General features: G+C 40.4%; 3 protein-coding genes across 10 annotated transcripts in view; 2 read left to right on the plus strand and 1 right to left on the minus strand.

Moving 5' to 3' along the window:
* The window catches only part of EML5 (EMAP like 5), a 181368-nt gene extending 170803 nt beyond the window's left edge, over window positions 1-10565 (plus strand). For both annotated transcript variants that reach the window (XM_049612358.1, XM_049612359.1), the window contains 9 exons: window positions 1-149; window positions 1569-1683; window positions 3432-3620; window positions 3799-3971; window positions 5044-5206; window positions 5630-5733; window positions 6230-6383; window positions 7341-7441; window positions 7667-10565. The exon at window positions 1-149 is cut by the window's left edge and continues 9 nt beyond it. In XM_049612358.1, coding sequence (XP_049468315.1) covers window positions 1-149; window positions 1569-1683; window positions 3432-3620; window positions 3799-3971; window positions 5044-5206; window positions 5630-5733; window positions 6230-6383; window positions 7341-7441; window positions 7667-7703 — 1185 coding nt within the window. In that variant the 3' untranslated portion in view covers window positions 7704-10565. The remainder of the gene's footprint in view (window positions 150-1568; window positions 1684-3431; window positions 3621-3798; window positions 3972-5043; window positions 5207-5629; window positions 5734-6229; window positions 6384-7340; window positions 7442-7666) is intronic.
* Window positions 10566-11479: 914 nt separating this feature from the next.
* On the minus strand, window positions 11480-58745 carry ZC3H14 (zinc finger CCCH-type containing 14). 5 transcript variants are annotated; one of them, XM_049612362.1, is made up of 17 exons: window positions 58587-58745; window positions 58068-58110; window positions 48986-49100; window positions 46901-46941; window positions 46073-46268; window positions 45284-45713; window positions 44433-44593; window positions 43964-44064; window positions 40673-40828; window positions 24241-24315; window positions 19504-19663; window positions 18504-18736; window positions 14900-15020; window positions 13596-13732; window positions 12874-12962; window positions 12008-12114; window positions 11480-11616 (listed from the first exon to the last, which is right to left on the minus strand). In XM_049612362.1, exons 1-17 carry the CDS (start codon window positions 58620-58622, stop codon window positions 11610-11612), a joined length of 2208 nt encoding a protein of 735 aa, XP_049468319.1. In that variant the 5' UTR covers window positions 58623-58745; the 3' UTR covers window positions 11480-11609. The 5 variants fall into 5 exon arrangements, with proteins under 5 accessions (XP_049468319.1, XP_049468318.1, XP_049468321.1 ...); XM_049612361.1 differs by having other exon boundaries at window positions 12874-12965; XM_049612364.1 differs by lacking the exons at window positions 18504-18736; window positions 19504-19663.
* A 7824-nt stretch (window positions 58746-66569) lies between these two features.
* The window catches only part of PTPN21 (protein tyrosine phosphatase non-receptor type 21), an 86904-nt gene continuing 81384 nt past the window's right edge, over window positions 66570-72089 (plus strand). For 2 of the 3 annotated variants that reach the window (XR_007453628.1, XM_049612366.1), the window contains exons 1-2: window positions 66570-66893; window positions 70742-71125. Coding sequence is in view for 2 of the 3 variants with exons in the window: in XM_049612366.1 (XP_049468323.1) it covers window positions 70946-71125 (180 nt within the window). In the remaining variant the exon portion in view is untranslated. Of the gene's footprint in view, window positions 66894-69794; window positions 70003-70741; window positions 71126-72089 lie in introns of those variants that run through there. The other variant, XM_049612367.1, reaches the window with a different exon arrangement.

Genomic DNA, 72089 nt, shown 5'->3' on the forward strand with positions numbered 1-72089 from the left:
ACGTTTACAGGTACCATCAGTGGAGATGTCTGTGTGTGGAAAGATCACATATTGTGTAGGACCGTGGCCAGAGCTCACAACGGGCCTGTGTTTGCCATGTTCACCACACTGCGAGACGGACTTATTGTGACCGGAGGCAAGGAAAGGCCGTGAGTCCTGTTCCCACAGCCTTACCACACGTTCATGCACTGGGGGCTGCCTGCAGTTTGCAGTGAATTATTCTAGTTATTTCTAGACTACACGGATCATCCTCTCTGACCTTCTTCCTCATGTGCTTTGCCTTTATTGCCTTTTATGTGCCTTCCTGTTGACTCTTAATTTCTTGTCTTAAGTCACTTCTGATTTATTTCACAGTGTAAAGACACCTTAACCCCAACAGTTGGGGCGATAGCTTATTTCTCTGAGGTATGGTTTAGGTGGTTATCGTGTAGGCAGAGAACTGATTTCCCTCATGTCTGTATGCCTGGATAAGTATTTGCTGGGGAAGAAGTGACCCATGGGAGAATCTTTGCCCTCAAACCCAGGATGTATCTTGACTGCCTGCTCTCTCCTTTTTGGCCCAAACAGACACTGAGGGGTAAGGTGCATACAGCTGGCGGCCTCAGAAAGGTGTGAGGACACTAGAAACAAACTGCCTTGTTTGCTTTTGCTTGAGGCAATCTCGTTACATAAAATACTTGTTACATAAAATTGTGTAAAACAGCCTTCAAAATTTAAGTCTAACGAAAGACGTTTTTCTGAGTGATTTGAAAACCTCCCAGAAGAAGCCAGATACTAATGGATTTTCTGCCAACATACTCCTATTCTTGTTAAAATGTAGTGTTTGCGGGGCCAGGAAGCACGCACATGTCCATCCAGGATGAGGGAACCCACCTAATCAAACACCAGTGCAGCGGCTTTTGTGTTTCACAAAAACGAACCCCGTATTGTGGTCCTGGGTGTGCTTTTCTCCTAAGACAAGCAATTCATCTAACAGAAAATAAAGGAATACATTTTTCAGTTCTCCCAAGAGAAAAACCATAAATGGGCTATGTTTTCTCTTTTCTGTCTTACCCTGACGCTGGTGTTTCCCACACGCCTTCTGTTCAGCACACCTCTGCCCATTAGTAGCCTGCTGGATGGTTTCAGTGGGTATTTTAACAATGATACGAAGGAAAGCGCACCCCTTTTGGCCATTAAAGATCTCTTCTATAGCTTAGCACCTCTAATCCTGTTATCTAGCCTTACGTTTCCATTGTCATTTTAACATTAAACATCATTCTGCACATTTCCTTAATCAAGAGGATACATTATATGGGGGCGGGGGCTGTGGAGAACTAAGGAAGATTACACTCATGTCAGAAAAATGAATTTTCATCAGGTAAAATTTGCTTCAACTGAATGGCTCAAATACAGTGTATCTTAAAGTTGCCACAGAAAGTTTAGAGACTACAAAAAGTGAATATCGGGCTCCCCCCCCCCCTTTTTTTTTTTTTTACTGTTCTGCTTGTATAATTTAGTATTTGTTTGTAATAAAAGTGATTTGTAATAGCTCATAAAAATGCTTATTTGGCTTGGGTTGCTCTTAGGTCAAGAGAAGGAGGAGCGGTCAAGCTGTGGGATCAGGAACTGAGGCGGTGCCGAGCCTTCAGGCTGGACACGGGACAAGCCACGGACTGTGTCCGCTCCGTGTGCAGGGGCAAAGTAAGATGTTCCGAGAGCCGTTCCGGTGCAGCCAAAAGTAGAGAACGGTTATTCTTGCAGTTCCCTCGCCCTCTGCAACTTGACGAGTGACACTTGCAGAGGAGTCTGCTTGCTGACTATGCTCTGCCTTTTCCCGGCTGCCCCCGCAGCCCCCGCAGCCCCGCGGGCGGGCGGCGCCCGTGTGCTGTCTGCCTCCGGGCCACGCTTAAGATGAGAAGCTACTCCCCGGTCTCAACACAGTATTTAAACCTCCATGTTTTCTTGAATCTACTAATTCAACCGTGGTGGGCAGCAGTGAAACTTCTTGCCAGTTGAATCAATTTTGATTAGAGCAAAATTTTGTTAAATTTTATTTTTAAATGTATATTTCTTTTTTTAATTAAAACATTTTTTTCATGTTTATTTTTGAGTGGGAGAGAGACAGAGCACGAGCATGGGAGAGGCAGAGAGGGAGACAGAATCCGAAGCAGGCTCCAGGCCTTGAGCTGTCAGCACAGAGCCCAGCGTGGGGCCCGAACCCATGAACTGTGAGATCATGACCCGAGCCGAAGTCTGATACTTAACCGACTGAGCCACCTAGGTGCCCCAATGCTCATTATTTTTGAGAGAGAGAGAGAGAGAGAGAGAGAGAGGCAAGCATGGGGAGGGCAGAGAGAGAGGGAGACAGAGGATCCAAAGTGGGCTCCACACTGACAGCACAGAGTCCGAGGTGAAGCTTGAACTCATGAAATATATCATGACCTGAGCCAAAGGCAGACACTCAACTGAGCCCCCCAGGCACCTTAATTTTGTAAGTACTCAACCCCCCCCCCCAAGCATGGGGCTCAAACTCAAAACCCCCAACATCAAGAGTCGTATGCTCTACCCAGCCACCCTTTTAAAAAACATTCATTCCTATAAAAAATTTGGACCATGCATGCACTGGCAATAAGTGTATTTATAAATTATATACATGTATTATCTTCAGTCCATGTATTAATTAGGCTTTTATTTATACTTCTTTTTTGTTTTTTGAAGTTTAGTTTGGAGAGCGAGTGAGACATGAACAGGGGAGGGGCAGAGAGAGAGGGAGACACAGAATTGAAGCAGGCTCCAGTTGTCAGCAGAGAGCCTGACACGGGTCTCAGACTCACGAGCAAGGAGATCATGACCTGAGTCGAAGTCAGACGCTCAACTGACCGAGCCACCCAGACACTGCTATTTATACTTTCTAACTAAAATGTAATACTTTCGGGGCGCCTGGGTGGTTCAATCGGTTGAGCGTCCGACTTCAGCTCAGGTCACGATCTCGCGGTCCGTGAGTTCGAGCCCCGCGTCGGGCTCTGGGCTGATGGCTCAGAGCCTGGAGCCTGCTTCCGATTCTGTGTCTCCCTCTCTCTCTGCCCCTCCCCTGCTCATGCTCTGTCTCTGTCTCAAAAATAAGTAAAACGTTTAAAAAAAAATTAAAAAAAAAAATAAAATGTAATACTTTCTTCCTGTATCTCAGCGCACTTGCACCTCTTTGGAGATCATCAGATTAAAATATAGTCAAAGTCAGGGCTCTGTCTTAGAGAATAGTTCTATTCTTTGGCAGACTCGGGGCTCTTGCAGATGTGCCTCTAGTCAAAGAAAAACCTCATGAGCTAATGATGGGCTTGCTACTATGTTAGTTCAAAGCAAAAAGTTCTCTGAAAGGTCAGTAGGGTCCTTAAGTTATTAAAAGACATTGCTGTAATTACGATAAATATATCAATCCCCTTGTGTTTCAGGGCAAGATCCTAGTTGGGACAAGGAGTGCGGAGATCATCGAAGTTGGAGAGAAAAATGCAGCCTGCAATATTTTAGTTAATGGTCATGTGGATGGGCCCATATGGGGACTAGTGACACATCCCTCCAGGGATTTTTTCCTTTCTGCCGCAGAAGATGGGACAGTGAGACTCTGGGATATTGCTGATAAAGTAGGTACAAACAGTTTTTGGCTTTTTTTCTTTTAAGTTACAATTTCTAAGGAGAGTGTAAGTCCCAAATTGCTAGCACTATTTGAGAAGAACTATTTGAGAATTATGTTGAAAAGGAACTGGTTTACTTTGTAAGTACTTAATGTAGTTTTCTGTGGCTCTTTTGGTTCTTATGCAGAAGATGTTAAACAAAGTGAACTTGGGACATGCTGCTCGGACGGTGTGTTATAGCCCTGAAGGGGACATGGTGGCTATCGGAATGAAAAATGGAGAATTTATTATTTTACTGGTGAGCTCCCTAAAAATATGGGGAAAGAAGAGAGATAGACGATGTTCAATCCATGATATCAGGTTAGTCAACAAATGGAATAGAATTTCTAGTATATGTATTCTTAAATGACCCGGGTTGCATTTGAAAACAGGTCCTCATTAGTGCCTATAGCATTTTATCACATCATCACTTGTACGCTGAAATATGGCTTTTGTGTACTTACTTCTTGCCGAATTATTAATCTAGTGGCATCAACCACGGTGCCTTATAAGAGCATGTACTCAGGGAACGCTTGACGATGAAGCGTCACACTGGACAGGTCCAGCAAGTTCATCCTGCCAAGAATGATCTTCTGCTGCACCGAAGAGAGCCATCTGTCCTGTAGACGTCAGCCCGGAAACTAAAGCTGCAACCCCAACTCTCAACTGCATATATAGTCACTCGTTTAATTAACACCCATCAAACATCTATGCCCCAGAATCTGAATTAATTAAACTTTAAACTTTTCTTGAACCTTTATATTCCAGTGCTTAAGCTTATCTGGACAGTGGCTACTATTTGCCAAGTGCCAATCCATCAAGATGGATTCCTGAATCTGCTTGCACCCTTCACCGAAAAACCCTTTTACAAATGAAACCATCCTCAGGACTTCAGTATATAAACTTCTTGTAGGTCCCCCATTCCCCTCAAGAACCTGCGTTGTCCCAGATCACTTCCCATGATCACTAGGCATATACTCGTGTCTTCAAGTAACTTCTTCCAAGCTTCAAATAGTGTCCCTTCACCAGATAACCTGAGGGGACTTAAGCAGGTCTGTGTCCTTTGCTGTTAAGATACCATGATTCCAGATGAAAGAAACCTATCTTGGTGAATTTGGGGAACTATGTAACTTAGGAGTTATGTAATTGTTAGTGGCTTTTTCAAAACCTACACTTTTGAGGGAATTGGCACTTGAAATAACATGTAAATTCTGTTCCATGTAACACAAATAGAATCTCCATACACACAATCAGTTGTGTCCACCAGGTAAATCTGCTTGAGGCCAGATCACACACATACTTGTTTTTGAGGTAGAATGGAAGTTACTGGTCTTAAATATTTATGATTTCATGTGTGCTGATGTATCTTTCACATATTTTATTACACCTCCAGATTTAGTCCGGATTCCCGGTTTCTGGCAGTGGGTTCTAGTGAGAACTCGGTGGATTTTTATGACCTAACATTGGGCCCCACCCTTAGCAGAATCAGTTACTGCAGAGACATTCCCAGCTTTGTCATTCAAATGGACTTCTCTGCAGATAGCAGATATCTCCAGGTACAGTACCTGTGTCCTACATCCAGTTCACAGTAGCTGTTTTTACATTGTTAAGTGGATGCATTTAAAACTCCTGAGTTTCAGAGGGGCACCTGGCTGGCTCAGTCAGCAGAGCATGGGATTCTTGATCTCAGGGCCGTGAATTCGAGCCCCACGTTGGGCGAGAGCTTCCTGAAAAAAACTCCCGAGTTCCAGAGCTTCTGAACTCTTGCCTTTGTTTACTCTTCACTGTTTCTGCATTCTTTAATATCCTGTTCTTCTCAGATCTTTTCTCCGTCTTCTTCTGACAGATTTTTGTAGTCATCTTTAATGTTCTTAATGTTAGAAATGTAAATGAAATAGCACGCTTTGCTAGTATACTCTAGCCTTCTGATGTGTCTCTCGTATTAATGGAATTCTTGTCCCATTTTAATACGCTGAAAGGTCTCCACTGGTTGCTATAAACGACATGTCTATGAAGTGCCTTCAGGAAAACCTGTTCTGGATCAGGCCACCATGGACAGAATTACTTGGGCCACATGGACTAGGTAAACTGGAAAATCCTGCTTCTGAACAGTTAGAGCCATTCCACTAGGAAACAGTGCTCAAGTTCTAAGTTTGTTACTGTTTCCTGAGTTCTTCCTAAGAGAAGAATGATATGCTCATGCTGGGACTCCTTGTGACTGGACATATTCTCGTGCTTTATCAAGGTTAAAAGCCTTTGAAGATACCCTGATATTTTCCTTAACATACTAGGTTTAGTACCCAGCAATAAAAACACATACCGGGTACTGTTAAGCAATCCTATCATTTCTCTACCTAAACGAATGCAATCTTGTGGCGGTTAGAAATGAAATCCTACAAATTTGCTGTGTAACAGATAACCATGAGTATCCATCTTTTTAATCCATCAAATTCCTGTAGCATAAGCATCTTTATTAATTTTAAAGAACATAATTAAGTAGAAATTAATTACCAAAAACCTTTTTCAGTGTAGTACATCTGTGTTTGCTATCGTACATTTTCTTTATTCCTTCCCTCTAGTATTCTAGGAGATGAAGTTCTGGGAATCTGGTCCAGACATGCTGAGAAAGCCAATGTCAACTGTGCCTGCGTATCTCATTCAGGAATCAGCCTTGTAACAGGAGATGACTTTGGGATGGTTAAGTTATTTGACTTCCCATGTCCTGAAAAATTTGTAAGTTTGTGTTTGGTTTCTTTTTGGATGTAGTTTTCTAGTTTAGACATCTGATCATTAGTACTTCTTCCATAATTTAATAGCTTAAACATGTTAGTCTCCTGGTTTAGAAACACTTAATTTTCGTCCCTAAGATTTTTTTCAAAACAAAAAATAAAAGCTTTTAGAAATTATCTCCCCGTGCCCCCTAAGTAACACCATCTTTGCAAACTATCCTAATAGAGCTGTGATTATTAGACTTTTATTAAACCTTTAATCGATTTCCAAGTTTCAAATTCTCTTCCTCAAAGGAAAATTTTCAGAGTGCCTGGAGACATCTGACTGCTCAAAACGCCTGGTCTGGGGGCGCCTGGGTGGCGCAGTCGGTTAAGCGTCCGACTTCAGCCAGGTCACGATCTCGCGGTCTGAGTTCGAGCCCCGCGTCGGGCTCTGGGCTGATGGCTCAGAGCCTGGAGCCTGTTTCCGATTCTGTGTCTCCCTCTCTCTCTGCCCCTGCCCCGTTCATGCTCTGTCTCTCTCTGTCCCAAAAATAAAAATAAAATAAAATAAAAAAAACAAAAAAAAAAAACAAAAACGCCTGGTCTGTTAAGGTGCAGATCCAGTACTATGAAAAAACAATGTTTATTTATTTTGAGAAAGTACTCCAGCAGGGGAGGGGCAGAGAGAGAGAGGGAGAGATTGAGAACCCCAAGCAGGCTCCACACTGTCAGGACAGAGCCCGATAGGGTGCTCAGTCTCATGAACTGTGAGATCATGGCCTGAGTCGTAATCACGAGCTGGACGCTTAACTGACTGAGCCACCCAGGTGCTTGTAAAAAAGCATCTAATAACGCTGCGTGTGGTCTGAAGTGCCTACTCTCTCCGCAGCCCCTGTGATGGAGACGGGGTTCCGGACAGGAACCTTTGATTTTCACGTGCCTCACACATCCTAAGCTTTCTTTTTCGTTGTTTTTTCAGGCAAAGCACAAAAGGTTCTTGGGTCATTCACCTCACGTGACCAATATTCGATTTACCAGTGGTGATCGGCATGTCGTTAGCGCAGGAGGTGATGACTGCAGGTTGGTAACTTTCCTAGCCAGAGAAGAACGGACTATCTTTAGTTTTATGAAGAGATCTAATATCACTATATAACTAACTGGGTAGCTGGTTCTGTGGAGTCACGTACTATGAAAATACAAAATAAAATGAATTAATGAGAATTTTTATCCATGTCATGATTTGAAAGCTCATTAAAAAACAAAATCTAGAAATATAATGAACTCACTGCATTTTTTTTATTGCAGTTTATTTGTCTGGAAATGTGTACATATGCCTCACTAAAAGATACGGATGCTGAGAAGACTGTATAAACAGCCTTGAGAGACCAGAATTACAGACGAGGGAAAAAAAAAAAAAGGCAAACAGAACCAAACCCTGCATGGGCAAGTGGTGCTAACTTAGGATTGTAACAGGGATAAATGCCCAGAGTCGTCGAAGTAGAAGACAGATAAGTTCAAGATACTTCCTGTATGCACTGGGAGAACTGTCCATAATCCACACACTGCCAGACGGTTGCATTTCAAGGAAGGATGGAAAAAACACTTGGTGAAAGCCAGCCCCGTTTGGGGGGAGGGTGCAGACTTGGCAGACCTGCTGGGGAGGTTGACAGGACCTCGCTTCTCAAAAAACAACAACAAAGCAAGACCTTAAAAACCCAACTTGCGTAGTTTTCATCTTTTTAAGTAAACAGTTTTTCTTCTTTAGAATTTCTAGTTTATTTTTAAGGTTCATTATTTAATGACTTATTTTTTTCCTCGTGTTTACATAAGGAAAGAAAACACACCATCACCCTAAAGGATCACAGCTTTTAAAAGGTGAACAATTATTTTCCCTAAGGAAACACACACAAGCTTTACCGGAGAAGATAATGCTACTTAAGCATCAATAAACCTCTTTTTATAAAGGACACTTTTCTCCTGACAGTTTTAAATTCAGGAACAAATCCAAAGTTAGTAGTATAGGAGCACTCCATTTTCATGGTTGAGCTGTCGATCCTTTAATGTTCACAAGTCCTCTCTCTAGCTGAAAAACTAGAACATGATTATAGCTTCATCAATGAGAAAGTAGTATGCTGAACAGTCCTTTCCAGTGGTGTACGGGTTAAAGGTTTAGAGAGCAGTAGTAGTTAACCGGGACAGCATACTGAATATTTAAAGATGTAGTCTAGTAGAAACACCTGTTTCACATGTACACTGAAATGTTCAAGGTCACATTTACAAAGTTAAACAATTTAGTAGCTCTTGGAAGTTTTTATAGCTTTTGTTTCTATTTAAAAAATTTACTAATTAGCTGTATGCCACCCCATAGGCTGACTTCCAGAAGGAATGAATACAGGTCCACCTGTAACACTTGTCTATTAAAATTCCTTTTTGGTGGATTAGGGCTGAACTCTTAGATCTTTATCCCTATTCACTTCAATGCTGCCAAAGATCAGTACTTGCCGTTCAGGAATTTGCTGTTTAGCCTGTCTGTAGTTTCCTGAAGATTGGAGATTATGTAGATTGCTATTTAAAAATATATTTTTCTAAGTGTGAAAAAGTTTAAAATGCTCTACTGGTCCTATGAATTTTTATTTTAATGTGTTAATTATCTTTGTAGCGTAATAGACCCCTTCAGGTTCTGGAAATCTGTTTGGCCTGAGCTCGATTTTGTATGCCCAACACCTTGGAAATACTAAAAACAGAAATAGCTGAATCACATCACAGAAAGCCTAACCGGTGATTGAACATGGTCAGTTTTAAAGCTCTGAATTGTAGCTGTTGTCTGAAGGACTGATTAAGGCATGATTAAGCTCGAAACATAAGCTCATAGTCACATCAATGGATTCTCCTAAATTGAGCCAAATTTTAGAATATGCTAATATTAAATTTCTATCCATGTATATTATAAAGGGGCATTCAATAAATTAATTTCCCTGAACCACCCTCTCCCTTCCCGTTTTTGAGCTGTTGCACTTTCAAATTTTCCTTCTGAGCCAGGTTTGCTAGCTTTTGGCTAAAGAGAAATCCCATTTCACGGTACAGGTAGAAACTCTAGTAATAACCATAACAAAGTATAAAGCATAGAGCACAAAAATGCTTCCACTGCGTTTTTGTTCCAGCGGCCAGCCTTAATCCCTGCTGTCAGCTTCAGGACTCAAACTGTGGATTTTAAGTAGTTACCCCACAACCACCTTGTTTGTACCAGCCATCAGCTAAGGGAAGGTGAGTAACCGTGGTAGGTTATGAAGATTCTGCCCTGTGTTGTTTTTTTAACCCAGAGATTTACTTTTATGTGCAGTATTTGACTAAGCTCCTGAATTTGTAACTTGAGAGTCCTGGCACGTTTGGTCCTGTTTCTGTGTATAAACGCACGCCAAAGCACACCGTGCACGCTCGTGCCACTCGCTGCGCACCACCGGCCACAGGTGTTCCTTTCCTTCTGGTGGTTCTTTTTCATGGTGGTTCACGTTAGACCAAGTTATCCAACAGACGTAGAGTCAACCTCAGCTTGCCCGTAAACCAGAGCAGCTGAAGGTAACAAACTCTTAAATGTGTTCCCAGGCAGTGTTTATTAAATGGCAAAAAACAAAACAAAAAAAAAACCTGCTTTTAGCACGTCACTGACTTGTGAGATGGTTGAACCAAATCACTTAGGCTGTTTTCCCGTTTATGTTCTTTGTAGTGAAATTAGGAAAATGCAACTATATGCCATTTATAAATGAGGTTACTAAAAGTCTTTTAAGTTGTATTTCTAGAAATTTAATTTCTTCTGCAAAGACATAAAGCTCAATCTTAAGTAGCACTGGAATGAACAAATGCCTTAAATTCAGAGGAGTCAACTTTTTAGACTGAAGCAGAATGGTCATTTCACCCCAGCCTAACTACGTGAGGGCTCGGTCTTTCCCTACCAATCAGCACAGCGAAGTGCAACTTACAAATGGTTTAATAATTGGTTCTTTCTTCTACCCGTGGAAAAGCAATGGCCTCAAAACAGACTGCTGGTTTCATGCTCTTAAACATGGACTTTTGACACATGCTGTTTTATTATCCCTTGGGTATATAACTAATGAACTTTTAGTTTAATTTGGTCCTGAGAATGTTTGGGTCTTTATCTCTTTTGCATTAGTTCACTCTGTTCCAACCAACTTTTAGCTTTTTTTTTTTTTAAAAAAACTGCTGTACATCAAGTCTTTAAAATCAGTGATCCGTTATTTAATTCTAAAGCATCTGACACTTCTTGCCTTAACTATTTTAAAAACCACACACAGAAAACTGGGTGTTGATTCAATAGTCCAAAAGTTTAGTCCTACTTTGCAGTTTACCCATCTGATTTCTGTAATTAGTCATTGAAAATATACTATTTAAATCTAATTTTTACATTAAAAAAATTTTCTGTGGATTTCTGAAAATGTTATTTTTCAGAATGTGAAAATACATGTATAATCTTGTGAGTTTAAAGTCTGTTTTCTGATACCTTCTGTATATAGAACTGTAAAAAAAAATTTGTATAATTTTGTGATAAAATGCATTCCCAAAATATTTATTTAAAAAGTGTATGTTAACAGTAAAGCATTTGAAGGAACTGTTCCTGTTGTTTTGCACTTGCCATCGCAGCTGGCTTTCCTGGACACTGGTAAGGGACCGGCTATTTGGGAACCACTCACCAAAGCATCACTCAACCCCAAAGGCGTGTACTACCATGCTTTTCAAACTAAATTCGCTTGAAATTAAAAAGCAGGATTGAATGACTTTTTTCAGCTGCCTCCACACTTCTGGCCACGCCTGTTTTCACAGTGGATAACCCTTGGGAAAAGTGAGTGCAATCCAACTTTAGAGTTAGAATGCTCCTCTTACTAAACATGTATCAACATCATAGCCCCGGAATGGATTATCAGCACTGACAATATCACCACACTGTAAATGCTGAGACTGAAATTGCAGTGTACAAACAAGCCTCAAATGTTTTAATGGAATTTAGCTTTTCCTTTAAACTGTCTTTTCACAGTCAAAACAAAAAACACCCAATGTTAAAACCACTTAATAAACTTACAAACTAGAAAAATCAGACACTTCAGATAGGCAATAAACTTCATATTATGAAAGCAATATATATTCCAAGTTTCAAAGGTTTGACAAGTTCTGCAGAGTATCTTTCATCAGTAGATGGAAACTTTCAAACTCCACAATCTTCTCCCAAGTAGCACTGTCATTCACTGAATAAACAAAAAATTTTTAATTAATGCCTTACATCCATATATACATATACACACACACACCTAGTTATTAAGATGATTTTTCACACAATGAACATCTGTTCGACAGATTTACAACATAAGTACCAGATTTTTTTTACAAAAAATTCAATTGTATAAGGTAATGACGTAAATTCACAGGCCACACTAAAACTTTGTGAAATAATGCTAACAAAACGGATGTTAGATTTGTAAGCAGTATATATTCAGAAGGCAGATCTCAGCTGGAGATTACCTAGGTGAATAAGCAACCGCTGGTAAAACAATTTCCAAAGGACCCTGTGTAATGAAACAGCAGAGAAAAAAATCAAAGTGATCATTTCTCCCAAGTCTGTAGATTTCTAATCCTTACCTGGTTTGAGGTCGAATCCATTTCAAGGCATGTCGTGGCGGTACAGTGATGGTGGGATGATAAAATGTGCAGTCAGGTCTGGTACACTGAGTGTTAAATCTGCAGTGCTAAATACAGACAACGGAGTTTCAACATTTTTTTAAAAAGGCAATTTGAGAGAGACATATAGTCTAGTAATATTTTAATGCGGAAACCTTGAAAAATGAACCTCCCTCCCCCAAGACACAAAATCCTAGTCAAAGAATAACAGTAAGTTATCCGGCAAAGGATAAAAACTTCTCATCACCCTGCACATCTGACCCAACATCCCTTACAGTATCCATCCTTCACTGGACACCCTCATTTATGCCCAAATGCAGTTGGGGGAAGTAAAGGTCTTTCATAATGGCCTTCAGGGCCCAATTTCAGAGAGATCATTTCACCCTGAGCAACTAAACAGGTGGAGATACATCGATCTTTAGCACACAGAGTGAAAACCCTCAGGACAAATTTGGATGGTATTAAGTGGCACCACGAATTTCATCATTGCAGTTTCTGACACGAGGTGGGAGAAAAACACACATACAGAAAAACCTACCCATAGGCTTAGGGGCAGAGAAGAATGGAAACTAAGCAACGGGGAGCTTCACTCTGAGAGCTCACAATACTGACATTAGTTTCAGACCACTTGTCCTAAGGAGCCAAACAGTGGCTCACCCGACAGCCGAGAAAGAATTTAAATCATGACCTTAACAAAAATGAGGATCGCAGGGAGTGTGGGTGGGGGGACCATGGATACCCAAGACATTCAATTTGCTAGTGATCTTGCAGGTCTCAGAATTAAGAGTTAATCACTGAATCATTTTTGGGAAAATGAAAATTCTTACTTTTGGATGATAGAAGGGACATTCCATTTTCTTACAAGCAGGGAAATAACGGCACAGCTGACTACTAGAAGGTGGTGCTGGTGTTGTAACTGCTGACAAAGATAAGAACAAAGACTGATCAAATTTGGCAAAATAATCTGTCATGCAGTTTACTGATGTTTTTATGGCAACCGTTACAAAATTAAAATGAGGTGGGGCTGGGGCGCCTGGGTGGCTCAGTGGGTTAAGCGTCCGACTTCGGCTCGGATCATGACCTCACCGTTCCTGAGTTTGAGCCCTGTGTCGGGCTCTGGGCTGACAGCTCAGAGCCTGCAGCCTGCTTCGGATTCTGTGTCTCATTCTCTCTCTGCCCCTCTCCCACTTGCGCTCTGTCTCTCAAAAATAAATGTAAAAAAAAAAAAAAATTTGAGGTGGGGCTCAGATGGTTTAGCGTCATCCAACTCTTGACTTGAGCTCAGATCATGATCTCATGGTTCATGGGATCAAGCCCCCTGGCAGGATCTACACTGACAGCAGAGCCTGCTTGGGATTCTCTCTCTCCCTCTTTCTCAAAAGTGATTTATATATTCATTAGAGAAAATACTTCAGAATGCTACTGGACAGACACACTTGCTCTTTAAAGACCGGTTAGGTGATTCTGGCACGATAATTCCTAAAAATAAACTCATATAAAATCACAAATGTCATCTTCCACCTAAATGTAGGTGCACAGGGTCACATACCTGGTTTTAGAGGCAGTACTGGAATTCTTCTACTCATATGAGTGAAGGGACAATCTGGTTTAGTACATTTTGCATCATATTTACAATTTGGATGAACAAACAAACACTTCTCAGCAAATTTACAATTGGGGAAGGCTCTATAAAACAAAAACAGTCACAATTACTTTTCTCAACGCATGATCAATTTTTTTGTAGACGAGGCTCCTCATACCCCATCACTACTTGTTTTGAGAAACACAGAATAGAAAAAAAGGGAAACTCAATTTTTTGAGGTAAACTCTACACCCAACATGCGGCTTGAACTCACAACCCCGAGATCAACAGTCACACTGCTCTTCCAACTGAGCCTGCCAGGCTCCCTGGGAAACTCAACTTTTAAGTGAGCGCAGATTTCAAAACAGAACATAGAAGTTTATCCGAAAGCCGAGGGTAATAACAGATTTTCGACTCCAGCAAGCCACCACCATGAAAGACAAAACAGTTTCTTATGGTAAGAATTCACACCACGTACTCTGTAAGATCCAGGTCTACAATCTTTTATGAAATAAACTCAATGTACTGGGCACAATGTATGTGCAAGGCATTGCTACACAAAACAGACTCCTTCTCTGGTCTCCCTCTGTGGACATCCGTATCCTTCTCACATCAAAATTTCCTTAAAGAAGTTAAAACACGGAGGAGCGTCTGGGTGGCTCAGTCAGTTGAGCAACCAATGCTTGATTTCGGTGCAGGTCATGATCCCAGGGTTGTGGGATTGAGCCCTGTGTTGGGCTCGGTGAGAAATGTGGAGCCTGCTTAGGATTCTCTTTCTTCCTCTGCCCCTCTCCCCCACTTGCAGTGTCTCTCTAAAATAAATTAAAATTAAAGTTAAAAAAAAATTACATGGAGAGATTCCACCTCTAGGACCAAAAAAAAATTTTTTTGTTTTAATCTAAAAGCCACCTCTCAAAGCTCATGACACTGAACCAGCCAACTTCTAAGGAAAAATTATACCCAAGTCCAAAATGTTTTATCATTGCCTGTGACTATTTTTTTGTCCAATGTCTTAATAGCTGTGTATGTACACAGTGAGTACAAACCAGGGCACTTACATACCTATCTCTTTAACGTGCAGAAGACTTCTCCCCCATCTCTCTACTCTGCCAAACACACACACACGTATGCTATTCTGGGAGGGCAATGGTTAAGTGTTACTGCAGTTAGTTACAAAGGTCAAACTTGCCCACAGGAAAGAAAAAAACCAGAACAAGCTCTAAGATCTAGAATTAACCCTGAAAATCAGCCATCAGCTTGCTGCTACTCACTTGCAAGGTGAAACAGGATGATGGTAAGCACACTCATCCCCATTTTTACAGGCAGGCCAGTACTTGCAACGCTCCAGAAGTTTTTCTGGTTTCTGGGCCACACTCAGTTCACTCATCTCAGCTAGAACAGGGAAAAGAAAAGTATCTCATTAATTATGATCAATTCAGTACACAGCACCTTTAGTACATTTCCCTCAAAACCCAGGCTCAAACTCTTACATTCCTCTAGGTGCAGAGTCAGAAAAGAAACGAGTCCGATAATCTGGTTAACACAGATGACAGCCTGCTATACAAGGTCACCGGGAAGTAGGCTGAAGTTCTCACCACGAAAAGCAAAATACTCAGGGGTGCTAAGTACCCCCAAACCCCAATTCCCAGTATTATTTCAGAGCCAAATTAAATGGGAGAGAGAGGGAAGAACGTCAAGTAGGGAGCCAATCAAATGAAAGGAAAACTGGAAACACAAAGTGACAGAGAATGTGAACAAATTCTCACATTCAGACAAGACCAGGTGTAGTTCAAACACGGAAATCTTCCCACTCACCGAGGTATATACGCAGTTAGTTCTAAGTCCAGTTAATAAGAAACTCACCATCAACGTGAGAAAAAGTTTTTGGCCTAAAATGGGTCACAAATGCCATTGCCCACGGGGGCCCCGCAGACCACTGACAGTGAGCCTGGCCGGGTGTGAGATGCACGGTGGCAGAAAGCCTTGGTGTGAAGGAAACAAAGGTGGGGAAGAGCAGCCTGGAGAGCAAGTGCCTGCGCCATCGACAGGGCTCCCTGCCATCCCTTGCGGGGTGATGTCCAATGACCATGTCAATCACTAGGGTGTGGGAAAGTGAGCCCCGTGTTGCCAGATTATCTCCTGATTCAGAAAACCAAAAACCTTTTTATGTGACATAAGTTTTAAACGCTGGCAACTAATGCACATTTAAAACACAGAATAGCCAAATAAAATTATACCTAAAGGCTGTAATAACCTGCCAACTCCCAGCCCAACACACCCTAGCTTTAAAAAAAAAAAAAAAAGCCTCAAGGCCTCATGGATGGATGTTACATGTTATGGTTCACATTCTCATTTATGAAAGCAAATACCACTTCAACCACATTGCTCTAGTCCTCTTGCCCGAGGTCAGACAGTTCAAATCTGGCTCTGTAACTTAGCTGAGCCAGACACTTGCGGCAAGTCTTACCTAGTTCCTCAACTTCAGTTCCCTCATTTATGCAAAAAGAATATGATGTCATCCTTAGAGTTTTAGATTGAATGAAACAAAAATGCCAAACAGGCAACCAGTCAAACCCGAACAGCGCAGCAGCTAGTATCCTGAGAATTTAATGACCCAGTGACCCAATCTCAGTCTTCATTATAGGAGAACAAGGCACACAAAACCAGTCCTGGAGCCCAGAGAAGGACCGTCAAAGAGCTACTGTAAAACTATGCCTAATATATAGTTTCCCACGCTACTTTAGAAGTGGTAAAAGCCACCAGTATATAAAGGTATCCTTAGTCTGGGGGCGCCTGGGTGGCTCAGTTGGCAGAGTGTCGGACATGGGCTCAGGTCATGACCTCACGGTTTGTGAGTTCGAGGCCCACAACGGGTTTGCTGTTGTCAGCGCAGAGACTGCTTCAGATCTTCAGTTCCCCCCTCTTTCTGTCCCTCCCCCATTCATAATCTCAAAAATAAAGAAAACATTAAAAACAAGAAAGGTATCCTTAGTCTCAAAATCTCGTATGGCTGGAAAGAGCAGTTTTCTCCAATTTCAAGTGTTTCTAGCCTCCTGCCTGCAGAGAATGCATCTTACCCTCCTCCTGAAAAAACAGACTTTACACTATGGTATATACGTGAGAACCCAGGCCAAATGAAGTCAATTTGGCCCAGGTCAATTGAAGAATACCCAAGAGCAGAGTGGCTGGAAAATGCAGTAGATACTCATGGGCTGTATTAAAGAAGTTAAATACTTTACAAGGAAACATGATCTAATGGAAACATTAAGTCACATATACAGAGGTCACGACTCTGGTTTTCCCCAACACTTACTTCATGATCCGTTAAAACTTTTCCTGTTTAGGATTAGGCAAATTCACTTTTTATTGCAAGCCATAAAATCTGTGCTGCCATTTAATGGCTAGGGGCAGAGGGGGACTGCGGTTGACAGCATCCTTGAAACACTGGACAAAAGCCAGCAAAAGAAATCACAAAAGTTTCAAACTCCCTGCTTAGAGTGGGGAGACCAAGAAAGACCAGAGCCTCTCTGCGAGGCCTCACTTCAGTTCTAACTACTACAAAGATTCATCCTTGAGCAGCAGTGAAACAGTGAGTCCCAGATCAAAGCAGCGGTAAAGGAGGCTCACCGCTCATCACAGCTGTCTCTCCATAATGGCCATGGCACTTGTGAAACCTAGGCAAGAAGTTTGACTAACATGTTATTCAGAGCGTCACTGCTATGACACATACATCAGTAAAGCCTCATGTGGACATCTACATCTAAACAAAATTAGACCCTAACGTACGTAAGCTACCAATTTTTCTCTCATTTTTAGACAAAATACACAAGATCAAAAAATGTGTACTGCGGGACTACGGTAGTTCTTAACCACCTTGGTACCATTAAAAATTTTTTCTGTCTTTTGATAGGGTCAGACTTTCAACTCCCTCCACTGATCAAAGCCATGACATTACATTATTGACTCGGCAGAAAAAGCATTCTCTTCAACAGTAGTTACGTCCTCCCTCACTCATCATCTCCCCCTAAAGGCTATTATATTTTTATCGACTGAAAAAGAGATTTAATCCATCTTCATGTCTCTGCCAAGAAAAGGATTAACTTGGAAGAATATCAAAACCCATTACTGTTTTTACTTTGATGCTATTCATTTTACGTTTCAGTAATTGTCTCCCCTACCAATGAAGGTGTTTCTACAAATTTCAGAAGACAGGAGGAACACGACTACCATTCTCTGTCACCAATGACAGCGTTCGGCAGTGCATGCACTCGCCACTGGATCCAGCGAGAGAAGAACAGTGAGTGATAGAGGTTCATCTGCCTGAAAGCGTACTGTTACCAGCACTGTTCATTTCACTTCTAAATACTATGCTTTGATATTAACTTAAACATAAGGTTTTTGCTAAACCTCCAGGAAGTATCTTGACAGAGTAGGTGAGAAACTCCTTTCAAGGGAATTTCATTGAGGTAAAAAATAGCATCAACATCCTAATTCATTTTTCTGTCAAGTTAACTACAGGAGAGACTATTGCTGTTACAAAGGGAAAGTAACAGGTACAGTTTCTACAGGGAAAAAAAAGCGCACCGGGTAGAAAGAGGGATGGTTCACCCTTTCGCGAGCACAGCTGAGAGAGACTTTGCCTCTCACGGCCAAGCTCCACTGTGGCCCTGGTGTAATAGCCCACTACCAGACACACACACAGGACAGTCTCAAATTGAACTAGTATTTTGTCTGAGAAAAGAGACTAGGCCACTACTGGGTTACAAATAAAAGCAAGGCCTCCAACCAATATGCATTCAAGGTAGAGAGACAAGTCCCAGATTTCCTTCACAATGCCAGCACCCTGGAAAGGGAAAATCTGAGCTCTCAACACACCATTTGCAAAGCTACCATTTGGGTCATCAAGCTGCCTGCTCATCAACTGCAACTGCTGTGGGTGGAGGAGACCTCTGAGTCCCTTGCTCGCGGCTGCAGTTTGGTTTACAGGTTTCATTCCTTCAAAGCACATGTCCTCCTCTTGATCTGACATGTATCCTGGGGGGCTGGGGACACCATCCAGCGTCACTATAAACTTGGGACTTGCAGGTTTATCTGGTTGTACAAGATCTCTGCCAGACAGATAGAAAATACCAGAGAATTAGGGAAACAAACACAAAACGCTGAGCCTCCTACAGTGCTCTTCAGCAGAACTATCGCTCCCTTACTTGTTGGTTTCTTCAGTTAAAAACGAAACAAAAACAAAAACAAACAAAAAACAAAAACGACTTGGCAGGACTTCCAGGTACAGCCCTGATGAATTCCGCTAACACACAATGGCTACGGCCAATCGCGGCGGCATCATCCAGGCTGCACTAAGGACAATCTCCCCTCCGCCCTAAACATCGTCCTTTTGATCTTCATAAGGTCTCATGGAAATAAGCTGAAAAATCAGCATCTGTGTTCAGAACACAATGGCCAGCAGTTCTGTATTCACGCTATAATTACTATCTGTAGGTTTGTTCCTTTATCGAACAGTCCATTTTCTAAGGGAAGCATCATCCCAACCCGATCTGCTAACTTTCTGTGCAAAGATTTCCTGGTTTTGATCACCTGGCTTTTAAATTTCATTTCCTGGATGTGCATAAAGAAAAGAATCTTATTTACGGGGCTAAATCGTCGACTGACTTATCTGCAAGTTAATGGGCTTCTGAACAAGAAAGATGAACCGGAATCCCTGAAAACTGTATTTGGGTTACCATGCCCGGCCTAACTTCTGACTCAACGAAAGCACTCTACACTGGGGGCTAGGATGGGGAGAAGGGAGCTGGAAACTAATGGTCAATCTGCACTATCTAATCAACACAAAAAAGCTACACAAGAAAAAGAAACCATCTACCGTGTCTGCATAAGGTGTCCTGAAAGTACCCGAAGGGTATCTGCAGTCTTCATCCCCGACTCCTGGTTTGGTGCCACTACTATTTCCTCAGACAGCTTTGGCTTCTTCAGAATAAATGATCTTGTGTCTGCATGGACCATGGATTCCATGTCATAGTAATCTGAGCCAAAAAAATTGGCCATAAATGTTTACTTTTGAATATACCTTGCATTCCCAACATCACACAAGTGAGAAGAATGTCAATCTTTTATATATTTGTAATTATTTTCAAAGGAAAATCACAACGGTTCTACCCCAGAATAGTGCTGCAATTCTGTGCCAAACATTTCTTTAAGGAAGTATTCCTCTCCTCATAACAGCACATTACCTGGGGCTTTGAATGAATACATCCTGCCTACAGGACAGAAAGGTTCTTATACGAGGCATCTAATGGGATATGAATATAAACTTACTCTACGCACAATATTTTCTAAAAATACATAGAAGAATCCTCATGTTCCCTAGAATTATGACACAAAGACTGCTTAAAAGTCTAGAATCTGTTTTGTTCATTTTGCATAGTACCACTTACAGAGAACACATCCTGATGAAAAGAATTCACCTGGCATAATTTCTGCCTGGTTGTACAGAGAAGACTATATTGAAAAGGAATTTTAAGATGAAGGGGCACTTAAAAAAAAAATACAGCACAGAAAACACTGACCGTCAATGCTAATAACCACAGTGCACATCATCTACAATATGCTTATTAAGCCTGACTACTTTATAAAATATGCTACAAGCACAGAGATGGCTGATCTATCAATATGCCATCAAGTGACGAAAGTTAATGAGCTGCACTTAAGGTTAACAGGCAAATAACAGAGAACAAAATCCACACCATTCAACTAAACACTGTGCTAAGTACACAAAGAAGAAAAGATAGAAAAACAGATGTACATAAAATTTCAGAATAGCATATCCTAAAAGGTGATCCAAAAGGAGTGGGAATAAAGCGTTGGGAGAATACAACCAACCTATTCCAGCTGGGGAATCAAGACAAAACCTACAGATGACGGACATTTGAAGCAGATAATAAAGGAACGAGAGGGAATAACCCGGGGGGAGAGACTTGGACAATAAACAGAACATGTCTGGCAGAGGAAACCATATGAAAAAAGGCAGAGGCTTTCATAAGACACAAGGAATCTAAGACCCGCTGAGAAATGTGGTGTGGCTGGAAGGGGTGTGTGTGCCAGGCTGAGCGGCAGGGAAGGCAGAGGCCTGAAGGATCTTGTATGTGTCAATGAGTTTGGATTCTGATCTAGAAGTCATAAAGAATCACGAGAGGTTTCTAGGTAGGGAAGTGACATGATCAAACTAGTTTTCAGAAAAACAGGTAGTACTAAGAATGGACTGGAGTCCTAGATCTCAGCTACCAGGCTGTTGCGCCCAGAAGATATGGTGAGGCTCTGAATGAATGAAAAGATTCTCACCCTTTGTCCTATTTGAACCCATAAAAGAGAGGAGACCCTTTCCACACCATCAGCACCGGCCCCTCACAGAAGCTGCACCTGCAACTCCCATGCTGGGAACCAAGCAGAGCCGTCCTCCCTGCAAGGGTGGTGGAGGGTGGAGAGATGCAGATTGGAGGTGAGTGAAGGAGAAACCGGACCCAAGAGAACAAGGACGAGACAAAGAGCATACTGAAAGGGGAGCGAAGATAAATGTCAATTTTAGATTTATTTAGTTTGAAGTCTTTGTGGGGCTCTCAATTTCGAAGTTGAAATAAGAGGAGAGAGAAGAGAAACAGCATCCAAACTAAAGGTGAACTAAGCGTTTCATTAACAAAGTGTCACAGTCAGTGCCGCCATCCCCACTCCACCCTCACAGGGAGTGGAAGGAGCGGATTTCCCTCCCTCCCATGTCACGGAGACCAGCATGCCCTCTGCTGCTCTTCAATGGCGCGAGAGGTGCCCAGCTGGCAAAGGCAGAGTCCAGAACTCAGTCCGAGGCTGCCGCCTGCTTCTCACCACCCTGCGCTTGGCAAAGTAGCTCTAACAGTTTGCATCTTGGAAGAAGAGAGAAGAGATGAAGATAATGCTCAGGGCAGGACACAGGAAAAAGTTAACATTTTAAGGGGCGGGACAGGAGGAGAGGAGATGAGAACGGAGAATGAAATGGAATCAGTAGAACAGAGATGGTGAAGTCCTGGAAGCCAAATGATCAAAGACCAAAGGAAATATTGGAGATGACATGTCACGTATGACAGGGTTTAGAAAAGTGGGCACTGAAAACTGAGCTTTCCGTCCTACAAGCGTCACCAACCTCCTCTGCAAGGTTAACATTACCACCTGGGTCAAGCAGACAGACACAAGTTAGGGACATCTTCTGTGAAGACCACAGGCTGAACCCATGCATTTTGTTTCCTCCTAAAATCCCAATGAAATGTCAATAAAGGGTTAGATTATTAAAACATAAAGTCGCAAAGAAAATAACTATAAAAGGAGAGACAACCACATTTTGCAAGTCAAAAGCTAAGACCTGCAAAAGCTGAGTCTTAAGCCAGTAATGAGACATTCCAATGTGGATCCCAAGATTCTCCAAAGGCTGAGAAGCCGGTAGCACAGGGACTCTGGGAAGGGGTGGGGAGAAAGACAAGGCAAATACAGGTATGTTTAAGTGTCTATTTCAGAAGCAGTTATTTCTTCCTAAACTATAAGTCTGTTTTGTCATTTCTGACCCTTACCACGCCTGTTGCCCTAAACTGAAGTTTTCTGGACTCACTGGAGACGTGCTTTCTCATTGGCCAGTACTGGAGAGGCCTATAAATGAAGCATCGTGGTCTTCGACAGAATGGTGCTACAACAACAACTAAATGTATAGTACTGAAATTTTAAAAAGCAGTTAGATTTCTTGATAACCTTTGACTATTTTCTCCCTTGGAGACAGGCAGAACTTAAGACTCTTGGAAAGGCCAAACCAGAGGGTCTCTAGACCAAGAGATGCCGGCCATGTTGAAAGAAACACCATTCTGAAAACAGGGAGGAGGTGTGAGCAAACATTACATAGTAATTAACGTTGAGGTACCTCCCCCAGCCTCTTTTCCTCACTTCGCTTCCAGAACACTGGCACTCAATCCACTATTCTGAAAGATCTTTCTGTGGAGAAGCTCACCAGTCTAAGAGGAAAGGCCTAAAGACAGTGACATCAGGGCATCCCAAACTAAAGAGACAAAACAAACGAGTCTCTACTGCAGGATCTATATTCAAATGTGAAGTCACAAGCCCTCCACCCCAACTAATGAACCCAGAATGCCTATCAGCTTTTTGAGTGTCCCACTCATAAATATAAGACAACCAAGGATCCCCAGACATCTGTGGAAAACCTGTCACGAAAGACAGCAGTCAAAACAAACAACCTGGAGAAAATAAGACCAAGAAGGGAGGGGAGAAAATACCCAAAATTATCTTTAATATCCCCAGAGAAATAAAAGAAACTGTTGCATACATGAAACAAAGTCAGTATATGAAAAATAAATAAGAGGAATATGCAGAAACAAGAGGGCTCCCAGAAATAAAAACCACGACAGGAGATAAGCAAAGGCTATATAGTCCTTGTAGGACTAGATGCTTCAAACTGTATGTGCACCATGGAGAAAAGGAAAAATTAAAGAAAACAAAAAGAATGCGGAAATGTCAGTGAAGTGGATACAACACACACACAGAGCTTAGCTGCCAAATATTTTGAAAGAAAATACCCTTATGTGGAAAACAGGATGGAATGTTGAGAGATGACAGCAACATCAAGGATGGGGAGTATTTAAACACTTTCACAGGCAAAAAGGAGAAGCCAGGAGAGGGGCACGATTAAGATTATAGGAGTATGGGGACACTAGTGTTCATCGACTGGGTAGGATCTAGCATCTGGGTGGAAGGGGACCCTGAAAGAAGACAAGTTCTTCTTGCTGAGACAGAGGTAGGTGGGGTAAGGAAATATACCTACTGACTGTGGAAGCCTGAGCAAGGGGGAAGAAGCAAGAGCCACAGGGAGGGGTCAAGGCACCACCAGAGCTTCCAACAACGGGCAGGTTTGGGGAAATAAAAGGAAGCAGGAGAAAAGAAGGTTTCTGAATTTAAGACTGCAGGTGACCAATGGCCCCTCTGTTACTCAGTGGACATTTACTAGGGTCTGCACATGCATCTGGCGGGGCGGGCACTAAGAACATAGACAAGTAAGGCACTCGTCCCTGTCCTAAAGCAGACCGTGGCATGTGTGTCTGTGTGTGGGGGGTGGAGGAGACAGGCAAACAATGAAGTTACAGTGGCTCTAAGAACAACAAATTCCAAGTGTGGCCCTGGTGAGCAATTCTAAAGTGAAGTGGAAGTGAGGATAAGGCAGAACAGGCTAAGGAACATAAAAGCAGCTCAAGACAATGGCAAAGCAGGGCAGAAAGGAAAGAAGGTTAGGGATTCAAACTGTCCCTGGAGCAGGAAGTGAATGCCAGCAGATTCCAGGGACTCAGGTGAAATGACATCAAAGCAAGAAAGATTCTGAATGAGACGAAACATACGAACACCATATAACATGAAGAAAATGCAGATCTTGTCTCCTGGCCCTAAAATATTTTCACAGATCTAAATACAGCATCTTAGGGCAGGATCTAAGATATACAGAATACATTAAATGAGGTGTAAGAAATGGAAATAGCAACTGAAAAATGCTAGATTACAGTGAAAATTTAAGATGATTACCAACCTTGACTGATCTGCAGAGTTTCTGCCATTACTGGGTCGATTTGTAGTCGGGATAACAACTGCCTCTGTGGAGCTCCTAGGATACAAATTTTCAAACTTTACTAAGTTTTAAAAACAAACAATACATGTATATTTCCAGAAATGAAGCCTAAAATAATCTTAACTAGGTTCTTAAAGTCTTAAAAAAAAAAAAAAAAAAAAACTTATAGCTTCAACATTACAATTTAATAGTATTTATAGACCAAATTCCTTGTTGTTCTTTTGTCTGGAAGCCAGTTTTTTCTTGGACCGGAGGTAAAGCCTCAGAATAAAGGTAAAAGGCTAGAAAAGCCAGGAGGTGGTACTGTGTAGACCCACAGCTTGAGCCATAGTTGACAGGCGACAGCCAACTGCAAGATCAAAATAAGAAACATCTCCCTCCATCACCTGGGCTCTCACCATTACAACCCACTCCCCCACCCCTGGAACTGCAAACCAAAACACAGCACAGTTATCTGATCGTTTCCAAAAGACAAACTATAAGCATGGACTGAGATGAAGAGAACAATGAGCAAGTATGATGTTCAGAGGTCTGGAGCCCAGATCCTACAGCAGCATGCATCTCCTGTGAGAAAACATACTTAGCTGGAGTATTATTTCGTAAATGGGTTCATAATCTCTTCACAGTTACACTTCAAAGATAGGATGGAAAGAAGTCACACTTCTCCAAACCACCCCCCGCCACCACAGTGCTTAAGAGGTTATCAGGCGCACACCTGATCTAAAACCAAAGTGTATCGACGCATTAACATAATTATTCACCATGAGCAAGTGGCATTTATTCCAGGAATGCAACGATGGTTCAATGTCCACAATCAATCAACATGCCACACCACAGTAACAAAACAAAGATTAAGAATTTTAGGATTATCTCAAGACGTGCAGAAATAGCATATGACAAAATCTGACATCCATTTATGATAAAAACTCAACCAGGGGCACGTGGCTGGCTCAGTCTGTTGAGCGTCTGACTCTTGATTTGGGGTTGTGGGATCTAGCCCCACGTTGTACTCCACACTGAGCATGAAGCCTGTTTAAAATTCTCTCTCTCCCCTCTGCCCCTCTCCCTGGTTTGTGTGCGCTCTAAAATAAAAAAATAAAATAAACAAACCTTCTCAGCCAAACGGATATAGAGGGTTCCTCAACATAATAAAGGACAAACTCACAGCTAATATCCTAAAGTGAAAAGCTACAAGCTTTTCCTGAGATGAGGAATAAGCAAGGATGTTCACTCCTGCCACCTCTATTTAACATAGTACAGGAAGTCCTAGCCATAGCCATGAGACAAAAAAAAAAAAAAAAAAAAAAAAAAAAAAGGAAAAAAAGGCACCCACACTGGGAAGGAACAGATGATTAATATACAAAACACTAAAGACTCAACCAAAAAACTATTAGAATAAGTGAATTCTGTAAAGTTGCAAGATATAAAATATACAGAAATCTGTTTCTATTCACTAGTAACAAAGTAGCAGAATGAGAAATTAAGAAAACAATCCCACTTACAACTGCACCAAAAAGAATAAAATATTGAGGAATAAATTTAACCAAGGAGGTAAAAAACCTATATTCAGAAAACTGTCGGAAGAAAAGAAAATGAAGATGATACAAATAAATGGAAAGATACAACATGCTCATGGATTGGAAGAAGTTAACAGTGCTAAAATGTGCAAAGTACCCCATTAATCTATGATAAAAAAAAGGCAAGAATCTACAGCAGGAAAAAAGAGTCTCTTCAATAAATGGTATTTAGAAAATGGGCAACTACATGAGAATAAAAGGAACTGGACCACTTTCTTCCAGTAATGCAAAAATAAATTTGAAATAAACTAAACATCTAAATATAAGACCTGAAATCATTAAAAAAAAGGGGGGGGGGCAGTAAAATCTTAGGTATCACTCTCAGCAGTATTTCTTTGGATCTGTCTCCTTAGGCAAGGGCAACAAAAGGAAAACAACTGGGACTCCATCAAACTAAAAAGCTTCTGCATAGTAACAAAAAGGCAGGGCACCTGGGTGGCTCAGTCCATTAAGGGTCCCAACTCTTGATTTCAACTCAGGTCATGATCTCATGGTTCGTGGGTTCAAGCCCTGCATTGGACTCCACATCAGTGTGGAGGCTGCTTGGGATTCTCTTTCTCTGCCCTTCCCCTGTTTGCTTGAGTGCATTCTCCCTTGCTCTCAAAATAAACTTAAAAAAAATAAATAAAACAATGCTTCTTACTGAATGGAGATATTTGCAAATGACCTATTAAGGAATTAATATCCAAAATATATAAAGAATTCATAAAACACCAAAAAAACCCAATCTGATTTTTTAAAACAAGGGCAGAGGAGGGGTTGCCTGGGTGGCTCAGTCAGTTAAGTGTCCCACTCTTGATCTCAGCTCAGGTCATCATCTCATGGTTCATGAGACTGAGCATGGTATGGCTCCACGCTATAAGTGTGCAGCCTGCTTGGGATTCTCTCTTCCACTCTCGTGCACGCCTTGCACTCTCTCAAAATAAATACATGATTAAAAAAAAAAAAAAACACTCAAATCTTTAAGAAAAAAAAGTGAGCACAGGAGCTGAAGCAGATATTTTTTAAAGAAGACATAGAGATAGCCAACAAATGGAAGATGTTCCAACATCTAAACCAAAATGAGATACCACCTCACACCTGTCAGAATGACTAGTATCCACAAGGCAAGAAATAACAAGTCTTGGCAAGGATGTAGAGAAAAGGGAATGTCCACATACTGCTGGTGGGAATGGAAGTTGGTGCAGCCACTGTAAAAAACAGTAATTAAAAATTAAAATTAAAACTACAAATACCAACGGTACCCAGGTGGCTCAGTTGGTTAAACATCCAACTCTTGATCTAAGCTCAGGTCATGATCTCACAGTTCACGAGACTGAGCCCCACATAGGGCTCTACACTGACAGCAGGGAGTCTGCTTGGGATTCTCAGTCTCCCTCTCTCTGCCCCTCCCCTGCACACAAATGCTCTCTCTCAAAATAAATCCATAAAGTTAAAAAAAAAAATTTCTTAAATATAGAAATACATATGGTACACTAGATACCATAGGATCCAGTTAATTCCACTTCTGGGTATCTGCCCCAAGAAAATGAAAACACTAATTTGCAAAAATATATGCACCCTTATGTTTACTGCATTACTTACAAGAACCAAAATATGCAAGCAATCTCAGTATCCACAGATAATGATGTGATACACACACACACACACACACACTCAGGAACATTACTCCACCATAAAAAAGAATGGTATCTTGCCATTTGCAACAGATGGACGGTACTAAGTAAAGTAAGAGAAAAACAAGTACCATATGATTTCCACTTATATGTAGAATCTAAAAAACAGTATTAATGAACACAAGACAGAAACAGACTCACAGATACAGAGAACTAGTGGTTGCAGTAGGGGAAGAACAAATAGGTAAAGAGGATTAAGAGGTTCAAACTTCCAGTTACAGTCAGAGATGGTACTACAAATCATGGTGACAATTTCATAATGTATGTAAATGTCAAATCACTATGCACACCTGAAACTAATACTGCACTGTCAACTACACTTCACTTAAACTTAAAAATCAAAAAACTAAAACAAAAGTGGTATCGTACAGTGTAGAAAGGGATGTGATTGACAGAGTTCCAAATACTAAAATAAAGTAAGATGACTGTTACTACTTTTTAGTGTATGTATTACTAGTAGTTTCATAAGGACAAACTTTGCTCACTCAGTACATGTACATAAGTTGGCAACTGCCTGCCAACTACCATGTTTCACTAAAAGGAGTTTTTCATTTTAAAAACTATACTCCATTCAAAATTCTATCAGCTATTTTCTTTTAAAATAGAAGTTAACATAATACTCTTTAGTGGTATGCCAAAAAGAATTCCTTCCAAAATTATCATAGCAAAAACACAGCAAATCCTGGTAAGCTGACCTCAAATACAGATGTCATTTGGTCAAGTTGTACTCTGTAGGACAGCTTGGGAAACTGATAAATATTAGGGTTATAGGAAGCTCTTCCAATTCTAATATTACTACAGGTCCCTTTAACACAATGAACAATGAAAGAATTACACGTTTTAAGAGAATTTCACAAGACAGATACATGAAAGAGGACTATTCTCTCACTGAAGTTCTGTTTTTCTATGTTCATCTCTCTTCAAAACATTTTACAGAGATCCACTAAAGAGAATACTGGTAACGTCCAGGCTTCTAAATTAATCATACAGACTCCAACTTTGCTGTTTAAAGGTCCGTGAAGTTTTGTGACTTGCTGCCTCTATATATAGACAACTAGTGAGTTGTCTCAAAGGTTATATCACATACTAAAAATTTACCTTTTTCAATGTTTCTAAGGAAACCAATTATTTTTACATCAGTAGTCCTTGACTGTGATTCAAAATCTACTTCCTCTTGAAGATCTTCAAACTGTTTATTGCATTCAGATGTTGATGTTGAACATTCATTCATTTTAACCTCCAAAGATGAGATTTTTGCTTCATTCTGTGACACTCTAACATTTAAATCAGAAAGATTTGCTTCCACTGTCAAAACTGCTGCTTTCATTCCTTTAATTTCATGGATATCAGTTGATATTTTCCTTAAAAGATGGGAAATATTGTCTAGCTCATTCAGTGAACAAGAGGAACTTGTTACAGAACCTAAGTCAATTGGCCCAGGTGAGAAGAAAATCGGTAAAGATGGTGATGGAAACCTTGAAGACATTTTCATAAAATTCTCTCTCCCTCTTAATATTTGGCAATTTTTCCTTCACAGCCCATTATATTGTTTCATCAAAAATAAAAAGTGATTAAGGCTGTTATTAAAAAGTATTAAGAGTGAATAACATCTTAAAACCTACAACTAAAAAGATAGGATTGTACATTTCTGGAGTCAGAACTCAAAAGTAAACTTGAAAATGCTAAACAAACCAGACCAATGTTCTCTTTGCTACAACTAAGAAGCCTTAATTAATATGAAGCCACGTATATCTTGTAAGCCCTATTTAAAGCTCCTCTCCAAACAATAAACCCTATTATTGCCTACAAAATAATTCTGGCTTCTGATTGGCTGAAAGCAGACATGTGACACACAAAGAATTTTCTATTATTTACCTCATCTGACAAGGAGCACTGAAGATCTGAAGTCAAAATTATAATATTAAGTACTTTATACCTGGATATGACGTGAATTTAACATATTTCTGTCCCTTTATTAACTATAATTTTCAGGATTGAAATTATTTTTAAGTTGTTTTATTTAGTATCTTGAGTTTCATTTACCCTTGAAAATAGTACAGCAGAGTTTTTAGCATATCCTTTATAGGGAGAGGGTTGGTAGGGTATTAGACCCACAATCACAGACCTCTTAAAATATATATGGTAATACTGCAATTCAGCTGCATGAATATGGTATGGTAGGAATTTATAGATAAGAGAAATGAAGACTTGGCCTTGGTTTGATGATAGACTATTATTAGATGAGTGACTCTTCTCCCACTGTGTGGGTTATCTTTTAATTTTGATAGTATCCTTTGAAACACCAAGGTTTTTAATTTAGATTAAGTCCGATTTATCAATTTTTTTCTTTGGTTGCTTGTGTTTTGAGTGTCACATCTGAGAAACGACTGCCTAATCCAAGCTCATTTAGATTTACATGTACTTTTTTCCTAAAAGTTTTATGATTCTAGCTCTTACATGTAGGTCTTGGATCCATTTTTTAGTTAATTTACATAAGGTAAGGGTCCAACTTCATTCTTTGCCTGTGGATATCCAGTTGTCCAGCACCATTTGTTGAAATGAGTGTATTTATTCCCCACTGAACTCTGTTGACATTCTTGTTGAAAATCAACTTACCAGAAATGTACCAGTTTATTTCCAGACTCTCAATTTGATTCTACTAATTTGTATGTATATCCTTAGGCTAGTGCTAGTCAATTGCTCTGTCATAGGTTCTGCAACTGGAAAATATAAGTCCTCCAACTTTATTTTTTAGTAGTTTTGGCTATTCTAGGTCCTTTTGGTTTCCATATGAATTTTAGGACCAGTTGCCAATTTCTTCAAAAAAGCCATTTATGTTAAAATTCCTATTTTAACATAAATGGAGTTGAATTCATATATCAATTTGGGGGAGGATCACCATCTTAACGATATTAAAATCTTCTAATTCAAGAACATGAAACGTCTTTCTGTGGCTTTAGTTTTCATTTTTACTTTGGTTACTAGCCAAGCAACAAGTTGTACAGAGATGCAAGATGGTGGACATGGCTCCCCATAGCCTCTACAAAAGAATTCTTATGATGAGTTGTAACATTTGGTTTCCCAGTTAAAGAGATGGTGCTCACAATAACTGAAAAAGGAAAAAGTACTGAAATTTATAAAAGAATCTTTATTCATTAATCAACTGTATCTGTAAATTTAATCTAATTCCTTAAAATCTTTAGGTAGAAAGTAATTTTCACAATTTACAATGCTTTGGACTCATACAGAATTAAGAGCCCTAGCTGACAGGTCTCTGTAGTGTAAACAAACATTAGGAAAAACAGCACATCCTAAGCCAAACGCTAAGAAAACCAGTTGGCTCACTAGAGGGCAGCAAATTTCACTTCAAAGAGAGAAACAGGAAAGGGCTCTAACAGAGGAGTAACATAATGTCTAAAAAGAGCTCATTTGAGGCTTCCTATTATCAACTATTGTTCCCGGCCCAACTTTAGAATGCAAAGTAAGAAAAGATCCTTCCACAGATTCCAATGTAAATATCTACCAGCAGAGGGCATGTACATATTCTAAGGAAAGTGGAGTACAGAAAGGTTAAGGTCACGGAGTAAGCAGCAGCATCTGGATTCACACCTAAGCAGTCTGACTCCCTCAGTCCATACTCCTAATCACCATGTCATTATACTTTTCTCCAGGCATACAAAGTAGAACAAAACATGTCACTGATAAACTCATGTGATGTGTTTTATATGTACATATATGGTGTGCATAATACATGTAATTCTATTTTCACAGAAAAGACATACATGTACATACATACGAAAAAAATGCCAAGACGACTACAAACTGTTTTACGTGCAGTGCTTACCTCTGAGGAAGGCAACGGCAGAACTAAGGGGAGAATTTCTTTCTGTCTGAATATAAACACTCCTCTCTTTGCTAAGACTCCTTCAAAATGCTTTTAGTCCAACATGATACACTGGGCATATGCATTCATAGCCTCTCCTTCTGGAGTCCATAAAAATGAAGTAAAGAACTTAAGAAGGACAAAATCCTAACATACAACAGTGGCCTCCAAACTGAGTTTCTAAGATTACCCACTGAGGTAGAGGGAGAAATAACCAGAAATTTTACTGCATTAGAAATACTTATATCCCTATCCTCCTTAGGGTCCTATTTTAACATGTTCTAACATACTTACCAATCAATAACAGTGGGGATAGATGTAAATGAAATACTTACAGAATGTACACAGTAAAAAATGATTTCAGTACACAAAAAATTTATATAATCACAAATTATATCACACATTTAAAGACATGGGTTAGGAAGGGGATCACAGCAGATGCGATTTCAACAACCTCTGGAAAACAATATACATGGACAAATACCGTCTGTGAGGCAGAGCAGAAAAGCCAGAAACCCTGGGAAAGCTGTGAGATAACACGTTCATTAAGACACAAGGATTTACTGAGCTCCTACTGTCTGGTACCATTCTGGGCACTCAATCACAGCAATGAACAACACACACACACACACACACACACACACACACACACACACACAAATCCCTGGTCAGAGAACTTACATTCTGGTGGGGAGGGGAAGAAGATGAACCTCAAAAAACCCAAAATGTATGTTAAAGTATAACATGTTTTATGTTGATAACCTGAGCCTGGATAAAAAATATCTGAACTATGAAAACATGAAATGCCTTTTAGATAAGAAGTACTATGGGGAAAAATAAAGCTTTAGAAAAAGTGGGTTACAGAGTGGGGGGCTAGAGAGCACTTCACAGAGATGACTTCTGAGTTATATGGACATAAGGAAAAAAATATGCCAGGGTAAAAGGTGAAAGCATCTCAGACATGCTGTTCTTTGAGTGCTCTGGAAGAGGAACACACCAAGTATATCTGGTGGATAGCAAAGAAAAGCGGCGGGAGGGAGAAGGTGGTAGGTGACAACATCAGGAAGGAATCTTACTTTTATACGTGGGTGTGTAATGGGGAGCCACCAGAAGGTTCTGAGAAGGGGAGAAGCATGATCTCAATGACAGTTTAAAAGAAACACTTGCTACTGTGTGCAATAGACTGTAGGAGGCCGAGTTTGAAAGCAGACAGACCAGTAAGGACACTATTCTGATAATCAAGGCAAGTCACAGATGATGGCTTAACCTAGGATGGCAGAGGCAGAACTGATAAGGAATAGGTAAATTTAAATATACTCTGGAGGTAGACGTGGACAGGATTTGGTAAAGGTGGAAGGAAGAAGGAACATAAAAGGGAAGAGGAAAAGGAGAGAGAGAGGAAAGGAATGGTTCTAAGCTTGAAACAAAGAACAGCATTAGGTTTCTGGCTTGAGCAACTAGAAGAGTGGTGCTGCCATTAACTAGAATGAGGAAGACTGCAGGAAACAGTAATTAGGTTTCAGATAAGCTTAAAATAATTTGCAGTATATCCAAGAAGAAATGTAGAATAAGCAGTTGCACAGGAATTAGGAATTCAGATGCAAAGTCTTAGCTGGAGATATAAATTTGGGAGTGGATAACGTTGAGATATTTAACTTGGATGACATGTAACAAAAGAGCATCCAACTGTGAGAAGTGAGGAACAAAGAAGACTACAAAGGACGTGAAACAGAAAACAAGGTTTACGAATGATACAGCCTCAGACATTTTTTAAAAAATTAAATGTTTTGGGGTGCCTAGCTGGCTGAGGAGAGTATGAGACTCTTGATCTTAGGATCAGGAGTCTAAGCCTCAAGTTGGGCATGGAGTCTACTTATAAAAAAAAAAATTAAATGTTTTAAAAAGGAATTCAACAAATTATCTGGGGAGAATCTAGACAGCTAGCAGGAGTGTAAGCACTTCCAAGGAAACGCCTCTACAATTTCAAGGCCAATTGCAGCTCCTTGTAAAACACTTTTCTTTCTTTCTTCCTTTTTTTTTTTTGGAGAGAGAGAGAGATAGAGGGAACACGTGTGCTGAGGGGCAAGAAGCAGGGGGTGGAGAGAGAGAGAATGAATCTCAAGCAGGTTCCACTCAGCACGGAGCCCGACGCAGGGCTTGATCCCATGATCCTGGGTCAGGGTCATGACCTGAGCTGAAATCAAAAGTCAGACACTCAACAGACCGAGCCACCTAGACACCCCACTGTTTGCTTTATTTAAACAAAACCCACAGCAAAGCTTTAGCCCACACAATTCTAGGTAAGCCTCTTTACTGCCTTTTCTTAAACTAGGAACTGTGTGTCTGCAGACATTTTTAAAAAGAGCCTACACATAAAAGAGAAAAAAACAAAACAAAAATGGACTCTGAAGGAAACCATCAATTAGGGCACAAAATATAATTAAAAAAAAAATCCTCTAATTATGTTCTTCAGATAAATTTGAAGTAACACTGAATCCACAAAACAAGATACATAAATGGAACAAAGAGCTTATAGAAATTTTAAAATATGTTTGCCTTAAAAAAAAAACAAAAACGGAGGAAGGTAATAAAGTCAATAAAACATCCCAAAGTAGCATAAGATCAAGTAAAAAATGAGGAGAGAAAAGAGAAAAATCAAAGCAGGAAGTTTATCATCCAACTAGTAACAGAATTCCCAAAAGAGAACAATGAAAAAAGAACATGTTTTTAAAGAAATAATTTATAGAGAATTCCCCAGACTAAAAGCATGGATTTTCAAATTAAAAAGGTACAAAAGGTACCCAATCCAAAAGTGACTGACTAGCACCTATGTTTATCACAGCAAATTTCAGACCTCAAGAACACAAAGAAAATCCTAAAACTTCCCAGAGAAATGAATCCAAGGTATTCTATAATGGAGTAAGAATCACATGAGCAACCAACTCCTCAGCATAAACATGAGAAGCCTCAAGATAATGAAGCCATGCCTTCAAAGTTGTGAGGAAAATTCAATTTGGAATTCTGTACCTATCCAAAGTATCAGCTAAGTACAAGGATATCTTTAAGAGTTCTAAGTACTCAGAAAAATTTACCTCTCATTCTTTTTAAGTTTCTTCATGATGTGGTGACAAAATGGAAGAATATACAGAGAAGACAATGAGATCCAGAAAATGCAGGGAAAACTCAGGGGAGGAGTTAAGTCCTGGAATGACAGCCTTGAAGCAAACCTAGTAAGCAACCAGTCAAATAAGCAAAAGAGGACAGAAGCTCTAAGATGAAGGTCCCTAAGAAAAGGGGAACCCAAAGACTTAACAGCATAAAATGACAGATGTTTTGGCCATAATAAAGGTAGGCAATATAATAAGGGGGGGGGGGGGGAAGGGGGGAAAAACCTAAAAAAAAAAAAAAATTGTCCAAGAGTGGAAAAAAAAAAAAAAAGACTCTAGGGAACCCCTAGCAAAGAGCTGTAGACAAAAAGTAAATCTGGTCGTCTATGAAGTAATATTCATATAGTCTCAATAATGTAAATATGCTGCTTATTGGTTCTCCACTTTTAGTCAATTTACAAAGAGTAGTCGTCTTAACTAGGAAAATACAACAAAATGTGTATCTGATCATCCTTAGCAATATAAAAGTACAGATGGCAGAGCTTAGAAGGTGTGGTGAGAAAAGATGTAGTTTAAAAAAGATATAGTTTAAAAAGGCACATAAATATCCTTATCTTTTGGGAGTCAAAATATACTGAAATACAGTAATCTCACAAAAAATAAATATTTAGATGTATTACTTAAAATAATAAAAGTAGCCAATAAATGAAGCAAAAGACAGCGATTTTACCGTATGGGCCTAAAAAGCAGGGAACAGTGTTAGATCCTGATATACTGTAGCAAAGAACTAAAAGATACCACCTACAAGTTAGTGAATTAAGAAACAGTGGTTATAAAACATATTACAGACATGAAAAAAATTAAAGACATAAACATAAGCTTTTAAAAGCGGTAGCCCTCTGGGGTGCCTGGGTGGCTCAGTCGGTTAGGCATGTGACTCCTGATTTCCACTCAGGTCATGATGTCACAGTTCATGGATTTGAGTGCTGCATCAGGCTCTGCACTGACAGTGTGGAGCATGCTTGGGACCCTCTCTCTTCCTCACTCTTTGCCCCTCCTCCACTCACGCACACACTCTTTCTCTCTCAAAAATAAATAAACTTAAAAAAAAAAAAAAAAAGTGGTAGCCCTCTGGGAAGAACCAGTGTGGAGAAGAACAAAGCCAAGAATGTTGCTTTTTATGTTAAATTTTTCAATGCTAGTTGATTAATTTCTCATCTATCAGCAAGCATTACAAAGATTTGTTTTTCCAAATTTTCTATGGTGAATGTATATTTCATAGCATAAAATATTTTATTTAAATGTTTTTTATACAACACATACAAAATAGGGAAATAAAGGAAATCCATGCCTAGACACATCGTAGTGAAACTGCAGAACATCAAAGACAAAGAAGATCTTGAAAGCAGCCAGAGAAAGGACAGATCACCTACAAAGGAACGACAGACAATTAGAATGACACAGGTCCACTCAACAATAATGGAAGCCAGAAAACAATGGAATAATATATACAAGATGTTGAGAACAAATAACTGTTGTTACCCTAGATTTGGGTATCCAGCAAAATTACTGCACAACAAGGGGAAAAAAAAACAGATAAACATTCTTGGCAAATTTAGACAAACAGACCAATTCTTAAAGAAACTTCCAAAGAATACACTTCAAAAATACTTGGAACATATTAGAAGAGGATGACCCCCACATAACATTCAAGATTTCAGAACAAAAAATGATAAACATGTAGGTCAAGTCTGAACAAACAATGCCTGGGTAAAATAGTGATAATGGTGCCCAACTTACACATTTTAAAAAAGACCAAAACAAAACAATGGAAACATTACGTAAGTAAAGACTGAAGCATTAAGTATTCTAAAGTCCATTTACTTTGGAAATGGGGTCAGAACATTAACTTTTGAAATATGCGATTAAATTTGCATGGTAAAATTCCAGTGCAAACCACTAAATGAACAGAAATGGAGTGCTCTCATTTAAGCTAGTTAAAAAAAAAAAAAAAAGCAGAGCTGGAGCAATCAACAATAGTAACTAATGAATCTTTAAGGCAAAAGAGAAAAAAATGAAAGGCCACTATGAATCAAAAAAGATGACAGAAACCAGTCCAACTACATATTAGAAATCTAAGAAATGTGAATGGTTTAAACTTTCCAGTAACAGGCAAACTCAGACTGGGTTAAAAAACAACAATCTAGCTTTATAATATTTAAGATATATATTTGCCTAAAACTTTAAAAGAGAAGACTGAAAACAAAATCAGGGAAAACAAATGCTGATAGAAGTATAGGAAAATTAAGATAAATATATCAATCCTAGTGGGCAATCTCAAGACTTTCTATCAATGACTGATAAATCAAGCAAACCAAAAACTCAGTAAGATCAAGATTTGAACAATGTAACCATAGAGCTTTATCTACTAAATGCAAAATTCTCAATCCAACAATTATAGTCCACACTCTTCCAAAATGCACACGGAAGACGTATAAAATTGATGCCTTCAGTCTTAACAATTTTCAAAAAATATGTATGACACAGATCACAGTGACACAATGCAATTAAGTCAAGGGTACATATAAAAAATAAAAGACAAAAACAAATCCTCCATATACTATAAATCAAAAACATTTCCATATAACTCATAGGTCAAAGATGAAGATCATAATACTAAGATGGATAATGAAAACATTATAAATTTGTGAATATGCAACAAAAGTGACACTCAAGAGAAATTTACACCTTAAATTTTTACATCTGAAAGACAAGCTAGAATAATTAAAAATATAGATGGATATATATTAAAAGAGTAGAAACCAATGAAATAGAAAATCAAGACATCAAAGGAGAATCAATAAAGCCAGAATTATTGTTTTTAAGTCTTTGAGCAAATTAACAAAATAAACTTCTGGTGACAGACTAATCCAAGACAAAAAGAGAAATAGCACGAATATTGTGAGGTGGTAGGCTAGTAAAAATAGAGGCCAGAGAGATGAAAGAACACTATCAACAACTCATGCCAATACATGTGTGCATATTTAGATTTAAAAAAAACATGTCAGAAAGCTGTAAAACAGTGAGTAAGCACAGTAATTAATGGCTGTTTGCAGAATGTCACTTTTGTGATTGTGAATAAATTCAGTAAGAGCAACGGTAATCTTAAGCAGATGTGTTTGATACCTTTTAAAATTTTTAACCTTTTACTTTAAAACAAAACAACGATACAGAAAACAACACAACACAAACAGTAGTTTAAGGAATTTTAGAAGGCAAAACACCCTTACAACCACCATCCGGTCAAGAAAATAGAACTATGCCAGCTACCCCAGAAACCTTTCCATGTGCTCCATCCCAATCAGCCCTCTCCAAAAGTAACCATTTATGCCATTTATACTAATACCTAAATTTTCTTTGTGGCTTTATCACACAAGTGTGCATCTCTAGATGCTACAGCTTAACCTTGCCCCTCGTTATTTTGTCTTTTAGGTCTTTTAATCTAGAATTCTCAGGCTGTTTGACCTATATGGTGTCCCAGAGGCTGCTCTTTGCCTGTTGCACACTCATGATGTAACAACCAACATATTCCTCTGGCCTCTGTACCTCTGCAAGTTGACTGCTGGATCAAATCCTCTGGCAAGACTAAGGTAGTTTTATTCTTTCATCTGGAGGCATGAAATGGCTTTCACTTTTTTCGTAGACATTAATCACCAGTGCCTACATTCATTAATCTACTGAGTTGGGGGAAAAAAAACCCCACAAACTATAATTGTATCATTCTGTTTTTTTTTACTTACTAGCTGAAGTGATCTTTAAAAATGCTTTCCTAGCAGTGTGTGGTTGGTTCAGTCAATAGAACATGTGACTCTTGATCTCAGGGTCATGAGTTCAAGCTCCACATTGAGCACAGAGTTTACTATAAAAAAAAAATGCTCTTCCCATCTACTATGTAAAGAATTGCAGGGGCGCCTGGGTGGCGCAGTCGGTTAAGCGTCCGACTTCAGCCAGGTCACGATCTCGCGGTCCGTGAGTTCGAGCCCCGCGTCAGGCTCTGGGCTGATGGCTCGGAGCCTGGAGCCTGTTTCCGATTCTGTGTCTCCCTCTCTCTCTGCCCCTCCCCCGTTCATGCTCTGTCTCTCTCTGTCCCAAAAATAAATAAAAAACGTTGAAAAAAAAATTAAAAAAAAAAAAAAAAAAGAATTGCAAACATTTTCTATTTTAGGTTGGGGGAGCTTTATGGTCTCCTGCAACTATTCAACTCTGTGGATGTACTACAAAAGCAGCCAATACATACATGAATGGGCATGGCTTGGTTCCAATAAAACTTTACATACAAAAACAGATGCTAACTCCTATACTATTCAGTTACCCAGGGCTACCACTCTTTAAAGACAACATAAATGCTCAATTATGTATCCAGTTTTCAAGACAATGGATTAGCGTCTATTATCGTCCAGAAGCTAATTAAGGATTTACTTCAAAACATATGAAATCATGGATTTAAAACTGTTTGATGTGCTTTGATAACTGCAATGCTTACCCTTACTGAAGATCAAGTGTCAGTTTCAGTTGCTCTTCACAAATTGGCCCACTTACACTTTCCAGTTAGTACCTACTGGCTGTTTTGGAATTTTTCTGTTCTCAGGTCCATCGTTTACTGGAACTGCAAATAATGCCGACATGGCAAACTGCACAATCCAAAGATTTTTTTTTAATGTTTATTTTTGAAAGAGAGAGACAGAGCAGGAGCAGGAGAGGAGCAGAGAAAGACACACAGAATTCAAAGCAGGCTCCAGGCTCTGAGCTGTCAGCAGAGCCCGACACGGTGCTCGAATTCATGAACCGTGAGATCATGACCTGAGCCGAAGTTGGATGCTCAACCGACTGAGCCACCCAGGCGCCCCACAAGAGTTTGTTTTTGTTTTTGTTTTTTTTAAGAGAGAATGAAGAAACAAACATAAGATGAAATCACTAAAGCTTCATGAAATGTTTGAACCTAGAACAATTTCAAGAACACAGTTAAGGAAAAATGAAAAAAACATATGCCAACATTAGAAAGGTGTAAGTCAGAAATAATGTGATGAGCATTCAGTTTGGGTGGGTTGTTAAATTCAGATCTCAGTAGAAGAGGAAAAGGAAACTAGAACCTTTCCTGATAGGAAAAGAAGGAAAAAAGGTTGGAAAGCAGTGGAGAATGACTGGACAGGCCTAGAGCCCAGATATTGAAGCTGTGTAAACGCCAAGTTGATGGCGTCAATCCTGGACAATGCAGGAGATGGAAACATTAGAATACTCTCAGAAAGGAGTCACATGATGTCATATTGTATATTTTTATAATAGAGATTTTTTTATTTTTTTAATTTATTTTTATTTATTTTGAGAGAAAGAAAGCACACGATGTGCGCACATACAAGTAGGGGAGGGACAGAGAAAGAGAGATAGAGAATGAATATCCCAAGCAGGCTCCACATTCAGCACAGAGCTTGATGTGGGACTCTAGCTCACAACCCTGAGATCATGACCTGAGCTAAAATCAACAGCTGGACCCCCAAGTGACTGAGCCATGCAGGCACCCCCAGAGGCACACTTTAAACAGGAAAGTGTTTGTACTTGAGATTGGGGTGGTGGGATTGAGAGAAAGGAAGCAGAAAGGTCAGCTCAAGGCTAACCATAGTATGCCAGCCACAAGAGGATAATAAATTAGGGCCACTGGGACAATAGGGCAGATCTGGCAGGTAAGAGACAGAATGCTAAGAAAGAGGAAATTTAAAGATTTCAGGTTTAAGAGAACAGGGGTAGGATTAACAAAAAGAAAAAAAGAGAAAATGTAGGCATCTATGTATCTCTAAATACAAGTTTTCTTAAAACCAGCAAAACACTGGTAATTATTAAGGTGAGGTAACTGGATTCATGGGAATTCACTGCACTATTCTTTCCACTTTTAATAACATTAAAAATTTCATAATAAAAAGACTCTTAAAATTCTGAAAAGTATAGGTACAGACTTTTCTCATGGTCCCTTCTCATTCTATTTTTGGGCCTAATGAGCACTTTTGTCATAGAACATTTCATAAATATTGAGTGGCAAATATTTAATGTCTCATAAAAAAAGTATAATAAAGGATGACGTATCATTTAAATTATTACCTTGGCTTTTTTCTATATTATCTCCTTTTGTTTCCTCTTCTTTAATGGGAGGACTTATCCTGGGGGTCCTGCTTTGCCCCTGGACCATTTCTGCCAGCAATTCTTCTTGAGAAGTTCGAGTTCTGGGAGCAACTGGAAGTGTCTGTTTCTGTGAGACTTTTATACAAAAAGGAAAAAAGATGAGAAATGCAGATGCAGTAATACATCAAAACCGAACAGTGAACATGTCCTATTAAATATAAATGCTTCCTCGGGTTTAGGACATATGAAAAGTTTGAAACCGTTCAGATACCAGCTTTTTTCTTACAATATTCCAGAGAGACCAATAACGGATCTCATCTCTACATTTTAAACCATGTGCCATAAATACACTGCCACGCAAACGTATACATTTTTAACCAAAAGTAGTTTATAGTTTTTTTAATATTTATTTTTGAGAGAGAGAGAGAGAGAGAGAGAGAGAGAGAGAAACAGAGTGTGAGCAGGTGAGGGGCAGAGAGGGAGATGCAATTCAAAGCAGGCTCCAGGCTCTCAGCTGTCAGCACAGAGCCCAAAGCAGGACTCAAACTCACAAACTGTGAGATCATGACCTGAGCCAAAGTTGTGGACGTTTAACCGACTGAGCCACCCAGGCACCCCCTAACCAAACACAGTTTAGATTCTGCTTCATGATCACATAACAATTTCAAATTGTAACCTACATAACAGAGGCCAAGAACAAACTCCAATGCTATTTCTCAAAAAACTAGGGAAATCTCTCATCGTTATAAAAACAGGAAATTTCACAATGGAGTACTATGTGGCAATGAGAATGAATGAAATATGGCCCTTTGTAGCAACATGGATGGAACTGGAGTGTGATGCTGAGTGAAATAAGCCATACAGAGAAAGACAGATACCATGTGGTTTCACTCTTATGTGGATCCTGAGAAACTTAACAGAAACCCATGGGGGAGGGGAAGGGGAAAAAAAAAAAAAAGAGGTTAGAGTGGGAGAGAGCCAAAGCATAAGAGACTCTTAAAAACTGAGAACTGAGGGTTGATGGGGGGTGGGAGGGAGGGTAGGGTGGGTATTGAGGAGGGCACCTTTTGGGATGAGCACTGGGTGTTCTATGGAAATGAATTTGACAATAAATTTCATATATTGAAAAAGAAAAAAAATAAAATAAAGAAAAAAAAATTGCCACAAGTTAAAAAGAAAAACCTTAATGTAAAAATAAATACATAAAAAATTAAATAAAAAATAAAAACAGGAAATTTCAAAGTCACAAAGAGTAAAATTCTCTACAATTCTCAACACTCAATAGTGTGCACAGGCAAAAAGAAAGAATGTAAATAGATTAGGTCTAGTGTTGGCCTTTGCGCAATAACCCAGATCTGATATGGCAAAACCCATTTTATGTTCAAGGTTAAAGTAGAAGATGAGAAGCAGGGGCGCCTGGGTAGCTCAGTCAGTTAAGCGTCCGACTTCAGCTCAGATCATGATCTCTTGGTTCATGGGTTCAAGCCCCGTGCTGGGCTCTGTGCTGACAGCTCAGAGTCTGGAGCCTGCTTCAGATTCTGTCTCCCCCTCTCTCTAAAATAAATAAACATTTAAAAATTTTTAAAAAGAAAATAAGAGGACAGATGCCTATGAGGTTTAAAAGTTGCTAACTTACAATTTACTTCACTTTAGGAAGAGGTCACAAAAAGATGCAAAGGAGAATGAAAAACCAGAAAAATGCTACAAGAATAGTCACCAAATCCATAGCAAAAGTAAAATTTTTTAGAGGCACCTGAGTGACTCAGTCGGTTAAGCATCTGACTCTTGATTTCAGCTCAGGTCATGATCTCACAGCTCATGAGTTGGGGTCCTTTGTCTGGGGCTCTGTGCCTTCAGTGCAGAGCTTGCTTGAGATTCTCTCCCTCTCTCTCCCTCCCCACCTCTGTGTGTGTTCGTTCACTCAAGAAATAATCTTAAAAAAATTTTTTTTAGAGTGGGTAATCACAGACAATGCAGAGCCTGCTTGGGATTCTCTCTCCCTCTCCTTGTCCCTTCCCAACTCTCTCTCAAAAAAAAACATTAAAAAAAGAAAACACTTTACACAATGGCTATAGCACATGGGGCAAAGTACAGAATTTAATGCTAATATGGCACCTATCACTTGGTTTGCATTTCAGAATAAGCTTTCTATAAGGTCAGATTACAGAGCTGACTCATCTCATTTTAAAAGCCTGCAAAACCTTTACCTCCTCTCATAAAATAATTTAGAATTTCTACTAGGACTGAGGCAGGAACATCACAAATGAATCAATTCTCTGCTTTATATTCCATTAATGGGTTCTACTGAAAGGAAAGAGACCAATATGCTCATACACCAACCATGTCTTTCTAACTCTGGCCTCTTACTACCCAATTGTGCTCCCTTTTATACATCATAAATTCCGATCAAATGCTGACTCCAATGCCAAGAATATTGCAGTCCCATCTTTACCAAAACTCCCTTTAAAAATTCTGTATTTCATACACACTAGAAAGAGGAAGGAAAAGGCATTATACATGGCTCTAAGAACTAAATTCCACCAATAGCTGCAAGTTCCTCAGACTGGTCAAATCTTTTTACAACCATTATTCCCTGAACCTCCTCTTGGTCTTGACATCTGGCAAGTATCTTTTTTTTTAAATTTACATCCAAATTAGTTAGCATATAGTGCAACAATGATTTCAGTAGATTCCTTAGTACCACTTACGCATTTAGCCCATCCCCCCTCCCACAACCCTTCCAGTAACCCTCAGCCTGTTCTCCACATTTATGAGTCTCTTATGTTTTGTCCCCCTCCCTGTTTTGATATTATTTTTGTTTCCCTTCCCTTATGTTCATATGTTTTGTCTCTTAAAGTCCTCATATGAGTGAAGTCATATATTGGTCTTTCTCTAACTTCACTTAGCATAATACCCTCCGATTCCATCCACATAGCTGCAGATGGCAAGATTTCATTCTTTTTGATTACCACATATATATATATATACATATACGTGTATATATATATATGTGTATATATATATATATATATATGTATACATATACATACACACACACACACACACACCACATCTTCTTTAACCATTCATCCATCAATGGGCATTTGGGCTCTTTCCATACTTTGGCTATTGTTGATAATGCTGCTATAAACATGGGGGTGGCATGTGGCAAGTGTCTTTATTATACCACAACTTGGGGAGCAATCAATTCTAGCTTCCTCAAGAGGTACAGAAAACTAACTTAATGTAAATGTAATACACTTAAATTACCTGTAGAATAGTTAGTTGTTTTTGTTACAGATTCTTGAGCTTCAGATATAGCCTTCAAAATTAGATTCTTGTTAGCTTGTTTAGAAGGTGGAAGTGAAGGTCTAAAAAAGTTAAAGGTATTTTGATTAATTTTTAGATTTCAGCTCTTCGCATGCTAGCCATCCATTAGGCCTTTACTATAGCCTTTTCTTAGGTTTGAAACAGACTAGCAATAGTTCTTAGGAAATGCCAACTAGATGGGAAAGTTTTAACTTTTTAAATAATGAATCTGGATCACCCCTCCTCCCCACTATATTAGTTTTTAGTATTCTCTGTAATCTTCTCCAATTTTAAGCAATTTCTCTTTGATTAATGTTTCTCAAAAACCAATGGAAAAATCTTACGTTATTAAATTTTTATTTTCATGATCTCTAACAAACCCAGGAGCTCCATCAGCCAACTAAAGATTTACAGACAATGTTCAGGGTACCTCCTTTCAGGCTTTGCTGGCACTGACACACTGCTGGAGATGCTTCCTGTACGAGACCCACAATCATCATCTTCCTCCTCCTCTTCTCCATCATGATTGAATTTTTTTACTTTAACAACTGAACTTACCACAGGCAACTTTCTCTTCCGAAAGTTTTCTTCCTGCAATCAGATAAATTTACGCTTACCTAGTCTCAGAAAATAACAAAGATCTACCACAGTATTTCTTCCTTTTCAAGAAAAAGCCAATCATATTTAGAATTCACGGGCTATTTCCTGGTTTCTTATAAAAATATAAATATCCCTAGTAGCCAATCTTCAGCTAAACAAAAACTAGTGCTTTACAATCACTTATAAACAGCAGCATGTAACACTATTGAAGAAACTAATAAAATGAAATTACTTGTTTACTAGTAATTGCTGTGGAAAATCTAATAAAATTGACCTAAAATTCTACCAAAACTATAAGGTAAGGTTAAAGGTATCTCCAATTGGGGGGGAAGAAAGGTTATCTCAAATGCTGGCATCCCAGAAAAATAAACAAGATGTAAAATATCTGTAGAAGCCAGTTGTGAAGAGGAAAATCTGGTGTAGTATGTTCAGTAGCAGATGTATCAGTTTAAAGTAAACTTGCAATACGTGTGTAGCTATTCCACACATATTTAGTATTAAGAACTGCTAATTTTCAGCCTAACAAGCCAGAATTTAGAAGTATATACAGGGATGCCTGGCTGACTCAGTTGGTAGAACATGTGATTCGATCTCAGGGTCACTGAGTTCAAGCCCCATGTTAGGTGTGTGGCCTACTAAAAAAATAATAATAAAATAAAATAAAATAAAATATATACAAACCTCAATACTCATTTTTTCTGAGTTGTTTCTGAAGAAGGGACTATAAGTCTCTTCTAAGCTGTTAAGCACTTCCTGTTCACACAAACGTCCTGTTTCATATACCCGGCTGTTCTGTAAATCAGGTTGCTTGGCAGCATGAATATTGTTTTGTTGCTGCTGAAATTGCAACCTGTTTAAATGAGCACCACTATCTGCATTTCGACTTGCAGGTGGTCGATAAATTTCAATAGAAGGGCGAGAAGAACCATACGTAAGTGTCACTGTCGGTTTTTTCTGAGATAAGGGATTCTCCTGCACAAAATTGAGGTCTTCATCAATGAGATCATCTGGTTCTGGCTTAATATCAATCACATCTTCAGAGGGTGCTGGCTCCCTCAGAGGCTTCACAGTTGACATTAATCGGGTTGCAGCTCCATCATCATAAGTCTGTCTATTTTTTTAAGAAACACACAAAGAATTATATCCAATTTAGAGCAGTATCTTTAAATCTTCAAAGAATATTTAAATTTTAATGAAACAATGTAGATACTCCCTTTACAAATTCCATTAAAAACTACTCTAAAATTGCATTCTATTTTAAAACTCTGATTTAAAACTCTGATTCAAAACTCGTTTGAGGTAAAAGATAATCATACTTTGGATTTTATTATTTTATTCAAAAAAATTGCTCATGACCACCTCCGTATTTCCAAAACTTTCTGAAAACAGAAATTTAAAGATACAAAAACCAATGTAAATGTCACATACACACACCTACCTACCCACAGCAGGTCTACAGAGGATTCTCACCTAACATTAGTGGCTTTCTGCTCCTGTGAACTAGTAGAAACCCTGGAATCTCTTTTCTCAGGTCTTGTGCTAGCAACTGCGAGGGGTGGCACTGCAGCTTCATGCCTTCTCTCGTCTCCCCGACCGAAACTGCTCTTGTTTGAAGACACGTTATTATCAAAGATGTTGGTATCAGAAGCCTTGAGACTGGAGGGATCTGAAAAGAAAATCACATGGTCCTTCTAAGCTGTTATTTATTACTTTGAACCTTCCCTGTCTTCATCACCAATTTAAAAGCAATACGTATTCTTCCACAACATTTTTAATGGCTGAATGTTATTCCATACATAGTAATATAATAATTATTTCGATCTGCTATTACTAAACTTTTAAGGAATTTTCGATTATAAAATACTAAAATATCCTTGAAGCTAAATCACTGCATACATGTACAATTACTTCCTTAACATAAATTGCATAGTTTCCCTTCCTTTATTTAAGTTTACTTATTTATTTTTGAGAGACAGACAGAAACTCCCAAATAGGCTCTGTGCTGCCAGCACACAGGGCTCAAACTCATGAACCATGAGATCATGACCCAAGCCAAAATCAAGAGTAGGGAATTTAACCGACTAAACCATCCAGGCGCCCCTCTCTTCCATCGTTTAAATTATCTTTAAATTATGTTAAATTTATTGCTCTTGAATTCATAATTCATAGGCTTCCTAAGAAAGTTCAAATGAACCACTGTTTTCAAATTTATGGAATTTTTCCCAAAGCAATATACATGGCTTTAGAAAGAAAATGCTATAGTAAATTCCAAAAACCCTGAATTTTAATGAATCTTACCAGTTGTAACAGAGCGAAGTTTATCTAATACACCATGAAGCCTGAAAGAAAAAAAAATATATTTTAAAGCTTCCTTTAATCAAGAAAGATTTTATCTCAATTGTCACTTGAAATTTGATGACATTATAGAATTTACCTTCAGATATAATGGTACTAAATGGTATTTAATAGATAAACTACTAAAATTAAAGACTCAATGTACCTTAGGGTAAAAGATAAAACACACAAATATGTAATACAGCTTATTATTACAATCATTTAAGCAGTTTGTTTTATCTATTAATATGGTTTTTGGGACAACTTAATTCCAAGCGTCGAAAAAACTTCAAAATAATCTTAAAATATATCACTTCATTGTAACTATTACTTACAAAACTAGTCACATAAACAAGAATAGACTACAACCTTGCTTATAATATAACCTGTTTTAGTAGTTATGTGCAAGGCAAATGTGCCTTACAATCCTTTCAGGAGGCTTCATGAAAACACCAGAAATATCTCATTAACAATGTTTCAACCAGAACCCCATCACATGCCACTGTCCCCTTGGACAAAATTATTGCAGAACAGTCCGTTTCAAGCTGGTGAATGAACATTTAACTTAAGAAAATAAACTGCCAAGACAGTGACATCGTAACTTGTATCAGTATGTGTTAAGGAACTAAATTTATGGCAAGATGAGAAAGGTCAATTAATATGATTTTAAATTCAAATTCATGTAGTCCTTTATGTAAGAAATTTGTCTCAAGCATTCCATCAAGTTAATTAAGAAGGACCTACTAAGTCAATCTCCCATATTATACTAGTGGGACTCCAACCAAAAGTGATACCAAGGATGAACCAAAAAAATCAAGTCAAAAAACATGTATGTGAAAGAAAACAAATACGTGGACTGTAGATTTAAAAAAAAAAAAAAAAAAAATCAGTTTCCCCAGTCAAAAGTTCAACGGTCTTTTTTTTTTTTTTTTTTTTTTTTTTTTAATTCTAGGGACTAAGTGTAACAAGTGGGTTAGCTCACCCACGCTACGGTAGTGGATGTTCCAAAACATCTGAGGATCAACCAGTGTACTGAATGTTCTTCAAAACTATGTAATATAATCAGAGAATTCTATTTGCAATTTCAAGAAAACTTCACAAGACTGATAAAGCATATAGTAGCCCACTGGGGCAAAAATACCTTCAAGACAAACTCTGGTTTAAAAGCAAGAAGTAGAAGTTAACCAGTTTAATATCCCTCTTTAGCGCCTATTAACCTCTCCCAGTCTCCTGCCATGCAAAGTAAGCAGGCCACTCTACTAGCTCAACTTTTGCTCCATTATCAACTTGTTCTGTAATTGGTGGTTCCCAGAGTGAGGGCCTTTTCAGAGTACTTCCTGATCTATTCTCAGCCACATCATTACCTCCCCCTACCCTCACTCTACCTCAAACATGGTACCAGAGCCTGGCCTGCCTTCTTAAATGAATCTTATGCTTTTTCTCCATATTCTCAACTGAAAGGCCTCTGTTGGTTTGAAAAAGGACACTGAAAATAATAACATGAATTTATATTTAAACATAAAATTGTCTTTTTACAATCCCAAACTTCAGAAGGTTCCAAACTTTTAAAACTCATTTGAAATTTTGTCCAAAACCTTTGCCCCCTAAAGGTTAACTCATTAGAGAAAGCAACTGAGGAAGTCAACCCGGCCCCCAAAACATATGTAACTGGTTTGGGTTCAGGGAAAGGAATAAGAGATCCAAAGGTTTACAAAGAAACACAATAACCTACCATTAACACAGACTAAGGACTTGCTATGGGCCAGGCACAGATATAAGTACCTTACATGTATTATTTCATTTAATCCTTACAATGTCCTATAAAGGGAATTTATTAATCTCATTTTACAAGTGGAAAAACCAAAGTAAGAGGCAGATCCAGGATTCAACCTCAGCAATCTGGCTCCAGAGGCTGTGCTCTCATGCATGGCTTACTACCTGCCTCTCCACAGTGAATCTGCCTCTCCTGTCAAGAACCTCTTTTCAGACAGAATACCTACTCTGATTGTGCCAAACTTTGGTCTAAGGGGTAAAAATTCAGAAACATACCATACGGTGAATCGAATTGTGTTGTTCCCTAGAAACAGGGACAGGTCCTCTGTCATTTGGTCCTGACTTTTCTTGTTGGCCACCATCACCATAATGTAATCAGGAAGTTCTTCATCTAGTTAAAAGGAAAAGTATATAAAAACTTTTTTACGTTTTCCTCAATATTGACTTCTAAAAAGTTAACATACTTGAAAATATAAATATAGCTCTAAGAATTAACATCTCAGCTCTACTAGAATTATGTTGGACAAGAAAGTATAGCTTTTTTTCCCTCTTCATTACATAGGTATTTCAATTATTAGTAAGGATGGGAATTAGAAATAACAAATCCTTATAAAACTAGGTATTCTGAATTACAGTATCAAACTTGAGTGTATTCATTTCCTTTTTATCTTTTTAATTAATGCTCATCAATTTCAGCAAAGCTTCCAAAAAGCAAACGGATATTCCTCAAGAATAATAGAGTTTTGTATGTTTTGTGTGTTACTTAAGCTTCAAAATTATACTCCTTTCTCAAGAGAACATCTTTATCCTCAGTAAAGGCAGATTTCTATTATCTCAGGGTAATAAACTTCAACATCAAATGAACTAAAACCACCCAAAAACTCTACATGGTTTAAAAAATTTAATCTTAAATTTAAATAATTTCAATTTCACTGTTTTATCCTCATACTCTCCTACATAATGATTATGAAGGTGAGGTCTAGGACCAAAAAGAAAAACAAAACCACCACAGTAAGAAGATAAGGAAGCAAAAGCCATTTATCAAGAACTCTAATCCCCACCAAAAAAAAAAAAAAAAAATCCTTTAGATTTAATACCTAAAATGTTCCTATTTTTAAGTAGGCAGAAAGGCTCATTTCAGAAATACACTTAGGCCAAAACAAACAAAAAACCTTTCATTTGTTTCAAGGAGAAATACCAAAAATCCAGTTCAAGAAAAGCACAAACATACTCAGAAAGCCCAATCTACAAATGGAAACAGAAATCTCATTTTTTTTTTTTTTTTTTTTTACTGCTCTAGTAGTATGAAGACACAATTGATTTATTCACTTTATATTAATGGACATTTAAATCTCTTGAAATTTTACACTAACAACAAAAAAATGTTGCCAAGAAATTTTAGGAAACTAGGTGGCAACCCTGCCTGAACATTACGATTATTGGGAGAGTTAACTGAAAATCCAGAGGCTATGTGTTATGCAAGCTATTCTGTTTCACATCATGACAGACCTAGAAGAAGTAGTATTTATAAGGTGCACTGGGGTAAAAAGTTATTCATAGTCAAAGTAAACTAGCCACTTCTGCCTTACCAGTTACCTCAAGTGCTATGAAAAATCAAATCTGAATAGAATGAAAACTTTTCCTAATTTCCAGTATAATAACGTGCAGATAACACTAGCTAAGCAGCTGCTATAGAGGAGAGATTCTCAAATTTAATTTCACGTTAGAATCTGCTGGGGAGCTTTAAAAAAATCTGCTTATGTCCAAGCTCCCTCTCAATTAAATTACAATACTGGACAGGAGGATCAAAACATCAGCGTTTTATTTTATTTAAGTATAATTAATATACGTTATATCAGTTTCAGGTGTACGACATACTAATTTGACAATTCTATACATTACTCCATGCTCACCACGGTAAGTGTAGTCGCCATCCGTCACCATACAATGTTATTACAACACTATGCTTCCTATGCTGTACCTTTTGTTTATGTGACTCATTTTAGAGCTAGAAATTTGTCCCTGTTAATCCCCTTAATCTAGTTCACCCATTCCTCACCTACCTCCCCTCCGGCAACCACCAATTTGTTCTCTGTATTTAAGAGTCTGGGTTGTCTGTTTTTAGTTTGTTTTTTAGATTTTATTTCAAGTAATCTCCACACTCAACGTGGGGCTCATATTCACAACCCTGAGATCAAGAATTGCATGCTCTACCAACTGGGCCAGCCAGGCACCCTGCTTTATTTTTTAGATTCTGCATGTAAGCTAAATCATATGGTATCTTTCTCTGTGACTTCATTTCACTTAGCATAATACCTTCTGGGTTCCTCCACATTGTAAATGGCAAGGCCTCATTCTTTTTTATGGCTGAGTAATGTTCCATTATAAACATATACACACGCGTATATGTTTATACGTATTACATCTTCTTTACCCATCATCTATCAATGGGCACTTAGGCGGCTTCCATACCTTGGCTATTGTAAATAATGCTGCAATATAACATATAGGTGCATGTATCTTTTCATACCATTCTTTGGGTAAATACCCAATAGAATTCCTGGATGTGGTACTTCTATTTTATTTTTTTGAGGAACTGCCACACTGTTTTCCACAGTAGCTGCACCAAATTGTATTTCCACCAACAGTACACAAGGGTTCCTTTTTCTCTATATCCTTGCCAAGCTCTTGTCTCTTTGATTCTAGCCATTTTGACAGGTATAAGGTGATAGCTATGGTTTTGATTCGCATTTCCCTGATTAGTAATGTTGACTATCTTCTCATGTGTCTGCTGGCCATCTACACGTCTTCTTTGGAAAAATGTCTATTTTTATTTTTCCAAGTGTATTTCTTCTGACAGAGAGAGAGCAAACAGGGAAGGAGCAGAAAGGAAGAGAGCGAGAATCCCAAGCAGGCTCCGCGCTGTTGGTAGAGCCTAATGCCAGGCTTGAACTCACGAGCCGTAGAGATCATGACCTGAGCCAAAACCAAGAGTGAGATGCTCAACCAACTAAGCCACCCAGGCGCCGCCCTCTGTCCATTTTTAAAATGGATTTGGTGTTTGAGGGATTTTTTTTTGGTGTTGAATTGTAAGTTTTTTACATATTTTGCATATGAATCCCTTATCAGATGTATCATTTGCAGATACTGTCTTCCATTCAGCAGGCTGCCTTTTTGTTTTGTTGGAGAAATCTGAGTATTTAATGAAATTATGCAATGTGATGTGAGGAGATACAAGAGAGAACAAAAAACCATTTCTTTTCTTTGCAGAGTATCAAAAAGTTCCGTTTTCTGGAAATTGCAGTAAATAAGCCTGGTAGCTTATTTATGCAAAGTGTAAGGTTAACAAAGAAGTTAGAATGCTTTGTCAGCCTTCACAGATTTTCTCCATCATAATGTCAATGGTGAAGATGTGCTTTCCTGTCACTATCAGTTTGCATCTTCTAACCCAGCCATCCACCTGTGTGGATCAGTTGGTTGAGCGTCCAGCTGAGGTCATGATCTCACGGTTCATGGGTTAGAGCCCCATGTCAGGCTCTGTGCTGACAGCTCAGAGCCTGGAGCCTGCCTTGGATTCTATGTCTCCCTCTCTTTCTGCCCCTCCCCCGCTCATGCTCTGTCTCAAAAATAAAGATAAACTTAAAAAAATTTAAAATAAAATAAAATAAAATAAAATAATATTCTATGTGAGATCAGTTGTTGCTTCAGTACAGGTCCAAGCAGAGAAAGGTGGGAAGGAGAGATACAAAGAAGCCCAAGGCAACTTTTGGGAGTAATGAATATGTTCATTAGTCTGATTATCGTATGTATTTGTCAAAACATACTAAGTTGTACACTTAAACTATGCACAGTTTAATGTATACCAATTACATGTCAACAGAGTCATTAGAATTCATACTGTTTTCTCAGTTTACAAAACAGGAAGAATCTAATGAAAAACTAATGTGTTCATAATATATTTTTACAGAATTCTGATTTCTCAAATTTATTTGAAGTCTATACAATAGGGGAAAAAGTGAGTTTTGAAGGTTTAAGCTCAGACTTCTACAATGTGAGGAAAATCGTCAACTATAAATTTTTTTAAGTAAAAAATAAAGAAAATAACATGTGAATGACTTACAAATTGTAGTTGCCATCCCACTAACATGCTCCATTTTAAACAAACACAAATGAAGTTATCATTCTTAACAAAGACTTGTTCTCCTTTGTATCCCACCCAATACGTTAAAAAAGGATACTCAAGGGGCGCCTGGGTGGCGCAGTCGGTTAAGCATCCGACTTCAGCCAGGTCACGATCTCGCGGTCCGTGAGTTCGAGCCCCGCGTCAGGCTCTGGGCTGATGGCTCGGAGCCTGGAGCCTGTTTCCGATTCTGTGTCTCCCTCTCTCTCTGCCCCTCCCCTGTTCATGCTCTGTCTCTCTCTGTCCCAAAAATAAATAAAAAACGTTGAAAAAAAAAATTAAAAAAAAAAAAAAAAAAAGGATACTCAATATTTATTAAAGGACTGTTTCTATAACCTTAGAAGTTTCCAGGACTCTTTCTAATACCAAAAAAAGAGATTAGAAAGTCACCCTTTCCAGAAGGACGACACACAAACATACAATTAGGTAGTTAACTGTAAATCTAAATTAATAATGGCAGGCTCCAGGTTCTGAACTGTCAGCTCGGAGCCCCACACAGGGCTCAAACTCATGGACCATGAGATCATGACCTGAGCTGAGGCCTACGCTTAACCAACTGAGCCACCCAGCCCCCCCCCCCCCCCCAGCCCCCCCCACAATTTCAGTGGAGTTCCAGAGGACCATACAGGAGTGACTGACTCCTGTTTTTAGCATTAAGGACACAGAAGACCTGAGTTCTTTGGTCTTAAATCTGATACTGACCAGCTCTATTTAGCCCTTCCAAGACTCCATTTCTTGATTTGTAAAAGGAGTAATACTACCTGCCATTCCCGCTATTTTCAGGAACAAATGGAACTATATGAAAATATTCTGAAAATCATAAAATATATACCTTTATTACAATTACATTTTATATTGGACAATATTAGGCTTATAAACCAGGTTTTAATAGGCTCAAAATCCTTGGTTTGAGATTTTTGCTAAGTGATAGGAATCATCAATAAGATTGAATTCAGACTCAATGAACACGTTTGTGCTTTCATGTGCTAGAATTAAGAAAGTTCACATCATAGGTTTTCTGTAGATTTATTTTTGAACTAAAACAAGTTCCTGACACATAGCTGGTGTATCCATTAAGTGCTGATCAAATAAAAGAAAAAAATGAATCCTGGTTCAGCTTCATCTTCACTTCTGAGCCTCAATTCCTCTTACCTGTTAATGACTTCTAACAACTTTGACAACAATTTACAAAATGTGTCCAGCATGTGTTAAATTAGCAATTCTCAAACTGTTGGATCTCAGGTCCCTTTTACGTTCTTAAAAAAAATTTTTTTTAATCTCTATTTTTGAGAGAGAGCAAGCAGGGGAGGGGTAGAGAGAGAGGGAGACACAGAATCCAAAGGAGAATCCAGGCTCTGAGCTGTCAGCACAGAACCTGATGTGGGGTTCGAACTCAGAGACTGGGAGATCTTGACCTGAGCTGAAGTCAGACGCTTAACGGATTGAGCCACCCAGGTGCCCCTTAAAATTTAATGTTTATTTATTTTTGAGAGAGAGAGAGAGAGAGAGAGCGCACGCGCGCACGCGAGCGAGCACGGGCACAAGTGGGGGAGGGGGAAAGACCAAGAAAGAGACAGACAGAGAATATGAAGCAGGCTCCAGGCTGTCAGCACAGAGCCTGACAAAGGGCTCGAACTCACGAACTGTGAAATCGTGACCTGAGCCGAAGTTGGATGCTCAACTGGCTGAGCCACACAGAAGCCCCCTAAAACTATTGATGACCCCAAAGAACTTTTATTTATGTGAGTTATCTATTGGTAATTACCAGACTAGAAAAACTAAGAATTTAAAAAAGTATTAATTCATTTAAATTAGCGGGCGCCTGGGTGGCTCAGTCGGTTAAGCGTCCGACTTCAGCTCAGGTCATGATCTCACGGTCCGTGAGTTCAAGCCCCGCGTCGGGCTCTGGGCTGACAGCTCAGAGCCTGGAGCCTGCTTCCGATTCTGTGTCTCCCTCTCTCTCTGCTCCTCCCCCGTTCGTGCTCTGTCTCTCTCTGTCTCAAAAATAAATAAACGTTAAAAAAAAAAAATTTTTTTTTAATAAAATAAAATAAAATAACATACCACACGTCAATAAACCCATTTATATGACATAAATAACATTGTTATTAAAAACCCATTTTTTCCCCAAAAAAATGCAAAAGTTGTATTTTTATAAATCTCCTTAATACATGGATTTTAAGAAGACAGCTGGATCCTAGTTTCTCCTTCTGCATTTAAATGTTATGCTGTTCTAGTTGAAAAACATGAAGAAAATCTGGCCTCACAAATACATAGTGAGAAAATAAAGTATAGCTGACCCTTGAACAACATGAGTTTGAACTGCCTGGGTCCAATTATACCTGGATTGTTTCTGCTACAGTCACCAAAAATGTATTTTCTCCTCTTTATGACTTTCGTAATGTTTTTTTCCCATAGTTTATTGTAAAAATACAGCAATATATATAACATACAAAATATGTGTTAATGGACTGTTTACGTTACCAGTAAGGCTTCTGATCAACAGTCGGCTAGTAGTTGTATTTGCGGAGAGTCAAAAGTTGTACTTGTATTTTCGACTGTGTGTAGGGAGGGGGAGAGGGAGTATCCAGCAACACTAACCCCCCAATTGTTCAAGGCTCAACTGTATTTTAACAGCCTTTTCAGATAATGCAGATATTCTTTTGTGATACTATACCAAAATTCAACAAGTGGTACTTTCTTAAAGGTTAGCAGCAATATGGAAACTAAAACTCTATCAATGACCTTTTTACACTTATTACATGAAAATCCCTTGATCCATCTTCCACTTTTATTTTTTTTTAATGCTTATTTTTGAGAGACAGTGGGGAAGGGGCAGAGACAGAGAATCTGAAGCAAGCTGCCAGCTGTCAGTGCAGAGCCCCCAACACAGGGTTCAAACTCATTAACTGTGAGATCATAACCTGAGTTAAAGTCAGATGCCCACTGACTGAGCCACCCAGGTGCCCCCATCCTCCATATTTAATGTATCTTTTTTCCCCTGTGTAATTCTGTATCATCACGCATTGATCATGTGAAAGAATAGTGGCTAAGGGCGCCTGGGTGGCTCAGTTGGGTAAACGTTTGATTTCGCTCAGGTCTTGATCTACCAGTCTGCGAGTTCAAGCCCTTCATGGGGCTCTGTGCTGACAGCTCAGAGCCTGGAGGTTGCTTGGGAATCTGTGTCTCCTTTTCTCTGACCCTACCCTGCTCGCACTCTGTCTTTCTCTCTCTCTCAAAAATAAATACACATTTTAAAAAATTACACATTAAAAAAAGAAAGAAAAAAAAACTGGTTCACTGAGCTATACAAATCACTTGACATGCTGATACATTTCATTATGAGACAGAAAAGAATCATTTGTCAATATCATTAAAAATCTTTTGTCTTAAATGTTTGAGAGAAAGTGAGTGCACAGACAAGCGGGGAAAGACGCAGGGAGGCAGGAAGAGAGAATCCCAAGCAGGAAGAGAGCCACCCAGGCGCTCCAGAAATTCTTTTACGTGATGGGAAGCTTTCAAGTTCATGAAGGTAAACACAAATTTTTCAGAATTCTAATTTTCATTTGAAAGCTCAACTTTCGTCACTGGCAACAAAGTGTATCAGTTTTTTCCTTTGCTCACTCTCAAGAAAATGTCTGCCAAATACCCAAGTGTATATATCTAGCTTGTCAGAATATAAAAATGATGTTCCCATGGGGTGCCTGCGTGGCTAGGTTAAGCATCTGATTCCATTTTGGCTCAGATCATCATCTCACCATTCAGAGCCCCTGCTTATTAGGATTCTCTCTCCCTCTCTGCTTTTCCCCGACTCATGTATGCAATGCACTCTCTCTCAAAAATAAACATTAAAAAAAAAAAAAAAAAAAAGATGTTCCATAAAAAAGGTGGCTGGGTTTAGTTCTCAACTCAATCACACAAATCCTTTCCATTTAGACAATCCATCCTGCTTTAATATACAGCACAAGTACTTTATGAGTAATTCCTACTTTCTCAGACCACACATTAAAAAGATGTAGTCAAGGGCCAGGGTTTATAAACGATTTTTACTGCTTCACTAATTACATATGTATACATACATATTTTAAGCAGGCTTCACACCCAGCACAGAGCCCAATGCGGGACTCAAACTCACAACTCTGAGCCGAGATCAAGAGAACCACACTTAAAACGACTGAGCAATCCAGGCACCCCCCCCCCCCTCCTTAATTATATCCTTAAATGAAACTGGCTTTAAAAAAAAAAAAATTCTAAGCGGAAGGGTGTGAATATGATCGGTCATAAGAGTTTGGTATGAGATCTCAATTTAGGGTAAGGTACCAGCACTTTAACTGACCACTGCATTTGCCCAATCCAAATGTCAGCACAGTGAAAAGAGCGAGTACCCTATCAGTATTACTATGAAAACAGTTTTGACTTCACAAAAACCCTTGCCATCTCTCACACCGTAAGAACCACTGTTGTAAATGGTAGCTATTACTTTTACAGGAGGCACCAGCGTCAGAGCCAAAGAGATCTAGGTCTCAATCCATAAAGCGCTGCTCAAGTAAGCACTCAAAACCTCAGTTTCCTTGCTTGTACAGGGAGGGTTATTACCACTTACCCCTCAGTGTTCTCCTGGGTATTACCGTGACCTAATGCATAGACAACGGTTAAACACACTGCCTGACCCAAAGTAAACACTCCAATTATAAATCATAAACGAATAAAGAAAACGCATTACTGTATCCGGTAAGACAAAACGGGACAGGAAAAAAGAAACATCTGAAAATAAAACTCACTGAACCATGACAGAGGCAAATGTGAGAAAACATTCATATGCAAAATAATGGTTCTGAAACCAGAAGATCAAAAAGAAAGTAAGGGAAATAGGAAAAACAAAGTAAGAATCAGATAAACATTATGGAGAAGACGACAGAGCCTCAAGAGAGAGGAAGCTAAACAATTTTAAAAACACCATGGGACTTGGGGGGGGGGGACAAAAACAAAAACCAAGGTTGCATATAGAGCCTTCAAGAAAAAACAGTAAGTCAAATAAGTAACCAGGGAGTACCGGATTTGGAAGTAGAACGGGATCTCTCCAAAGTCAAAAGTACGGTGGGGAGAAAAAAATGCATTCACTAAAATTCAATTAGCAGCAAACTCTAAATTCTACTAGGCTAGCAACAAAAAACTTACCAACATAAGCTCCTAATTCTTGCAATTTCCCCTTAATGGCACTCTGACGGGAGGGAAAAAAAACAAGCGTGCGTGTGAGAAAGGAGGAAAATCACCGGGCTCCTTAACGCAGAGGCAACTCAGCGGCTGCGTGCACCTCCCGCCCCTGCGCGCCCAGGTGGGGGTGGGGAGGCGCCCGGGCCCCCTCCCCCGTCCCCGCGACTCCTCCCCGCCCCCTCCCCCTCCCCCGTCCCCGGGCCTCCCGCCCGGCCCTACACGCCTCCTTCCGCTCCGGGCGGCTTTCTCCTGCCGCGGCCCCGCTCGCCCGCCGCTCTCTCCGTGGCCGCCTCTGCGCCCAGGCCCAAGGCGGCCCAGGCCGAGGTGAAGCCGTTCGCCGACCCTACGGCCCGCCCAGAGCCACCGGCGGCGACTAGGCCGCGGCGTCCAGGCCGGGCCCACAGTCCCCGTTACTCCTGACAACCGCGCGCTCGCCTGCCCGCTGAGGCCCGGGTTCCCGTCCACGCTCGACGCGGGCCTCACCCGGATCTTGCGGCTAATCTCGGTGCCGATCTCCATGGCTCCACGGCGGGCGGCGGGCTCAGCAATGCGCGGCTCTTCGCTTACCCAAGAGACCCGCGCCGGCTCCCGGCCCGCAGCTCCGCCGCCGCAGCCGCCAGCGTCGCTCCCGGCCGCGCGCTCTGCGTGACCCGCCCCCACCGGCCCGGCGCGCCGGGGTGAGCGGAGTCGAGCGCGCCTGCGCTTGCGCCTGCGCGCACGTGGGCCCCGGGAGTCTGTGTTCGAGCGACCTCTGCTGGCTACAAGTTGAGCAGCGGCGTGAAGATGCCCTAGGCTTCTCTCCGCCCCTCTCCGCACCTGGAGAACTCTACCTTTTCCTTGCCCCCATTTACTCATTTTACCCTCTTTTGGAAAATAAGGATGAATTAAATGCGCAGCAGAAAGATCCCTGGTTTTGGAGTGATATCTGAGTTAGAATCCAGACTTCACTTGCTTTTAGTGTGATATTGGTCTAGATAATTTAAACCTTCGGGTCCTTCGTTTTCCTACCTGTAAAATAGACTGTCTCCTAGCCGTTGCATTATAATTACATTTGAGGCAAAGGAATATCCTCCGCAACAGAACCAATCAATCACAGTTCTTTCTAATGACCACAACTGGCTCTCGGGTCTGGTTCTGCTTTCCTTCTCCGAGGCCCATCAGTGGCTCTTCCCCAAGACCTATCCTCACTCTTCTGCTTTCTGAAGTCCCTCCCGTTAAAGTTTTTTTCTGTCAGCCCTGAGTTCTCCCCTAAGCCCCACTCCCAAATTCCAGATGGCTTTAGGCATTTGTATTTCCCCTAAAATGAACATCAAAACTGAAGTCTTCTTTATCTTTCCTGATCCCCACTCAGACTGGTTTCTACTCCTGACAGCCCGGTTTCTATGAATAGCGGCTTCATTCTCCCTGTCCGTAATCACAAAATCTTGGAATTAGAGTAAGCACAAAGCGATGTCTCCTTTCTCCCCCATATCCACTAAATCTGGAAGTGGTCCCTATTAGTTACCCATTGCTGGGTAACAAATGACCACACTGAGCAGCTTAAAATACATGCATTTATCATCTCATGGTTTTCATGATTCAGGAATCTGATCACAGCTTAACTGAGTCCTCTGGTCAGACTCTCACAGGGCTGGAGGTGAGATGTCAGTCATGCTGTGTTCTCATCTGGAGGCTTGACTTCTCTAAGTTTTTTTTTTTTTTTTATGTATCTGAGAGAGACAGAGGCAGCACGGGGAGGGGAGGGACAGAGAGGGAGAGAGAGAGAGAATCCCAAGCAAGCTCTGTGCTGCCAGCCCAATGTGGGGCTCAAACCCACAAAACCACGAGATCACAACCTGAGCTGAAACCAAGAGTGGGACACTTAACCAACTGAGCCACCCAGGTACCCCAGAGGAAAACTCCACTTTTAAGCTCATTGGTGTTGTTAGCAGAATTAATTCTCTTGCAACTTTATGAGTGAGGGCTCCAGCTTTTTCCTAGCTGTTGTCTTGAGGCCACACTCGGGCCTTAGAGGTTGCCTACAGTTCCTTGTCATGTGTTTCTTCACTCTGGCTACTTACTTAAGCCCCCCAAGACAGTCTCTCAGCTCAGGGAGGAGGGCCCAGCTCCTCTTCTAAGGGCTTTCATTTAATTTAGTGACTTAGGGCCACCCAAGTCCTGACCCCAAAATCAAGTGATTTAGGGCCTAATTACATCTGAAAAATCCTTAATTTATTTTATTTTATTATTTTTTTCCATATTCATGAACTAAAAGCAAGTCATAGGTGCTATCCACACTCAAGGGGAGGAAATTATACAGGGTGTAAACAGCAGGGGCAGGAATCATGGGGCCATCTAGGATCTGTCTGCCACATGGCCCTTTATCTGATATATTTTTTTTTTCTTCTGAATTCCTATAGCATCTATGCGGAAGCTACTGGTATGACAATATGCTCTCTGTAATATTAATTGTGTGTGTCCTCTCTAGCAAACTTACAAACTGTTTTAGTTCTGCATTTCTCCAAAATTTCTTTCAGGATACTAGACACATAGGAAGCAAATATTTATAGGATATTTGTAGGATATTTTGTAGGCTATCAAATATTTGTATGATAAAATAAATTAACTACCTAAATTAACGAAAGCATTCCTCATGGATTAATCCAATGATCATGCACTCATCCAACATTGATGAGAAGCAGTGGAACAGAGTGACTGAGAACAGGGACGCCAGAGCCAGACTGTCTGGGTTTGAATCCTAGCTCTGCTACTCCCTCCAAGACCTTAGGCAAGTTGCTTGTCCTCTCAGTGACTCAGTTTCCTCATCTGTGACATAAGTATGATAGCAGTTTCTCCTTCATAGGGTCATGAGGGTGAAATAAGTTAACATTTTGGGAAGCATTTTGAACCATGCTTGGCTTACAGCAGCACTGTGTTGATTAAAAATTAAATGCCTTCCCAGAACCAGACACTGTGCTGGAAGCCAGAGCACAGACATGATCAAAACTGAGTCCCTGGGGTGCCTGGGTGGCTCAGTCAGTTAAGTGTCCGACTTCAGCTCAGGTCATGATCTCACGGTTCGTGGGTTCAAGCCCCCTGTTGGGCTCTGGGCTGACAGCTCAGAGCCTGGAGCCTGCTTTGGATTCTGTGTCTCCCTCTTTCTCTGCCCCTCCCCCAATCATGCTTGCTCGCATGCTCTCTCTGTCTCTCAAAAATAAACATTGGAAAAAAACAAAAACTGAGTCCCTGCTTTCATGACACTCTCAGTCCAAAGGATAGTACATTATTTCTATTTCTTTACCCATCATTTCAGAACTAAGAATGAAAACACAGGATTTTGTATCCATTACCGATTACAAAATCCATAGTCAATACTTAGATAATACTGAAAGAACATTTTAGAAAGAACAGAGAATGTTTTCATTAAAATGTATTTAGAATAGGGAAATTTTTATTAAAATGTATTCAAGAGGCGCCTGGGTGACTCAGTTGGTTAAGTGTCCGACTCTTGATTTTAGTTCAGATCATGATCTCAGTCATGAGTTGGAGCCCCAAGTCGGGCTCAGCACTGACAGTGTGGAGGAGCCTACTTGGGATTCTCTTTCTCCATTTCTCTCTCTGCCCCTCCCCTGCTCGCTCTCTCTCTCTCAAAATAAATAAACATTTAAATAAAATAAAATAAAGTAAAATAAAATAAAATTCCAGGATCGGTTAACTTTCAGGACAATCTATTTAAAACTATGGAGGAAGAGATTTGCCAGCTGCTTAAGAATTCACACATTTATAATAACAAAGAAGATGAAAAGAAATGCTTTTACTTAAAAAAAGGGTAGAGGGTGTCTGGCTAGCTTAGTCAGTGGAGTGTGTGACTCTTGATCTCAGGATCGTGAATTCAAGCCCAACGTTGGACCTGGAGCTTACTTAAAAAAAGAAAAAAAAATTCACACATTTAGACCTCAGGAGTTACAGTGTCTGGATCACAGGGGACAAACCCACTAAACCAGTGGTATTCAGTGGTCCATCACTGTTCGAGGTGCTTCCCTGTGAGATGCAGCTTCATAAACCACATGACATCCAGAGGAAGATGATCATGATGATGGTCAGAAAGAAACTATGAAATTTACAAATGGTATTTATTTCACTTGAAAAAGACTAAGCTGGACCAAGAAAATTCTTTCTGGCATGCAAGAGCTCTCCATTTTAGGAGGAATCACATATTTTGCTCTAGGGGATAGAATGAGGACTAGATTTCAACAAACCGCAATGCAGCCTAAGAAGGTTCTGGGCTGTCTTTCCGAGAAAGAGGACTAAAAAATGCATTGGCTTTGAAATCAGAGGGGCCTGAGCACTAAGCCCAAATCCATGGATCCGGAGTCCTCTGACACTGGCTTTGTAGTATCCCCAGCCTCCTCTCAGGATAGCATTCCACCTGGATGTTGCACGTGCACATCCCTTGCAAGTGTATGTGGGGAGAGCACGGAGGGGGTGGTGGGTCGGGGATGGTTTCTTTCAGCTTGGAATGCTTTCCTCTTCTTTTCCTTGAGTTCTTAGTGAGCTTTTTTGTTTGTCCTTCCAGACTCAGCCAGAAGTTGATCATAGTGATAAAACAGACATTACCACCTCACTTAAAATGTACAATTTTTTAAATGTTTTATCTAGTTTTGAGAGAGAGAGCACGTGTGCGTGCGTACATGCACAAGTGGGGGAAGGGCAGAGAGGGGGGGACCACAGATAAAGCAGACTCCTCACTGACAGCAGTGAGCCTGAAGTGGGGCTTGAACTCAAGAACTGTGAGATAACGACCTGAGCCAAAGTCAGCGCTCAATTGACTGAGCCACCCAGGCACCCCTAAAATATATTCTCATTGGTATATTCCCCTTCTATAATATACACACATACACACACACACACACACACCACACATATATAGTACTGGAATGTGTGTGTGTGTGTGTGTGTGTGTATATATATATATATATATATACACACATATATAGGTCTAAGTCTTTGAAGACACAGCCATGCATCTTATTTATCCTGCTTTTTGTGGCCTCTGGCTTGGAATAAATGCAGAGTGAGTGCAAGTTTTTCAATAGTGAATATCACGTGGTTTGTCTGTCCTTGGATCAAAAGTCCAAAGTGTTGGGAATTATAGTCACAGTGCCACTTTGCTACTGAGGCTGATAAACGTTTTTCCGTTTTCTTGTCCGTTGGAACAAATATACTGCCAGCACCATCATTTTTCTATATCCAGGGGAATCTATGCTCTATATTCTCACACTTTTGCAGCTGAAAAGTTGCTGCACCTGATAAAGTGCTGAATGTGGTAGGCAGAGCACACAGTGAGGATTCAGACTAAAGGAGATTTCACCTTTCTGGCTGTGGCTCCCGCTACAGGAATCATTATCTCTATGTGGTGGGAGGAGGGAGGCATTCATTCAGATTTCTGCAGAAGATGGTAATTTACCCAGTGAGGTATGGTAGATACTCACCAAGCTTAATCTCTTAACTCCTAGTATTAGGAGATTAATTTCTTAACTCCTAATATTGGTCAATGGAGCACCAAACCCACAATTTCTTTCCTTCTTATGGAGTCTCTTTTTAGTACAAGATTTTCTTTTTAAAATTTTATCTTTTAAAAGATTTAAAGTGATCTCTTCACCCAACCTGGGGCTCAAATTTACAACCCAGAGATCGAGTTGCGTGCTGTACAGATGACTGAGCCAGCCATGCGCCCCTTAAAGTTTAATTTAATAAGAATTATCTTCACGCGGGTAAGTATTCACACTATGTCACTTTCTGGGTAACAAGAGGAGGTAAAGATACAGATCTGTAATGGCTTATTTATCCACAAAATATCTCTAGATGGATACATAAGGTTATGGTAACACCCGTTACTGTCAGGAGGAGAGCTGGGTGTCTAGAAGGCAGGGTGGGAAGGAGACTTTTCACTTATACCTTTTTGTATCTTTTGAGGTTGAACCATACAAATTACTTCACTTCCTTTCATACAAACATAAACCAGTAATAAATTCATGTCTGACACTTTAAAGGGGCTATTTATGTGGCTTACCACGGGGGTGTTACTATCAAATTAATATGGTTGAGGGAAAATAGTTTAAGTACTTGGTCAACAAATGACACTTGTGCTGTGTGAGGGAGAAAGTTCAGATCTGTTGTCTAATATTGCTTGGGTTTTATGGTCATTTTCTATTTTTAAAATTCTTTTATTTTCTTCCCGATTCAATTAACACGTTTTTATTTAGTGCCTACTCTCTGCCAGTAGTGTCCTAGGAATGCTAGGAGATATAAAAGAAGCCTTCATGAAATAGTTTTCAAAGTTCTTGCCAAGTGTGGAGATCACTGTGGAATGGGGTGGCTAGAAAGTTGTCTTGGAACCAGAGCTTGCAGAGAGGAAAGGCTCAGACGAATGAATGGGGGGCAGGGCAGGCGGTGCTATGGGCCAGGAGAAACACTTGATTGGGGGTTTCAGGGGGAAGAGAGAAATTAAGGATGGCCAGAGAGGCTAAGACCAGTTTAGAAAGGCCTGAACGGACAGGCAGAGAAGCTAGCCTTGGGGGTCCATTAGGAGTGATAAACCCAAGGGAGAGGTAAGCTTGGTATTAGCATATAAAGGAGAGAGAACTGAGAAACCGGATGCAAGACCACCCTTGTTGCAATAACCCCCGGATGTAAAATGATGGGGGTTTGGTTTAGAATTGTGGGACAGATAGGAAAGAAGAAATCACGAGGCATTACAAAGGAGGAAATACCAGGCCTTGATGGTAGGCTGGAGAGGAGAAAGGTATTAGAATCTCACATAATTTCAATTTTTCTAGTTTGGGAGACCAGAAAAGGGACTCATTTTCATGCCTCTTTTCTTTCCTCACACACAGTTTGACCCCCTCAAGGTGTCCTGCTGAAATATCAGTTATAAACAGAATTAATTTAATTTTCCATTAGAAACACATGTGATCTTATTTGCTTTTAGCTCTGTCACCAGACTTGAATCTTGCCCAGGCTTTGTTCTCTCATAGCACTCATGCCTCTATGATGTATGTGTGATGTGTAGGTGTTTTCATCTTCCACTAGACCAGGAGTCTCCTGTGTGCAGGGACCATGACTTAGGTATTGTAAGTACTCATTGTCTGCTAGTTGTTGAAGAAAATGAGAGTTAAATAAAATGTAACACAAAAAATCTTTCCAGAAACAATGCTATTAAAAAAAAATCATTTAGAGGCACCTGGCTGGCACTGTCCTTGGAGGTCAACTCTTAATTTCGGGGTTGTGAGTTCAGGTTCCAAGTTGGGCCTAGATATAAAAATTTTAAAAATCATTTAAATTAAAATGTACATAATAAAAACGTCCCTGCTTCAGTCACTCAAACCACATGTCAAGTAAAGATGGAAAAACCTGGGACGCCTGGGTGGCTCAGTCGGTTGGGCTTCCGACTTCGGCTCAGGTCATGATCTCACAGTCCGTGGGTTCGAGCCCCGCGTCGGCTCTGCACTGATAGCTCAGAGCCTGGAGCCTGTTTCAGCTTCTGTGTCTCCCTCTTTCTCTGACCCTCCCCTGTTCATGCTCTCTCTCTGTCTCAAAAATAAATAAATGTTAAAAAGAAAAATTTTAAAAAAGACGGAACAACCCTACTATGATGGTGTTAGGGTCACACAGTTTTGTTCCACCGCTTAAGTGTTGCAATTCAGGGGTAATAATGCAGTGTAAAAAGACAGTATTGTGTAATAATAAGCACTGCTAATAGGGCCGAGGCTTAAATGAAACACTTCACATATATTTTATACAAGTTACTGGAAGGTGATTATCATTCTCCCTAGAGAAGAGAGAAAGCAGGTAGAGAGAGCTTAGGAGAGTTGCACAAAGTTACCCAGCTAGAAAAGTGTTGGCACTGAGAATTGAACCTAGACAACTTTACCACGGAGTCTCCTCCTTCATAGCTCTACACCGTATTGCATATACAGCTCTTTTGGAGACTGAGAGGTTATTTGAGACCTTATCAACCTTTTTTTTTGGCGGGGGGGCGGGGAGGAGACTTTTCCATCCAGTACTAATCAATGTTTTCCCTTTTTTACGGGGTAGATCTTTAGACGTAAGCCTGGAAAGAAGAAATAGAATATTTGAATCGTTTTCAGAAATATACAACAGTAAACGGATAACTCTAGCGATTACAGCATATTACGGACCACCTAACAACAAAGTAGTAAAACTCTTTACCTGGAACCGAAATAATATCCCCCTCCCCTCATTTTTATTAAAAGGCTTGCTTTATTTGGAAACTCTTAAAATAAGTGGTCATATGATTAAAAAAAGCAGCGGCGCGCCCCCTCCCCGGCGGCCGGGCGCAGCTGTCCGCACCTCCCCCGCGCCCCGCCACCCGCATTCCAACTCTCTGAGGTCACGGGCCGCCGCCGCCTCCCCAGATCCGCCCGCCCGCCCGCCGGGCCCTTGTGGGGAGGGACGCCCGGCCCCGGCCGCTCCGCTGCTCCGGCCGCGCGTCCCGTGCGCGTCCGTCCGTCCGTCCTCCTGCCGCCCCGACCCCCACCCGGTTCCTTTGTGCGGCGCTCCCGGCCCGTCCCACCTCCAGGCCTTTCCCGTCGCCGCCGCCGGACTCTGCCCAGGGGAATGGTCTGCGGGCCGAGGTTTTGGAGACAGGAAGTGAGGCGCGCGAGCCCCATGAGCGCGCCGCGCCGCGGGCTGGCGTGCGGGCGCGGCTGCGGCTGCCGCGCGGCGGGACCCAGGGAGGCGGGCCGCTGAGCCGGGCGCGCGGCCCTGAGGATGCGGGAGCGGGAGCAGGTGAGGGCGCGGGTCCCCGGCCGGCGGGCGGACGCTGGGGCCGAGCGGTGGGGTGTGTCCGCAAGCGGGGACTTCGGAGCGCGTCGGCCAGCTCAGGCGTCCCGGAGGATGGGTCCCGGTTCCCAGACCCCTGGCAGCAGCGTAACAAAGAGAAAAGTCTTCCGTTTCCAGGTTCTCCGTGATCTATTTGGGTTCATTTCTAAAGGGGATCTTGAACTTCTATTCTGAACTCGGTTGACTATTGAGGCTAAATTCTGGATCACAGTTTTAAAAGTCTTAGGCATAGTTGCGTCTCTCAGAATATTAAGTGCGAAATTTGCCGGATAACTTTGGCGAGAAGGCGAGTAGGGAAGGATTGTTTGGTGGTGACTTGTTTTTGGAGTAGAGTGTTTACTCTGGAAAAAAGAATTCTTGGGTCTGCAAATTCCGACTTGTGATTTCTGCAAATCCTGATTAGAGTGGCTTGCTCTTGGCATACGCGTCTTATTTTCTTTTTTGCTGAGAAAGCCTTATAATAATAGCGTACTCGCAAACACATTCAAAACACTCCGTGTGCTCTAAGTGACAACCGCTGTATGCCTAATTAGTTGCTGACAGATTTTTTTTTTAACTTTGGGATATGACAGTAATTTTAATCTGATAATAGTTGTCTGTTTTGTTTCTAGGGTATGGTATTCTCGAGTATCTACGCATAAGTCCGTGAGAAAAATGTTTGATTTAATGCTGTAGATTTATGTATTACTCTAAAGATGTCATATACCCCTAGTGATTATTTTACTTTAAAGTATCATTGGCAAATTTACATGTGGGGAGGATCTTAGCAAGGGTGGAAACGACAGTATTCAGAGTGACTCTATTTGAAAAACTTTTGAAAGAGGATGTGAAAACATTAAAATGAATTCACAAATAGACTGCCTTTTGAAAAGTGGAAAAGAATTTAACATGTAGCTATTATTACATAACAGAATGGTTTTGTAGAGAAAGTATTTCCTAGTTTCTCCTTCAAAAGCGAATTATGAATTATTTGTTTAGTAGAGAAGTTATAATTTCAGACCTTTCAATTTACTGCATATTATTCTACACCTGAAACCCCCAAAAAGCAACTTATATTTCTACTCCATTTGCTAGTGAATACTATATGTAACTGAAAATTAAAATGTGTTAATCGTTGATAATTTTCTAAATTATTAAACAGTATTAACATAGGTTTTCTATAAATAAGCAAAAAGCAAGCTATTCTTGTGGATAGATCTTGGGGAAAAAGGTACCTGACATCGACATGCACACCCACATTGACCCCTCAACTTTCTCAATTATAACATCTACCAAAATAAAGAACATTGACTTTTCTTTATCTCTGATGCTGTACATTTCAAATCTCAGGGACAACTGAAAGTTTTATTCTGCATCTGCTTAATCAGAGCTTTAAGTTAATAATTAAGTTATATAGAGTAATATCTACTGCCTTCAAGGCTCTTAGGTCTGTCTTTGTAATGAAGAGTCTACCGTATTTGAACACTCTTAATACAAATCTTTCCTCTGTATATATGCAATATCTTGTCTTTTCACAACACTTAATTTGTCTTACTTTCAGTTATCATAATTTGTATATAAAATTGAAATCCACCACCTCATCTCATGAAAGGTATTTATGTAGTATATGTGGTATTTTATGTACATCTAATCTTTTTTAAAAATATGTATTATACAAACACTGATGGCCCATCAGGCAATTTTTTAGTTAAAAGTTTATTATTTAACATTCTCATTTGATTTTTTTTTTTCCTTTTGCCTCAACTATCTATCTAGTTTATACCCTGAGGTAGGAAGCATTGAAAATCGCAAGTGGAGACCGTATCTTTTTATATTTGTATTTCCCCCTTGTAGTATGGTCCTTTTACCTATAGAAAGTACCCAGCAAAAATTTTATTGTTTAAAACAGCACTTTATGTAGTCCCGGTTGCCCTTTCTCCTCTATTGCTTGTTTTTAGCTTTTATTTTTTGGCTACCTGGGCATAACCAGAATTCCAAAGACAAAAAACAAAGCAAAGCACAAACAACAGAAAACAAAACAGAGAGCGAAAACCGTGGCTCCGTCCTTACTAGAGATACAGCCATGTATATAATTATAGCATGCATGTAATCTCCTTAAGGGCAGCGACGGCTTAGGGTTCGTCTTAGATTTCTCACACCGTCCACTACACCGCCTTGTACTCCGAGATGCAATACACTTTTGTGGAACGGAATTCTAAATGTTAACTTTGGCAATGCCTAGTGAAATAGCTAAACCCTGTTCTCTAGCTCTGCCGTACCCCAGCCCTGTGTGCCCATCACCTCTGAAACCGAGACGCAGTCAGGAAAGTGGGAAAGAGCAGAGGACGGGGAATGAGGAATCTGGGATCAATTCCCAGTTCTGCCCATCCCAGTGTGAAGCTGAGAAAGCCGCTTCTTTCGAGGCCTGGGTTCTGTCTCCCAGCTGAGAGGATTGGGGGCGGACCTTGCCCCTCCGCGTGGTTCCCCGCCCAAGTTCAGGGTTGCGAGCCGCGGCCGAGCCAAACGTTTCGTCCTCGGGGGCCGTCTCCACTCAGAAGAAAACAAAGGGTGGGAACCGTCCCGGGATTTTGTTGACTCCTTTAGGGGGAAAAAACTCCCAGCCGCCGCTCACGCTCAGTTTGCCCCAACCTGGAGTTACCATCAACAGGTGTGTTTTAAAATGTTGTAAATCGCGTTGGGGTGGGGGAGGGGGAAAGTGTCCTGAGGCTCCAAATCGGGAACCAGATGGACCCCCACCCAGACTTCTCCAACCTCCAGCGGGGCTCGAGCTGGGTTCTTTAAACGTTCCCTCCGGGAGCGTAGGGGCCGGTTCTTCCCTGGCGCGTCCGTCCGGAAACGTGGCCGCAGACGGAGAGTTCCGGGGCTTCTGAGGCAGCGCGTTGGCCAGGCAACGCCGCCTGCTTTTCCGCTGGGAGGACTCGATGGGAGTCCGAGTCTGAGTTCTCCGCTTGGTCCCCGGCCTCATGGGCTTGTTGAGCCGCGTCCGCCACTTGTTAATTCAGAATGGCGTTTAAGGCCTCGCCCGCCTCGTCTGCTGGCCCGAGGCCCCGCTTAGGTGAAGGCCCACCGCCTCTTCGGGCGTACCCTTCCGGAGGGAAGCCGGGGCCACCCTTTTCAGAATTTCCATGCTTCTGATGGTCATCGGATGACAAGCATCTGTAGGGTCTTTGCCTTGTTTATAAACAAATCAATTTGGTGACGTAAATATTTATAAACTACAAACGGCGCTACAAATGCTTGTTAAGCGTTTCACCTCGCTTGAACCTCGCGACTGCCATATGTTCCAGGAGATTATACCTCCCGTTTGGGTTCAGGGTTAATTTGTCCACTGGGGTTTAGACTGTTACGTAGCGCTTTTGGAGGTGTTTTGCAGTGTTCTCCCTTAAGGGCTAAAAGAACCCTGACCTCGGGTGTTTTGGGTGAGCCAAAAAGCGACTAAAACAAAACAAAAAAAACCCTTTTAACATAGAGCCACTAGTACGAGCTACTAAGCTACTTAAGCTACTAAATTTGGTGGCATCTCCGTTGCCAACCATTATCTCATTTAATCCCCTAGATAGCTGTAGGTGGTTATCACTATTTGTAGGATTGAATGAGGGGTGGAGTCTGACCCAGGGGCTAACTCGTCTGATGGTAAACTTCCTCACATGCCTCCCAGATCCCGTTCTTGCCATCTTTTTCCAGAAGAGAGAGAAAGCTTATTCTTTGGATGCAACCTTATTGATTTGTATTTTTATAAAAACTCAGTTCAGAAGTTGCTGTTGCCTATGTCACTGGTGTTCCTCTTTCCTCAGCACTGGCGTGGATGCTCTCTTCGCCCGGCCTTTGGGGACTCAGTTGCTTTTTGATGGCGGCAGCCGCTGCTGGGTGAGCAGCCGGAGACTGTACGGTGCGCCTGCGGTCAGGTCAGGAGAGGATCGCTTTCTCCCGCCATCAACTGCCACCGGATTGGGGCGGTGCTTTTCCCTCTTCAACCCCTCCACCCGCAAAGGGAGAAGATGCCACTGCCATTCGGGTTGAAACTAAAACGCACCCGGCGCTACACGGTGTCCAGCAAGAGCTGCCTGGTTGCCCGGATCCAGCTGCTCAATAACGAGTTTGTGGAGTTCACGCTGTCCGTGGAGAGCACTGGCCAGGAGAGCCTGGAGGCTGTGGCCCAAAGACTGGAGCTGCGGGAGGTGAGACCCACACCCCCCTCCCCACCAGCCTGGCAAAAGGCTGCAGGCTTCTCTAGGCTGGCTTAGCGCCTTCTTTCCCATTTTAGTGCTTGCTGGCTCTGTGCTCTCCAAGTATGTCCCTGGCCTTGATGTCCGAGCCTGCAAGCCCCCCTCCCTGTGAGGAAGGAATAGATACAGAGCAAAAGGTCTTCTTTTGAGTGTGCCCCATAAGATAATAGTGTCTGAGTTTTGAAAGTGCTTATATTTGTTCCCTCAAAATGCAATCCAAAATCAGATTAGTAATGCATTTAGGATTTTCCAAGTGCTGGTTTTCTAACACCCCAAATGGGTCATCTTGATCTAGTACACTTTCCTGACTTCATTCGTTCAGTATCCATTGACTGTTTTGCACAGTCCATGCCACAATTATAAAGACATATCGCCTGAGTTTGAATTCTGGTTTCCCCACCGACTGGTTGTTTAACCTTGGAAAGTTATGTGCCCTCTCTGGGCCCTAGTTCCCTCATCTGAACCGTGGGGATAACATTGGTGCCTGATTCTCACAGTGGTTGTGTGATTTAAAGTGCAAATAAAGTCAAAGCTCTTTTTTTTTTTTTTTAAACTTTGTATTGTTTTTTTCCAAGTTTATTTATTTCTTTAGTAACCTCTATACCCAGTGTGGGCTGGAACCCACAACCTGAGGTTCAAGATTCAACATGTTGCTCCAACTAAGCCCGCCAGGCACCCCAAAGCCAAAGTTCTTTTTTTGTAATGTTTTTATTTATTTTTGAGACAGAGAGAGAGCATGAGCAGGGGAGGGGCAGAGAGAGAGGGAGACACAGAATCCGAAGCAGACTCCAGGCTCCGAGCTGTCAGCACGGAGCCTGATGCGGGGCTCGAACTCATGGACTGTGAGATCATGAGCTGAGCTGAAGTCAGATGATTAACCAACTGAGCCACCCAGGCGCCCCGCCAAAGCCAAAGT

The sequence above is a fragment of the Panthera uncia genome (assembly GCF_023721935.1).
Source record: "Panthera uncia isolate 11264 chromosome B3 unlocalized genomic scaffold, Puncia_PCG_1.0 HiC_scaffold_1, whole genome shotgun sequence".
In the NCBI taxonomy this organism is placed as follows: Eukaryota; Metazoa; Chordata; class Mammalia; order Carnivora; family Felidae; genus Panthera; species Panthera uncia.

What these genes read in the sequence shown, in the direction of transcription:
- ZC3H14 (XM_049612361.1), bottom strand. Translation starts at nt 58,622, where the DNA reads ATGGAGATCGGCACCGAGATTAGCCGCAAGATCCGG. An exon ending in AGAATTAGGAGCTTATGTTG is followed by an intron (nt 49,101 to 58,067) that starts GTAAGTTTTTTG and finishes CCTTTTAACTAG; the next exon opens with ATGAAGAACTTCCTGATTAC. An exon ending in ACTTCGCTCTGTTACAACTG is followed by an intron (nt 46,269 to 46,900) that starts GTAAGATTCATT and finishes TTTTCTTTTCAG; the next exon opens with ATCCCTCCAGTCTCAAGGCT.